Raw genomic sequence first — 72,089 nt, 5'->3', positions numbered from 1 at the left:
CTGCCCTGGGATCGCTCCCAGCCGAAGCCTCCTTTGGTCCGCTCCCCGCGGCTCCTTCTGGGCTTCTACTTCCGGGCTTCTCCTTCCCCCCCAGGGGTGGCACCAGTATATATACGGATACAGTGTCCAATCATGTTAAAGTAAGCAAGGCAAGCTGATTGGCTAACATCATCAGTTGCCAGGCAGACTATATTGTTGAGCGGGTTGCTTACGCGGTAAGCAGGAAACTAACGTGCTCGATGGGAGGGGTAATCTACCTCAGGCTTTACTCTTTACTACAGGCCTCACGTCCGCCAAGTGAGGCGACCGGGCTCGGGGCTGCGGCTCCCAACATCTCCCCCTTTTTTATTTTTTATGAATGTGCGCATCGTAGCCCTTTCTGGACTGGGTGCAGAGGCTTATGCCCTATGCGTAGGCCCACCGTAGGTCCTTGGCTTAGACCCTGGTCGGCCGTCCCATGGTCTGCCAAGGCCCTGAGGCCCTCGTCCTTTTTCTAGGGCCAGGCACAAACTGGACGGAACCTGGATGCACACAAGCTTGCACTCATTTCCTCTCCGTAAAGAAATCCCCTCGGAGAGAAATTTAGACCTGGGCAGCATCTAACAGTCCAGCGGCTTACGTGCAGGATGGGGTAGGGCCTGGCTTAGGTTGAGTCGCACCGGGGGAGTACGCTCTTACCCGTCATTGACTCTCCTACCCAGCTATGTCATAATTTTTTAGAGGAGGAGTGTGGGAAGCTCACCACCCCTAGACTCGGTCGTAGGCTAGGCGAGCGAGCCATGCATATGCCTGAGGATCTTCTTGTCCATTTCGGGCTACCGCTATTTCTATTCATCTTGTTGGTTGGTCTGTGATGGATCTCCGGTAGGGCAGGTCTGATCTTCAGTCGAGGGCTTTGTCGCCCGTGTCAGTCTCTCCGGTACCCACAGTGGTTCTCGTCCCGATTCCTGTGGGAAAACACAAACCGCGCCTCGGTTCCAGCTGACCACTGGATCCGGGCCCATCCATTGTCCTGTCAGGACATCTTTCCACTTCACCCACCCTTTATTGTTGGGGGAAGGGTTGCAGTGCTCCACGGCTGGGGAGCAATTATCATTATTTAAATTTAAAAAATTGTGTGTGAATAGTGCCATGGATAATCGTGCCTTTGGGGCCAGGCCTTGGCCTACTCCCCCTTTTTGTTTTTGTAAAATTTCTTTGAGGCTTCTATGAGCCCTCTCAATGATTCCTTGACCTTGGGGATTGTATGGGATACCATGTTTTAATTGAACCTCCATCATTTTGCAGAACTCATTGAAGGCTTTGCCTATATAGGCTGGTCCATTATCAGTTTTTAATATTTTTGGTTTGCCCCATGCGGCCCAAGCCGCCAGGCAATGATTGATCACATTAGACACTTTTTCACCTGTTTCTGCTGTTGCGAATATGACGTGAGAACAGGTGTCTGTGGAAACATGAACATATTTAAGAGTCCCAAACTCCTGTATATGTGTGATGTCCATCTGCCAAACATCACCAGGGATCAAACCTCGAGGGTTTACTCCCATCGGTATGGCAGGTTTGTATGTGGCACAGGAGTCACATAGTCGCACGATATCTCGTGCATCTGCTCTGGAAACATGGAAATGGTTTGCTAGTGTCCTGGCATTGACATGAAACTTATCATGGAAGGCACGGGCTCGCTCGATTGGTGTTAGTAAGGTAAAAATCCATAACGGGCGAGTGGCAGTATCAGCAGCCGCATTCCCCTGTGCCATAGGCCCTGGCAGGGATGTATGTGCTCTTATGTGGGTGGTGAAGACCTTATGGTGTCTGTTCTGAAGCAATGTCTGGATAGACAGGAACAGCCCAGCCACTGTGGAAGTGGATCTAATTAAACCGGCAGTCTCAAGCACTTGCATAGCATTGACCACATACCTAGAATCGGAGACAATATTAATGGCTTCTGAGAACCATTCAAGAATCATTTTAACGATCTGCAGTTCCACCACCTGAGGCTGATCAGGTTCAAATTGTATGGTAACCGGGGGCTTGTCTAGGATCACATAGGCGCCTATCCCCGTCTTGGAGCCATCTGTGTATATTGTAGTTGCTGGGACTAATGGCTCAGAGGCAGTAACCTTTGGAAAAATTATAGGGTGCTGAGTGACAAATGACAAGATAGGGTCTTTAGGGTATTGATTGTTTATATCCCCATGGAAAACACATCTCAGAATGGCCCATGTATCTATGCAGGCAGCCAGGGTCTTGATCTGGCTGGCGGTATAGGGTACTCGGATGGCTTGTGGTCCTGAGCCAAAATGTTGGACAGCTCTATCATGCGCTTCAAGGGCCAATGAAGCGACTGCCTCCGGGTAATGCTCTATGACTTTTGCAGGTGAGACCTTAGGGTGTATCCACAGTAATGGTCCTTTCTGCCAAATCACCGCTGTGGGCTGTAGACTAGTCTGTAGCAAACAGACATCAAAGGGTCGCCCTGGTTCAATTCTGTGTAAGGTAGCCCCACCTAAGGCTTTTTCCACTCTCTGTAAGGCAGCTCTTGCCTCAGGAGTGAGCCTCCTGTGGGAGGCTATATCTGGGTCTCCCTTTAGAAGGTCGAACAGGGGTTTGAGATCTGAATTTGGTATATGTAAATATGGCCTAATCCAATTAATGTCTCCCAATAGCTTTTGCATGTCATTTAGGGTCCTAACGCCATCCGTCCTAATGGTGACCTTCTGTGGAGAGACTAGCATAGGGGAGATTTTCGCGCCTAAGTAGGTCACCATTTCTCCTCCCTGAATCTTGTCGGGGGCAACATGCAGATTAGCTTGTCTCAGGGCCTCGACCAACTGGCCGAGCATATTATTTAGCATGTCTGGGTCCCTGCCGCTGAGCAAAAGGTCGTCCATGTAATGCACACATCTTATCTTGGGAAAGGATTTCCGTAGGGGGGCCAGTAGGGAATCAAGGTAAATCTGACACATAGTGGGACTGTTGGCCATACCTTGGGGCAGCATTATCCACTCGTATCTGAGATCAGGGCTTTCTTGGTTAATGGTGGGTAAAGTAAAGGCGAACCTATGAGTGTCCTCTGGATGCAGGGGGATTGAGAAGAAACAGTCTCTAAGATCTATAACATAAACTGGCCAGGACTGAGGGATGGCTGAGAGAGCTGGCAGCCCCCTCTGGACCGCCCCCAGGGACTGCATCTGCGCGTTGACCGCCCTTAGATCATGGAGCAGCCTCCACTTGCCAGACTTTTTCTTAATTATAAAAATGGGGGTGTTCCATGGGGAGGTTGACGGCTTAATGTGTCCTAATCTAAGTTGTGTACTGACTATTTCTGACAAGGCTAATAGCTTCTCCTTAGGCAGGGGCCACTGAGGTACCCAAACCGGATCATTTGACCTCCAGGTGATTTTGATCGAAGTGGGTAGGAGAGCTTCTTCAGCGGCCCCTAAGAAAAACCCAGCCCTTGCCTACCTTTTTTGTTCTCTACTGGTATTGGGGATGTCCGACCCTGTAGGGCATTGCCCAAGCCTTTGCCGGGGGTATATCCCTGGTTCCTGAGTATATCCTTAGCCTGGGGGGAGCAGTTTGACGTAAGCGTGACATCCATCTGAGTGAGGATGTCCCTTCCCCATAGAGACACTGGCAACTGCAACACAAATGGTTGGAAATGGCCCTGATGACCCTCCTCATCGCACCAGAACAGGGTTGAAGCACTAACCTGAGGAGCTGACACCATCCCCAGGCCCTGCAGCGTGTTATCTGCAGTGTTGGTGGGCCAGTTGGAGGGCCAATCCTTTCTAGAGATAATGGAACGGTCAGCTCCTGTGTCTAGGAGCCCTGTTATACTCTTGCCATTGACCTTAAGTGAGAGCATGGGCCTTTTATCAAGTATTATATGGAGTCCCTCGAAGACTTCCCCTGAGGAACCGAAACCTTGACTTTCTCTAATTTTCTGCTTTGAGGGAAATCTCCTGTGGAGACTGGGGAGCAGCAAGAGCTGCGCTATCTTGTCTCCTTTATTGATTACCATAGTACCCACAAGAGATTGAACCATAATTTTAATGTGTCCTGTGTAGTCTGAGTCTATGACCCCCGGGACTACTATGAGACCCCGAAGGGCCGTGGAGGATCTCCCGATCACCAGACCCACGGAATTTTCGGGTAACGGTCCCTTAAAGGTGGTTTCAACCACTTGAACACCCATATCAGGCACTAATATAAGTCTGGAGGCGACACTGAGGTCCACACCTGCTGACCCAGGGGTGGCCCTTGTTGAAGGCTGCCATCCTGAGCTGTCTTGTCTCTGGGGCAGGGGCCCGCCTGTGAAGGGGGCCCCCTCTGGCCGTTTTTTGGCCCTCTAGCATCTCGTCCACAAATACGGTTGCCCTGAGCATCAAAGACCGACCTACACTCCTCAGCTTTGTGTGATCCCCTCTTGCATCGCCCACAAACATATGGTTCTTCATTCCTAGGGCGAGGCCTAGCATCTGCATTGTTTGGGCAATGACGTTTAATGTGTCCTGGCTACCCGCAGGCAAACACCCTTTAGCCTGCATTCCCCTTCTAACCCGCGAGGTCCCCTCTGCTGTACAGCCGCGGCCAGGAGAGCAGCCACTCCCGAGTTGGAGAGCGGTCCCCCTATCTCTCTGCATATCCTAATCCAGGCATTGAGGTCCTTGTTCTTATGAGGAGCTATCGCTGCCTTGCACTCCTTTGTACATTGCTCAAAAATCAGCTGCCTTACCAGCGGTCGGGCCGCTCCCGGATCAGAAAATATCTTATCGGCAGCATCTTGCATTCGGGCCACAAAGTCAACAAATGGCTCTGTGGTACCCTGAATTATTTTTGAAAGACACAAGGAGGCTGTTCCGGCACCACTTACCTGCTTCCAGGCGCGGAGCCCTATGGCATTGATTTGTTCATAGACAGCACCGGGGAACTGAGTCTGATCATCAGCGTGCCGACCTTCTCCCATAAGCATTTCCTTGTTCCACCCCCGGTTTCCCCGATTGGCGTTTCTCTCAGCCTGCTCTGCAGAGAACTCTGCGTACCAGGCTCGCCAATCCAGGTAACTACCCGAGGGCAGACACGCCTTTGCCAGCTGAATCCAGTCCGCGGGGGTGAGGGGCCCAGAAGACAGGTTCTCCAGCATGGCAATGGTGTAAGGCGCAGTCGGCCCAAAGGTTGTAACTGCATTTTTAAGTTCTCTAATCTGCTTTATCTCAAAAGGCTCCCATGCATTACGTCCCTGGCCCATAGCTACTTGTACAGGAAATATCCCGTAGGGGCCACTATCTATCCCAGGTGGTGGATGTACCTCATGAGACAAACGTCCCCCCTGCCAAAGCCGCCTGTAAAAATACCGACCCGCCGGCGGCGGAGCATAAGACGGCGGCCATGATTAGGCGGAAAATGGGGGCCCGTGCATCACTTCCTGTTCTAGCGAAGGGGAAGGGAGCTCCCGGGCGGCCGCCTCGTGGCGAGGCATCGCTTCCGGGAACAGCCCCCAAGGTGGGGCGGAAGGCTTCGCCTCCCTCTCGCGCCGGGGAGCGCTCAGGAGCTCCCTACTCCTCCGCAGACCAAGTTGAGCGGAGCGCAATTTACGGCGCAACGCTGGGAAAGAACCCTGCGACTCCTTATCGAGCGACTTAGGCTCCTGACAGCTGGTCTCTTTGGCCTCCTTGCCATTCAACTTTCCCTCGTCCTCGGAGTCAGACGACTCCGAGGCTAGAGCCCCGTCCTTCTCCTTAGCATCTTTGTTCCCCTTGACGGGCCCCTCTCGGGAGCTCCCCGACTGGGCCTGCTCAAATACCCTGCGTACTTTTGTAAGCTCTTGAGAGCTTTCTCCACAACCACCCTCGCTCTTAATGTTACTACCTAGCATGTTTCCCATTTTTTAATATGTTACTCACCGCGTGAGGCCCAAGGAATCCGCCACTTACGCGTGAGCCTGAGGGGAGTCTAAAAGCCCTGTAGGTGCGCACCACCCAGAGCCCAGGCTTATCCCCAACTCACCTGTCTCGCAGCTCTGTACTGGAGCGTTGTCCACTGTCACGTCTCGGGGGTGATCAGTCCCCGTGCGGGCCACCAAATGTCGATGTCGCTCCTGGCCGGCAGGAAGGACACACGACAAAGTCTGGCAGTGGACAACCTTTTCTTTTATTTTCCTTCTCCGTACAGCCTGCCCTGGGATCGCTCCCAGCCGAAACCTCCTTTGGTCCGCTCCCCGCGGCTCCTTCTGGGCTTCTACTTCCGGGCTTCTCCTTCCCCCCCAGGGGTGGCACCAGTATATATACGGATACAGTGTCCAATCATGTTAAAGTAAGCAAGGCAAGCTGATTGGCTAACATCATCAGTTGCCAGGCAGACTATATTGTTGAGCGGGTTGCTTACGCGGTAAGCAGGAAACTAACGTGCTCGATGGGAGGGGTAATCTACCTCAGGCTTTACTCTTTACTACAGGCCTCACGTCCGCCAAGTGAGGCGACCGGGCTCGGGGCTGCGGCTCCCAACAGAACTTTACAATATATATATATATATATATATATATATATATATATATATGCCATATTTTTATTATTCTAAAATAAATGCAAAAAATGAAATCATTGGGCTTATGTTTAGATCAATGTTTACTTACCTATTTTTTCTGAAGTTACTAAACACTTTTTCTAAATCTCTTTCATTTTACATTTCATAACAACAAACAAGAAATCCAGCTTTCCTTTGTCTTCATCAACATTTAGTCTTTTTATATTTTTCCATTATCTTAAATGAAAAGATGTATAGTGAAATCATATGGCTTTGGTTTGTATTTACCTAATGGTCATCGCTGAATATTTCTTCCTATGTCTGTTTAACATATTTCAGTAAAATAGTTTACCATGTATTTAACTCATTTTGCAATCTGATTTTTTATTGCTTTTCAAATATTCTACATGAAAGTCTTCTTTCCAATATGTGATTTTAACATTTTTAAACATTCTATAACTTATCTTCTTATGCTCTCAATAGGCTCAGTTGCAGAAAAATGTAAACATATTTCATGAGTAGCAATTTATAGATTCCATGTCATGTTATCATTTTAACAACTCTGATCAAATCTGCAGCTTTTTAAAAAAAATTTCTTCTAAACATTATTTATTTATTTTTATTTTTTTATCGGTACCGGGGATTGAACTCATAAGCACCTGCTTGCAAGGCAGGTTATGCTGCTGAGCTAAAACCCCAGCCAAAAATTTTATAACTTCAAATAATATTTTGTATTTTCTATACCTGTGTTGACTTTTACATAATCAATTTTTATCACATTTTCATTACTAATGTTAATTCTGGTAGTTCAGTGTACTCCTTAAGTTCTTTCTTTAAATTTATAGTATTTTAATTAACACATTATGGAAAGTAACTGTTTAATGTTATTACTTCATTACACATGATCACATATAGTTTCGTTATTTTCCTATATGGTGAAGAAAACCATACTGAATTTGAAGTAGTTCATCAGCTGTCACCTTTGGTGAAAACAAGAACTTTGTATTTGGTTGGATTTGACATGTAAATATACGATTAGGAATTTGTGAATTTTTTTTGAGGGATATTTTCTCTAAATCTCCTAGAATAAACTTAGTAGAGCTTCCTATTACAAGTTCTAACATGGATGTTGGGTTTAATCAGCCTTATAAAAACAAATCTTACGAAATTATTCCTTATCTACTTTTTAAAGACGTTTGTGTAGAATTACATTTCTTCTATGATGATTTATGTATTTGCCATTAAAGTTTCCAGACTTGAAAGTGTTATTACAAATATTTTTCTTGTTTCTACCAAATTTGAACTACATAAGATATATATTATTCAGAATCTGTCTTTCTTCTTCTGTTAGTTTTATACACCTTTACAATATTTCTCTATTTTATCTAATTTCTCAAACTTCTTGACAGATTTTAACATTTCCTTATTATTTTTTTCAAATATAGGTACGAAATCATGAATGATATTTTATGCTACATGAAGGTTATACCTATTTACTGCTCTTTCTATTTTTCTTCCTTGTAGATTTTAATCTTTGTTCACTTTCTGCATTTTCTGCCTTTTATTTTATTAATGAATTCATTAATATTTTAAAATTTCTTTTGTTTTTAAATTTGATTTTATTTTATCTTTTTGATCATATTCCAAAAGATTTCCCTTATCACTGATTTTAAATATTTTCCTCTGTGATATGAGACTTTTATTTAGTAACTGTCTGATGAGAGCTGCCGTAACTTGGTAAATTGATATATTTTATACTAATTGGTTTCTAAGCTGACCAATTACATTTTAGCTCAAAGAATTATGTTTCCTACATGTAATACAGATTTTCTACCTTAAAAAATATGGCATTTTCTATTTTCTGATTCCTTTTTTTTTTACTTATATCTACTTCAGTTGAAGATCCTATTTCAATGAACATATTTCAACTATTTGAAATTTATTAAACCTTATTTAATAACGTGCCATGTAATCTAGCTTTGTAAATGTTAAATATGCTTGTGAATAAAAACATCTCTTTTTGCCACTGTTGCAAGATATCAATATATGTCAGTTATGCCAACTTGATTAATAGTTTGACTTCAATATTTTATCTTCATAGTGATTTTAATCATTGTTAAAATATAATTTATATATACAAACATAAACAATTTTAGCATAAAGTCATTATTTTGAGAAATATGTACTACCAAGTGATTATGACATAGAATGTGCATAAGGTTTAAACTTCTCTCCTCATGTCCTATGGCAAATAATCCACTCAGTTGATGGCTTTAGGAAATCATTCATCTGTTTATATTCCTTTGGCTTAGTTTATCTTTTCCAATAATTACAAATTAATATAGGACATTTCTTCTTCAGCTTTCATTTTTAATATAAACTTATGTTGTATATTATATGCATTAGTAGTTTACTTTATTACTGAATATTCTACTAAAAGGATATCATGATATATTTTTCCATTTTTTTTGAGTTCCTTCTTCGTAGGGTTATTTTTGAATTAAAGTGGAACAAACAGTTATAAATTAAGCTTTGTGTAAAAATAAAAACAATTTTTGCTTTTGCTTGAACAGTGTGGCATGGAATTGCTAGGTAACTGAGACGAGTATCTTTACATTTTTAAGTGAAGAAATTACAGTTTGTTTTTGAAGTAGTATAAGGTAATTTTATTAAAAGAAAAATTTATGCATTGTTGTTCAATAAGTAGCCTAGCTTTTTTAAATTTATTATAAATTATACACTACACATGTGTATTAATGACTTTTAAAAACTCATTTCTTTTAAAATAAAAATAACTGTGAAAATTAAATACATTAATAAATTTATATTATGAAATTACTAATATTTGTGTTCAATAACCACAAGATTCAAGTGTGACTATATTGAGCAGGAAAAATTATTGATGGGAATTGTATTGAATATTGAAGGCATAAGCAACTAGATCTCAGAGAGATATTTCTTTTTTCCTTCCTGAGATGAAGTCTGAACAAAATTGATTAAACCCTTAATTCTATGAATATACACATTAAAATTAGTTCAGCCAACAAACAGAAAGTTTTGAATAATTAAAATACTAAGCCTTCACCAGATAAAGGCTGATAATCATATTTAATCTACATCATGAATTTAGTAGTGGATTTTAGAAAGGTTTTCAAAATACAAAAATTGGTCTATAGTGTGTTAAACACATCACACACTTCCAGTTACACCTTCATCATGGTGACACTGACCAAAAGGAGAAAGGGAGTCCCATCAGTTTCTTGGGCTCCTGTTTAGCTCCACATTTACGAAGCATCCTTCAAGGTTTTATCTATTTTTTTCATTCTTTATCTACTCAGAAAGAGCAAATGAATGTGAAAGGATGAAAATGGGATCCTCACATTTTTTTTTGCAGATATTTTCAAAATCATCTCATGGTCATTCTAAGAATCTGACATGTAATTTGAATAATAGATTTATGTATCATATTTATTTTACACAGAATTTGGATTCAACTATATGGATTCATATCTGAAGTACATCCCAGCTATAAGACCAGAGCAAGTAATTTAAATTCCCCTTAATTCCTTTATGAGTAATAGACATTGAAATTGAAATATTTCCCATGTATGGAAAGGTTATGACAAGTAAGAGATTTATTCATGTTCAATAAATAGAAATGTATACACTGAAGAGTAATAATATCATTTAAATTGTTAAGAAGCACTTTGTTAATGTTTTTATTTCAGATGTTCCATTATAAAGATATTAATAATATAGATTCCATACTCAAGTATTACGTAATATATTGTTTTGTATAGTACACCATATAAAAGAATGATTATGAGCATAGCACTACATTTTTGATATCAAATATTTAACTATTTCATGCTATGTAAAATGCTCTATAAAATTGTTGATAATGCCTTAATGTGTTGAGCACAGTCCATCAATAGTTGAATACTGACTTCATCTTATAACTCCAAAAACAGGATCGTTCTATAACTCAGTGACAAAGAATCACTGCTATGTTTTAAGAAGATCAATATGTATTACTCTGTAAGTATTGTGGAGATTAGAATTGAGAATAAAGAAAATTAGTTTAGATTATACATCTCAAGTTATTTTAGTTCTTTAGATTTTCTTAAACTAAATAAAGTCCCCATTCATATACATTTATTTTTCAAGTCTAATACATCACATGGTATTGGTATAATATAAACAAATTTGTTCCCAAACACAGAAGAATCATTTTTAGTCTAAATTCTGGAAGCTACATGTTCATAACCAAAGCTATCACGGAGGAAATTTTATCTAAGTACAATAAAAACTACCCTGCTTATTATCAAGTTAACCTTAGTGAATTCATTAGCATTTACAGTAACTTCATTATTTTTCCATGTACAAAATATCTTGGCCATGTTTATTCTTTAAATGAGATATTTTGCCTACATAATAATACTTTGCTTCCTTGAATTTATTCTTATGAACTGGAAATGGAATTCTCTCCAAACAGAACTTAATGGGCTGAATTCCTAATAGACAGTCACAAGAAGTTCATGGGTAAACTTGTCAGGGTCTACAAGAAGTTTACTTTTAGGTACGCATTTCAATGTTTGGGTTAATGCTGATGATACACATAATGAATAATAAGCACCCCCTGGGGAGGAAAATCGAATTGCCATCGTTTAACAATGGAAATGATAAAAAAAAAAAAAAAAAAAAAAAAAAAAGGTTTCCAGAAATTATCCCTCAGTGCTTCAAAATAACTATTTTAAATTACAAAAATTTAAAGTCAATTTTGCATTTTACTCATTACAGCTGAGCTTGGACATCTGAGGAATAAATGCTTACAGCATTTCATGGTAATATCAAAGTAAACCTGAGTAAGCATCTACACCCTGGTGACGGATATAACTTAGGTGATGATTTCTTTTCCCCGGTGTCTTGGGCTGTGTCTATGGAGCTCTCCATGTTCTCCAAAGTAACTGTACAAAGCTGTTATTCCTTTCTGAGATGTGCTATTCTCAACTGTAAGTTAACCAAGAATTAGCTTTTCGAGTGAATTTCATGCTTGGAAATTTGCCTGCCAGTAAAATGATCATTAACACAAAATGGAATTCATTTTTAAGACATCTCTAGAAAGGAGATTGTCAATAATATCTCTTGAATTCACCCCTCCAAAATTTTCAGATTTAATTATAATATTTGTTTAGTGCTTAATTAGATATTATGGATATAGCTCCCCATCAAACAAAAATGCTCTTTCGTCCAGCTGTTGATGTATATTTGCATATACCTAAGGAACTTTTTCAGGGTTTTTCCTGAAAAGGAGGAAAATGTTTCACTCCAAATGATGCGCAGTTCCTGGCATGAGCCTCATCCAGTAACTGTTTCACTTCAACTGCTGGCCAGCTCCTGTTCTCAGCAGAAAGATGCCGTTCCCTTGAGAACCAGTAAAGCTTCTTGAGAATTGTTAATTTTAACCAGTTTATCTCTTTTACAAATATTGTTTCTCTCATCACTGACAAACATTGTTTCCAAAGCTAATCCATAATAATTTGCTACATATCATGTCAGAAGACTCACATTTTTTCCCTTCCCTAATTTGAGTAACTATGGATGTTACTCAGAGGAATTCCAGGAAACAGATTTTAAACTGTATTACCTACATTTTAAGTGGGGGATCTGTCACCTGTCATTGGAGGATAACTGATAGTTCAGAGTACATGACTTTAGAACATTTACTAAAATTTTCTGTGATGGAAAGTTAGGTCAAATACCCAAAATCATGCATGAAGGGGTGCCATATCTCGGCATGTTTCAAGAGAAGTTTTAAAGTAGTTAGACTGGCGTGTCCAAATCTTTTAAATTAAAAGCTCTTTCAAAGGACTGATATAAAGAGTGAAGGAGAAAAATGAAAGGCTAAAATGAATAGCATAAAACATGTGCGGAACACAAGAAGACTTCTTAAAACACAAATAACTAGAGAACAAAAAGACGCTAAGAATCTGAGGTAGCTCTTAGATACGAGTAGAGTTCACTAAGAAATATAGGTTGATAACATTGGCAGTTATGTACCTGCACTACAATGAAGGACCTTTTCTTTCTTTCTTTTTAAATTTTAAAACAAAAAAGAATAAAAACAATGATACAGAATTGCAAAACACAGTAATAGGAGATTAACAGTGATGAATATATTGTGTATTCACACTAGTTGCCCAGCTTACAAGATATAGGAAAGAAAAAATGATTGAAATGGAAGCACATACAGTAATTATTATTGATAAACTAATAAAGATTAGTAATATAACTTTCTATCACATATATTTTTTTCCTTCTTTCTTTTCTCCTTTCTTCCATTCCAGTTCTTTCCTTTAGAGCTGAAGAATCTTTTCTTTACAAAGGTGAATGACATGGATTACAAACAGGCACTTGAATTGATGGACTTGAAAACATTTTAATACATTTGTCCTATACATTTTCACTGGAGTAGTTTTCTTCTTTTTTCCATATTAATTAAAATGTGCCTCCCTTTCTTCAAGATGAGTCAAAGGCTTAATTGTCACAAACCCACATTTCATTCAGGATCTATCTCTATCATCTCACTGGTCCAGCAGGTTTCTAACAAAGGCTCTGTCACATTATAACTCAACAGAAAAAGGTAGTTCTGATATGCAGTATTAGGTTAGTTATGCTGACAACAGCAAGTATATGGAAAGAGATCAATGGAAAAGACAAGTTTTTAGAAGTAACAAAGTATTCAGTTCACTGGATGTGTATAAAACATTCCCACAATTTCCTGTTAAATTTTTCTTTCAATAAATGTTTAGTGTATTCTGTTGAGTTTTATGACTCTATATTAGAAATTTATATAAACATAACTGAGTGATAATAGGCATCATCGTATAAAGCCTTTTAGTTCAAGACCTGTTAATAGAATCAGTACAAACTTTTATTTTATTGATGACATATAAATAGCTACTGCTGCTAGATGACTTGGTCAGAGGGCTTATTGAGTCAGTTATATTTTGTTCAGGACTTTCCAAAAAACACTTGTTTCATTGTTTTATTTCTTTTTGCTTTTTTTTTTAAGTTTAACTTCTATTATTTCTGTAACGTGATCCCCTGAACCTATACTTGATTGAATTCCTCTGTGTTTGACAAGGGGCTTGCAGAGGATACATTCACAGTTCACTTCTGTTTGAAGAGAAGGCAAAAATAACAGTCAAATAGCAGATGAAGTCTTGATACTGAATACGTGACTTACTGTCTCACTCTCTGAATTATTGCTCTAAAGGTAAGACAGCAATACTACACAAAATAATAAAGACTCCAATTCCTGGTGGATTAGGTAAACTATTATTTTTCTTAATGTTTTCTTTTCTTTAGATGGAGAGTCCACAGCAAATACTTTTTGGTTATTTGAATGCTATCATTCTCAGAGAAAAACACTGAGACCTGTTTCAAGTTGATAATATTTTGAGTTTTCAAGCTGTCTGCACCACCTCAGTGACTTTAAACAAATATATCAATTCATTATTCACCAACTATTTTTTGTATATAACCCTTAGCACATGTGAGATGCACACTTAATCTTGCTTTATGCTTTAAATTTAAGATGGAATGTTAAGGGACAACTGGACAATTTATTATTTCTAAACATATAATCTCCCAAGAGTAAAGACTGGGAGGAATTGGGAAGAAAAATAAAGATCACAGAGGAAGCAGGATAAAAATAAAACACAGTTTTGAAAGTCTCAGAGAGTTTGGCTGTTGGAGAAATTGAACACTAGAATTGTTATAGGAAAGACATATCTGAAAATTAATTTTTTAAGTGGGGATATCAGTAGTGCTCCAATTATAATACCTATATATTATAGCTAAAATATTTGATCTTTCATATTGACGCAAATGATCATATCATTATTTACAGTGTTTGAAACATGGAAGCAACTCACTTATCAATTCAATGATGAATAAAGAAGATACAGTAACCATATAAAATGGAATATTATTGAAACTCTTATACAGAGAAAAAAATTCTTACATGTTAAAATGTGGAGGAACCTTAATGTAAAATAAGCAAATACCACCTGATTCTACTGAGGCAGGTATTAATATCATTCAGTTTATAGAGTGATGATTGGTAGTTAAGTGAGAAAACCCATTGAGGGAGCATTTGGGGTTTATTAGTATGTTTTATTGACAGTTAAAATTTTATGTATTTATCATACAAAATGTGATACTTCCAAATGTCTGTACATTGTGCAGTAGTTAAGTCTAGCTAATGTGTACATGTACATATACTGGTCATATAGTAATTATTTTTGTTTAAAGAACTCTTATATCCACTCTCTTTTCATTTTAAAGACATAATAGGCCTTTATTAATGCAGCTATCAGGCTGTAAAATAGAAATCTGGAAATTATTCTCACTATATAATTATCCATTTTACTCTGTACTGGAGATTGAATCCTGCATTGCTATACCTAATATATGTGTGTATATACACATTATGGTGTAATATGTGATATATATATATATATGGAAGATATGTGACATGTAACTGCTGAAAAAGAAGTTTTCCTTCAGGAACACTGTAATTAGTTATTGTATTTGTCTAATAATATATAAATATTAAGTTACAGTGATGTATACAAAGCAAAAGATCTAATTTTGTTTCACCTAATATGAAGTACAGTGGAAATTCAAGTGTGTGAATTCATGCACATAGTCAAACTTAGTATTTTTCTCATGTTTTCTCATTAGATGTGGATTTTATTTCCAGTGTGCCCAAAGATCAGTAAAAAGGCTCTGGAAATCTGTCTGTATGTCTCTCTATCTGTCTATCTATCTATCTATCTATCTATCTATCTATCTATCTATGTATATTTTGTATTTATCTATATTACAGATAGATAGAAAGACAGACACATGGAGGCACAGAGGGAGAGATCACTAGATGGCCTAAGCTGGACATGAATTTGTGACCCTCCTGTCTCATCTACCAAAGTTTTGAGACTGCAGGTATAAGTCTGTATGCCTAGCAACATAATTATGTGTTCTTTGACCAATTTTGGAGCTTCCATTCTATTCTCTACTTCTATGAATTCAACATTTTCTAATTCCATATATAGATGCTCTTGAAATGGCAGGGTTTTGTTTTCTGTGATGATTGAATAGGCTTGCATTGCAGACATATGCCAAACACATTTTGTTATCCATTCCTCTGTTCATGCATATTTGTGCTGCCTTCTTATCTTGGCTATTGCAATGAATATATCTCTTTAACATACTAAATACATTTGTTTTGGATAAAGAAGTAGTGTGTAATTTCAGACAGTTTCAGATTGAGAGGTAAAAAATTCTAAAAATGGATAATGATGACAGTTTCACCACAATATGTATATCATTAATGTCACTAAACTGTACACTTACAGTGGTCATAATGGTAAATGTGGCCATAACTGTTTTATCAAAATTTTATGACTAATACAGAAGGGAAGTCTGTGTAGCACAGACTAACATATATATTTTGCTACAGTTAGATTGTTAGCATTTTATGTTCTTGGTTGTGGAACTCAGGGGTAACTGTGACAGGCACAGGAAAAGAGTAATATTAGTGGGGAATCAATGATTTTTCTCTCAAAAGCACTGAAATTAGGACACTACTAATGTCCTTGTTAAGGAGGACCAGGGTATAATATATCTGGATGCTGTAATTTGTTTATGAGTATCAGAAGCATAAATAACATTCTGGAATTGGCACTATGCTTGAAAAAGGGCACCAGCACTGCCTCCTAATGGAAGATATATGACATATAACTAGAAAAGAGGCCTCTCTTCACAAACACTACACTTTGCTACTGTGTTTGCTCAATAATACGTACATATTAAATTACAGGGATATATACAAAGCAAAAGGTCTGTTTTTGTTTCACCTAATATGAAGCACAGGGGAAATTCAAGTGTGCCAATTCCAACACAGAATCAAACTCAGTATTTTCCTTTTTGAGATGTGAATTTTATTTCCATTGTGCCCAAAGGTCAGTAAAACGACACTGGAATAAAATCCCAGGCAATCACACTGTTGGCAAGAAGAAGGAGAATAAAAGTTCGAAAATTCTTTTCAGATGAGTCATTCCTTTCAAGAGTATACTAGGGGAAGAGTGAATCAATCAGCTCTGCTTTTATTGCAATCTCTAGATACAAAGAGTAGAAATAGTATTTTGTTAGGTACAGGGCTACCACAGGTAATATTCAATTTATGTTAGCAAAGAATCCAAAGACAATGGACATTGAAAAGACTATAAGTATTTTATATAACATGTGGGACATTGATGCTTACATTTAGAAATCAATCTGGTTTTTCTTCTGAGAAGAATAAAAGGAAAAGTAAATCTCTGAGATAGAAAACTAGGATTCTTTAAATTCTATCATTTTATAATTGGCAAAGTTCAAGAAAACATGGCAAATCGGTAATAATACATGAAGATAACCACACAATCATTGCTATCGTTTTATAAGTGGATTTAAAACTTGAAATTTTATTCTTACAAAACAAAGAATACCATGCTTATAGTATAATGATGGTAGTATATTTATAGCATTTAATCAAATGAACATGGCCTAGGTCTATATGCATATTAACCTATAGCTAACTATTGAATTTCAATTAGTAGAAAATGGTATATAAAAACCATATTGATGTACGAAAATAATTTTTATTTTCTAGAAAGCATTACATAGTAAATATTTTAGAATTAATGGTCAGATAACCTATCATAACTGCTCATCTCTTTGGATGTCAATAACATATGTGCATAACTGATCACCAATAAGTTTTAAGTTATAAAAATAGATACTGGACTGTATATAACTGCAGACCAAAGTTTACTGACCCATGTTACAGAAAAAGTATTTTAAATTTGTAACAACAAATAATCAGTGGATGAAATCAATTCAACTTTAATATTTGATGATCAACTAAAATGCATAATATACTGCTCTAGTTACTTTTTTATTGCTGAGGCAAACTACCTGATATCAACAATTTAAAGAAGGAAAAGTTGTTATGGTTCACAGTTTGTAGAAGCTTCTGTCACAGCTGACTGGTTTCAAGGCAGGGTGGCCTGACAGAGGAGAAGACCTCACAGCTCAGCAAGCTAGAAGCAGTATAGCGTCAGGAAGAAGAATGCATATCTCTATGCTTTTAGGCCATACCACAGTGAACCTCTCAAATTAACACCCACCTGTGAGCCTATTTGCACCCAGAGACTCTTCTCATCTACTGTCAAGCTTCAGGTCATCTTTACTTCTTTCACTGTTGTTAATTTTTCCATATAGTGTCTTTAGCAAATGATGGTTTAATTAGCTTTTAGGGTTATTATAAAAAAACACCAGGCTCTCTGGGAAGTCTAGCAGAAATTTACTTTCTGGAAGATTCAAGTCCAAAGTGAACATCCCAGCTGGGCTGGTTTTCTCTGAAGTTATTGCCTAGCTTGCAGATACACATCCTTGTCAACCTATCTTGTCTCTGGGATTTGCACACAGACCTCCCATCCCAGGAGTCTCTCTCTGTTCTTAACACAGTGCCAGTCCTTTCAGATAAGGGCATCACCTTATGAGCTCATGTAACATTGATTACCTTTTTAGTACCGAGTCTTTAGATACAGACATGCTGAGGAATGGACTTCAATATAAAGACTTTACAGGAATATGACTTAGTTCCTAATAACTGCTGAAATACATATTTATGGAATAAAATAGATCATTGATGGAATTTGTCCACTGCATAATTTCATATCATGTACAGAAGGATTTTGATGGTCATACCTGATTCTGATATTGATGACCAAGTAATTTCTCTCTGGCTCCTAGCTGTTACTTACAGGTTTTTGTTGCCCAAAGATGAGTGTCTTAGCACAAAAGGAAGGTAAGACCATTAGCAACTCCAATAAAAAATAAAACTGAATTAAGTTGTTGCTCATGTATTTTGATACTGTTATAAAATGTATAATGATGTCATAATTTATTATTATAAAATGTGTACTTTAAAATTACACATTAATTTTAACACATGACATTAAGCCATAGTATAAACACAATTTGAATATCTCTTAAGGTGACCTAATGTAAATAAAATGTTAATAGCACATATAGGAAAACTATTTCAAAATTAACTTTTACTTAACCCCTTATAATTAGTATAATAAATAATTTCTGTAATTAAAATAAAACTTAAAATTTTAAAACCTCCAAATCTTCTATGTACAAAAACTTTATCATTTTCCGTTAAATGAAATACTGCTATGATAATATTATCGTCTTGAAATTGTTATGTTCGCATGGAAGCAAAGACTTAAGCTGGTCCATGAAAAATTACATAAAAATATCCTAATTATTTTTAAAATGTCTTCTGTACTATGCTGGAGAATGATTGCTTGCCTACCTTTCAGAAAGTGTTTGCAGAACTGCAAAGTTAAAAAAAAAATCAACAAAAAAAGAAACAAATATTAAAAAACATTAGGTCAGTCAAAAGCCAGAACAAATGGGCAGAAGCTACCAATGGAGAACTAGATCCTTGACTTAAAATGGGAAAAGCATTATTCACTGTATAGGAATGGATTGGACCTTACCTAAATCTAGTCAATTTTGTAAAATCAAAGAATATTTTCTCAGCTACAGTATCCTGGACTAGAAACATCAAAGATTGGTTCTGGTTATGATGAAAAATAGTTTTGATTAAATGTGCTATTTCTGAAGAAATCTAGTACATCCCAAAGAGTACAAGAGTAATATCAGTGACAAAATTTTAATGTCAAAGATTCTTCTTTTTTTTTTTTTTGTCTTTTTCATTTTTATCGGTACCAAGGATCGAACTCACGACCGCCTGCTTGCAAGGCAGGTGCTTATGCCGCTGAGCTAAATCCCCAGCCCCCAAAGATTCTTCTTGAAGAAAATACAACAAATCCAAACATCTTTGGATTTCTCCTCAGACCAGACATTAGTAATCAGAATTAACCAGAAATGTGCTATACATCGAATTTACTACTGATGCAGGATTTTATTACAACTAAATTCTTAACATATTATAATTGATTTCAGACATGTTCCTTATAATTGAGTTCAGTTTGGATTTATCAGAAGGCTAATATTAAATGGAGTCTTTTGAACTACTAAGACAGTAATCTTGTTCTCCAATATATATTTTTATGCTTGCCTTCTATGATTTTCTCAGTCAGATACGGTTGGTTTGAAACTCACTGTGAATCAAATACAGAAAATAACAGTCAATCCAACAGCCATTCAGGAAACATTAGTATTCTTCCTCATTGGCAGACAACTAAAGAGCTATAAATATCACCGCTTGTAGAGATACGACTTATTATAACATGAACTACAGTGAAGACTCCATAAAGATGCTTTATTTTCTAAGTTAACAGCAGAGAATCTTATGTAGGCATATACTATTTTCTTACGTCTTCCTCCAAAACATTCATTATGGCAGCATGTTTATAGAATTTCCACTGCTTTTTCAAAATCAAAAATATTGTCAAAATCTTTAACCTAGAATTCATCTATCTGAAAGTCATGTTGACATTTATATGTAGTCAATTATAGACACTCAAACTTTTAAGGTTATGCCTGTGTTTTATTCTCTAATGTTTCATAATTTTCAGTGTTTTAGATTCAGGGAGAAATCTCATTTGCAGATAAAAACAATTATTAAATAATGATAAATAAGAAGGGGACTGCCAAAACTATGCATTTTGGGATAAGAAATATTAGAAATTTCCACTTATATGGCATTTACTTTTATGTAGTACAGTTATTGTTACATGTAAAATTGAATATATGTAAATGATTTAAAAAACAGAAAAGATATGTATGGCAGAAAAAGTAATAATATTTTTGATGTATTAGGTAAAATACTATTTCTCCAGACAACAAAGTGGGATTATGATGGTTTTTAAGAAAGTAAAGGTTTACTTAGAATTCCTCGTTACTCTTTGTTTGGATGTTTTAATCAGCATATTTCAAGTTTCTGTTACTTTTTAGATTTCATTTTATTTATAGTACCTTATTTAAAATATATTCAAAGTAGTTAATTAAACTTTGTTAAATATTCAAAAATCTACATGATTTGCATCAAATTTTCGTAGCAATTTCCTTACATATAGAAAACATACTATTTAAGCTTCCACCCGTGGAATAGGATAAAAGATTGTGGTGTTGGACAATAAAGACAAAATGAAAATTGTATGTTTCTCAATTTACAGGAATAAATTGTGTGCTGGAAATAAATAAGCAATAGTTTGGGGATGAATGGCAGTTTGGAAATAATAAAAAAAATTAAACTAAATTATTTTATGAAAGGAGTATCAGTTTCTATATAATGTTAACTTTAAGAAGACATGTAACTTTAAGTTTCAAAATAAACAAGTGAACTTACGAATGACATTGTAAATTTTTTATTAACTGATAAAAGATACAGTGATAGCCTTTCAAATAAACTTGCCAAATGAATTACATTCAGTGTGTATTTAAAATGTCAAAGAAATGTTTGCAGATTACTCTTTACATAAAGACAATTTATGGCATTATCATCCCTATGCACTTTTCAATTTAATTGGTGAATATTTGCAATAAATAATAATTACACTCCACTCATTGCTTTTGATAGTTTTCTTCCTTTTCCTTTCCTTTTTCTCTCCCAGTCCCTTGCTAATTTCCGTATCTAAGAAAGTCATCTGCAGGTTTCTCAAGTACCCCTCTTTTTCATTCTTCATTTAAATAAAGGGCCTCTTTCATTTTCTTTTGTGTTCTGGAGTTCCATCCATTTTCATGCAAATGACATGATTTCATTCTTTATGGTAGAGTAATACTACATTTTGTATATGATACATGCTATAGTTTACATACTGATTTCAGCAATGGTTACAACCTTTTACAGTGTAGTGACCAACAATGTAGGAAGGATAATTCTCCCCACATCCTCATCACCAATTTGGGAGTGTGTGTGTGTTGTGTGTGTGTGTGTTTTGCGTATTCTTTGTGATAGCTATTTATATAGAAATAAGATGCAGTCTTAGGGTTTTATTTTCATTTCTTTAATTACAAACAGTGTTGATGACTATTTCATTTTTCATTGACCAATTTTGTTATCTGAGAATTGTCTATTCATTCCTTTTGCCCAGTATTTGAATGAGTTTTTTTTTTGAAATCTAATTTTTTAGTTCTTTATATATTCCTGGTGCTATTCTTCTTTCAGAAGAACAGCCAGAAAAATTTGTTTCATTCTGAAGTTTCTCTTAACTCCATGGATTATATCATTGTTTATGCAAAATTATTTTAATTTACCTTAATCCTATTTGTTGGCTCTTCAAATTATATCTTATGCAATTGAGATTTTGTTCGGGAAGGCTTTGCCTATACTGAGGTTTCCAAGTATTTTTCTTACATTAATTTCCAGAAGTTTAGGGACTCTGTTTTCTTATCTAGGTCTCCAATCCATTTTTATTTGGTCTTAGTACAATGTGAGAGAAATGATGATAGCTTCATTTTTCTTTAGGAAAAGACAGTATTCCTAACACCAGTTGTGAAATAAGCTATGTTTTCTCTATGGATGTTTTCACTCCTTTGTCAAAGATCACAGATTACAAAAGTAAAAGGATGTTAAATAAACTATTGACTAAACAATGAGTTTACAGAAACAAAACAAATTTAAAACTTTCTAGAGTAAAATGAAAATAGCCATACAGTATATCAGAACTCGTGGAAAAGAAAGTAAGCAAATGTAAGAGGGAATTTTGTAATTCTGAGTTCTAACATTAGATAAAAAGAACATAATCAAATCAATAATCTATTGATTTTCTCAAGATCCTAGAAAAACAAGAACAATCTAAATCCCAAATACGTGAAGGAAAAGAAATTATTAAGGTCAGGGAAGAAACCAATGAAAATGAATCTTAAAAAAATACAAAGTATTAATGAATAAGTATCAATGAATCAGAGAATTGTTGCCTTTTTTGAAAGAATAAATAAGACTGATAAATACTTAGTCAAATTTACAAGAAAAATACGGCAGAACTGTAAAAGGTGAAATTATAACAATTATAATTGATATTCAGAGGTATATAATAAATTAATTTGAAAACTAATTTTCCAGGAAATTGAAGAATTTCAAAGAAATGCATATACTAGCAGATACATATGAATTAACAATATATGAACACAAAGCTATAAATTATATGACCAGACAGGTGACAAGCAAGAAAACAGATGCACAGGTAAAACTCTTCTAACTCTTCTAAGAAAATTCAAGAGCTTGATTGATTCTCTAACCAATTTTACCAGATCTGTAGAGAACAATTAATGACTATACTACACGAACTCTTCCATGATATTGAAATCATACTATGCAGCCAGCATAATCCAAATACCAAAACCAGACAAGGATTCAACTAAAACAAAACAAAACAAAACAAACAAACAAACAAACAAAAAACTATGTACCAATATCTTTGATTAACATAAATGCACAAATCCCAAAAATGGTACTTGCAAATAGAATGCAACCAATGAAAATCAATAACTTTTAGGCAGTGAGAAATTGTCATAGTACATGACAGTTTTATACACATAAATCAAAGGAAAATTATAAGCTGAGTATGGTGGTGTACCCTTGTAATCTCAGTGCTCAGGAGGCTAAAGCAGGAGGATCACTGAGTTCAAGTCCAGGCAAGACTACAAGAGTGAGTTTAGGACCATTATGAACTACATAGTGAGACTCTTTCTCAAAAAAATATGATTTGAAAATTAGAATTTTTGAATCTTAATGGTGACATTTTGTAAATTACATGATGAATAGGATAGAATATATATGTTATATTTTTCTTATTAGCTCACTTAAATTTGTTTCTTTGTTTTAACGCTGGGAATCAATTTGTAAATTCTAACATGTTGCATATGAGACACAAACTATCACTGAAGTATACCTTCAGGCTTTTAAATTTTAGACTGAAATTTTGCTTCATGAGTTTATCATCAACTGATGTACTCAAATTACATGTAGGTAGATTTGATTTAAATATGTTAACATTAACTATGCTTATGCCAATGCTTATACTCATTAATTCCATTGCATGAATCATTGATATCTGTAAAACAGTATTGATCTCTTGAGTTTTTCAAGGAATTGCATTTTTTAAAATACTAGATACACATATTCCATACTTATGTTTTAATATCTGATTCATTATTGTTAACTTACACACATATCAAGCTAAAAAGATAATGTAATATAAGATAAGAATGTTTCAGTAGAAGAGAGATTTCTATCCATGTGTGCAAGCTTTCTATTTCAATAATCAGTTTATACCTTTATAATGTAATTAGGCTAGAGCAAACATGAGTGTATGCACTCTTCATCCAAGATTTTGTATTTTTATACAAAAAGAACAAATTTGCATTATGATGTCCCTAGGTTTTAGGAAGCCAGAAATTTACTTAAGGTCTTATATTTATGCTTGTCTAATTTACTTACAGTGCCCAGTTTTCTTAGGGAATATTTGATCATGATATAAGCAAAATTTCCCATCATTTATAGCTTGGAGGCATGAGACCTCACTTCATTATTTACTCATAGATGTAAAGCAATACATCATTCAAATCTAGATCAAATGTGGATTTTCAATCAACTAGTAAACAAATTGCAGGTGCATAGTTGAATCATTACTAATTGTTGTAAATGCAACAAACAAGTAAGCTCTAGTGACAGATGTGGAGTGGAAAGTACTTCTTAGAATCTTTCAACACATGCTAAAAGAAACCAAAATCTCACTGTTACGGTTGAGTCTCGCTTTCTCCCAAAGCCTCAAGGAGTCATGGAGGTGGACTTGTAGAGTTTGTGAATGACTCGTAGTATAATGATAGGATTGTGAGTTTAAGTGCTATACCAAAGTGGATGTGGCCTATATACAATATAATGGATGGAAAAAGTCTTCTATACATATTCTTCCCTTTTTGTTTTTGCCATTTGTGCTATTTTCTGCTGCTATTAATTGTTGTTCTCTACCATGCAGCTCCGCTTTGGAGTCAGCTGATTAAAGACTGAAACCTGCACAGACTGTGTGCTAAGTAAACCATTCCTTCCTTCATTTTGGGCATTGGGTCTTTCGTCTCACCAATGGAAAACAAGTAATGAGACAGAATTCAGTAGCAGTTCAGTGAGATTATTGCTGTGACTATACCTGACCATGTGGCTCAAGAGCCTTCATGAATGGCTTGTGGGAAGAGTTTGGGAGGGTTTGGAAATGTCACATGAAAGAGTCGCTCCGGAATGGCTTAGGCTGTTCTGTAGGGGATGGCTTAGGCTGTTCTGGTCAGAGCTCAGAAGACTAGAAAACCAGTAAAGACCAGGCTCATGGATTTCTGCCGAGAAGGACTGAATTTTTTGTTGGTCTCTAGATAACATGTTTTATGGTTTGGAAGAAATTTTGTCTGCATTTGGTTCTATCCAGAGAATTTTCTTGAGATTAGGGGCTTCAGACTAAATAATCTAGCAGAATAAATTTCAAGGCAGTCAAATGTTGAGGTAGTGGCATGGCTACTGTTGGTGCTTTTCAGTCAGATTTATATAGAAAATCAATAGCAAAAAACCCAGGAGGAGGATTTAAAATATTGCATGTTCAGTCACAATAAATTTCCAGTAAAGCTGTGGACTTCAAATGTAGAACTGAGATCTCTATTGTTGAGAAGGAAGAGGTGAATGTAAAAGATGGCCTTAGGGCATCACAAGCAGCAGTGAGACATCACATTTTGCAGCCTCAAAACTGCAAAAGTGAAAACCTCAGAGAACCATGTTCCAGAATGGCAGGAGGGATCAAACAAGGTTCCAAAAATGGCAACAGGTGCACCAGGGTCCAAAATGTTGGTAGCATAGAGAATTTGTTGGTCAGACTTGGGTTCAGAGTGCCTAGCCATCCAGTTACTGAACTCCTGCAACCTAAAGAGAGGAAATCTTGGCTAGTGCTCCAACTGACAGCAGTCGTCAGCATCATCAATTTGACACTAGTTTTAGGTGTATTCAGAATGCGGAAGTTCTGAGATTAAAACGCCTTCCACTCTGATTTTAGAAGGCCTGCAAGGCCAAGCAGTGTTACCTTGAGAGGTCAGTGTGTTAAGCTATTAGTGAGAAGCTAAAGGTGCAATGGAGAACGCAGAAGTTTTGAAAAGTCAGGAATGTGGATCATTTAAGGAACTTGCAATGAAGGAAGAAATTCTACCCAAGAGAGAACTCATGGGAAATACATCCACCAGAAATGTTGTGGGGGTGGAGTCATTCAAGACTTTGGAGCTCACACCAGATTGTTTCAGATTCTGCATGTGGAACTCCAGGATTTAAGAATTACTCTGCTGGACTTTGGACTTGCTTTGGTCCCAATCCTTTGTATTCTCCTGCTTGTACCTTTTAGAATGGAGATTTTTATCTTGTGGAATGTTGGAAGAGTTTAATTTTTATTTATTTTTTTATCTGTCCACGGCTCACAGTTAAAAGTTTGCCTTAAATTTCTGATTTTGGATTTGAACCTTTCAACAATGTTGAAACTATTAGGACTTTGGCAACTCCTAGAGATGGTCTAAAAATCTTTTGTATAAAGGATGTGCATGAGTCTTTGGGGAACCAGGGATGGAAAGTTATGCTTTAGTCTGGATGTTCCCTCAAAGCCTCAGGAAATCATGCAGGTGTGCTTGTAGAATTTGTGAATGACTCTTGGAATCTTGGGATTATGATTGTGATTGCTATACCCAAGTGGGTGTGGCCTACATTCAACAGAATGAACAAAGTCTCTCTGTGCTTCTTTTTTGCTCTAGTTGTGTGTGCTGTTTTCCACCACCATGAATTATTGCCCTCTGTTATGTGCCACTCTCATTTGGAGCCAGATGATTATGGACTGCAACCTCCAAGAATGGTAAGCCAAATAATTCTTTCATTCTCTAATTTTGGATGTTTAATATTTTGTCTCAGCAATGATGGGAAAGTAACCAAACCTTGACATGGACTATGCATAGAGAATAATTATTGTTTCAGAGAATTATTTCAGTTTCTCCCTAACTGTGGGACTTTAATACAGATAAAGTACCCTTTTGGACACTAATTTTTTTCTATTTTGAAGAGATGGACAAAGAGGCTATTCTCTCAGGAACACAGCCCATAACACGAATGCTACTAAGTTATGACAGACAATTTTTTGTGTTAAAATTGTCCTAAACAAGTGGAACAGAAAAATCCTGTGAAGTTTAAGGATGGGGATCAGAAAATCTTCATGGAATGATGTAGATGGGATGCTTTCCAATGATTATCTAAGGAACAGAGTTGATAAACAAAGCTAACAACCAAAAACTGAGAATATTAGGGGACAATTTGGGTTTCATGGTAAGCAAAGATAATGCAGTAGACTGTCCAAAAAGTGAGAGTAGTGAATACTATAATACATAAAGATACTTAGTGATTACAAAACTGAATATTTTCAGGAAATAAGGAGTTTTATCAGGAAATAAAGAGCTTTATTAATTGAGATACAAAATTCCACAGAGTAATCAATATCATATTTACAGAGCCATAGGTACCTTGGCAAAGTTAACATTTTGAGAAATTTCATTGGAATGCTTCCAAATAATGGTATAGAATCATGATGCACTCTTCCAGATAGATGTTTCTAAAAATATTAAATATATCTCTGAAAGATTTTTAAAAAAAAATAATATTATTCTATCATCACAGTAAGAATATCTAGGAGAAAAGATAGTTTTGGGGGCCCTCTTCCATAAGTGAGTGTGACATCTATTTTAACAATGATTTTATTTAAATAAAATCTACAATTAAGAAAAATCAGTGTAATGACAATATTTAACAATAAGCATGTCTTTCTAAAAATTGATGGCCTTCCCTCTTCGATTATTTTCCTCATTGCAACTAACTACAGGAGGATTTTTCTGATTTTAACACCAGCCCAGGCTACATGGTGAGTTGAAGACCAGTCTGAATTACACAGGGAGATCCTGTTTTTAAAAAAGAAAACATACCTAAAATAAAGATATATAAATGCTTGCATTCACATACATATAACATACAACTGCTACAATGAATTTAAACTTTGTTTTATATCTGTATTTTATGTATACTGTGCATGTTTGTGTCATATACAAAATCATTTTTATTTCATATATATATATATATATATATATACATATATATATTCTTGCTTTGAAATTCTTGGCAACATGGGAGTTCATATGAACTATAAGTACTATTTATATGGTTTTCTAAGCTACACATTGGTTGATTTTATATTTATGTACCTTAATTCATACTGTATGGAAATATTTTCCAATTATCATTTGGCAAAATACATTAAAATAATTATCCTTTAATTATGAAATAACTCATTTTGATCTTTCTTATCATTGGATATTATTATTGATTGAGCATGCTTACTGTGATTTCAACATGTTCTTGAAATCCTATTTAATGAAATATGTAATGATTTTACCTTTCTGCTTTAGCTACCTGACTTCTTATATTGCTCTTGGTAATGGCGGTTTGGGTGCTTAGCATATATTTATTTTGCAAGCGGCTTGTTGCTTTGTTGTGCATTTTGCTCCAAATGTAATGATCTTTTAGGTGCCCACGTTATTTAGTTTCTGTTTTGTCACTGAAATTCCTTTTTATTTGCTCGTGACCTCATCTAATGTTTCTACAGATTAAAACATGCACCTTTACGTCCTGTAGGCTTATGCATGTCCTCCAAGCCACATACGAGAAGGAATGATAAATGATTTTTAAAAATTGCACTGGTTAGTAACAGTAATATGTGAAATTCCGGTTAATTCAACACTTAAATAAAACTTATAAGACCTATGTGAAAATAAATTTCATGGAATATTTTCCCGTTTATTATTCGTCCTTCTGTCTCCAATGAGGAGGCAATGGATTACAAATTGTGGTCTCTGTGAAGGTTTCAAAAATTGCCATTCATTTGACTCCCACCACTGTAAAATACATCAGTTAGGCACTTTGCTGCATCGACATTTTGTGAAGTTGTAGTATTTCTGCAAAATGTTTGCATAGAAGCAAAAACTTCTTTAATGGCTCCAGACCATTTGTTTGGCTTTTCTCCAATAAATGACAGTTTCTTTTGTCCTTAGAACAAATCACCATCCACTTTTTTTTCAACAGGTACATTAGAGGTGGAAGATTGTCAGGTGAATAATGAGAATCCAGCAGCTTGCGAAAGCATGTCATACTTCTGAAAATGATGGGCAGTTGTTTTCCACCCCTTCCCCTAGGCAGGCATCTTATTTTCATGCCACTCTTCTGGTCTCACATTAGTCACACGTTGCTTGAGCCGGTAAGATTTATCAAACAAATGATTTTCATCAATTACATGACAGTTTGTATTGTCCAAACTTGTCATGAGTCCCACTGAATTTTTAGCATGTTTCAACAATGCACCTGATGTCCTAATCCACCACTGCTACTCAAAGAGAGATGGTGAGATTAATCCCACGGAAAAGCTTTCTCCCACTTTGTTCCATCGGATAAACTCCTGCTCTTTTTATAGACTTTCATATATGGGCCAGCGAATAGGGAAGCTGGCCTTTGTCCTTTTATGCACAACCATCTATAGTTGAAACTGAGGATGGCTGTTCTCTATTTCTATCAGAAAAGTAGTCTGTATATTCATCTATCATTGCTCCTCACACGGTTTGATAACAGGTCCATCTCCCCAAACTAAATTGCAAGCAGAATAAGAAGCTGTAGCCCTATATTTAACGATGGAAAATCATTGAAGGTGTAAAGAAACAGCACATTTAAAGCTACAATTTATTACAGTGAAAGAGGCTTAGAATCTTATCTGTGGGTTGGATGAGTATTGCTTATCAATACTTGCTTGTATTGGTAAGCCAGTAATTTGTTTAATATCCAGCCTGTGGAAGATATTCATTTTCTAACTACTATTTACTAATTGTATATCTTTAACTTCTTCTGGGGAAAATTTAAGACTACCATTGAGTGTTTTATTTCTACCTTATCAATTCATTTTTATCTTTTGATCACTCCATTTTGTTCTAACATTACTTTGTCATTTTACCATATGCTATAGTATTTGCATACGTAAAATAGGATGCAGAAATTTAACTGATGGGTATAGTGTTCTATGAGGAATAGCATTAATTAAATTCATAGGAAACAATCTATTAAAAATAATGATCAACAAGGCCAAAAAATTCTTTAGAAATATTTGAAAGCTTAGGTATAGGCTGCTAATGAGATCTTAAAGATTAGCATGTAAATATAAAAGGCAAATATGAAATAAGTGAAATGTCATGCACAATGAATCATGAACCCACTTTAAATCCCAAATTTAATGTGTGTACAGAATATTTAGTGACATAATTTAATGAAAACAGTGTATTTCAGTGAAAACTCAATATATGAATTTTTGGAAGTAATTGGAAGTAACTAGATACAGAGTGGTGATTAATTATCTAATTCATAAAAAACTAGTGAAAGAAGCAGAAAGATTATGCTGGAAATCTTATATCAATACATATTTATTTAAACATAATTATTGCAAATGAATGGAGAATATCAGGAAAGAATACTTACATATTTTTAAATATTGAAATTGGATGTGTTCATAAATAATGGAACAAAAATCGGAGGAAATGCGACTCCATTCTTGTACAAAGAGCTGTGGCTTTATGGAAATAATTTGATAATTTGTCATATATGATTACAACTGAATATTAATTAAAAGTAAGCACCTACAGTGTCAAAATTAAAGCTTTAGAATATGGCTCAAAATATTAATTTTGTAGTGTAAAGTACTTGGCAAGAATACTTGCCAAATTCCTGAAATCTAGGGTATGTAAAACCTGTTATATTCAGTGTAAATGGGAACCTGGAAGATAAATAAGAAATGAAACCTACTTCCACAACTTTCCCATTTTGTAGAATTTTGCACATAAGGGAGTGTTCATGTTGCATGTACTTTTCAATAGTGGAAAGAAAGAGAATATAAATATGTAATCAGTTAAACTACTAATGAACAACTCAATATTTTAATAAATGACAGGAATTAAAAAACACCCTCCATGATTGTCAAAGCAAAAAATTGTTTTCTTGTTTCTTCCTCTGCTCAATGCAATGGGAACAAGTCTTTCTGTTGTCTTTTTCTAATTTTTGTCCAAAAAAGATATGCCATTTTTCAAGGGTTTAAAAAAATATTTCTGTGATCCCTATGCCTCTTTAGCTGAGGCAGATACAGCAATTGAACCAAATTCTACGCTCCAAAGGGATCTGTGACATTTGCACAGAGTTGAATGCACACTATGTCATTTCATATTCCCTGTCAACCTGTCCACAGCTAAATTAAACTTGCAGTTCTTGCAATCTAGGAAATGTTTTGGATCACAGATTCTACTAATAAATAGTACATATAATAAGACAGAGAATGAGGAAAAGTGCAAAAGAATAAGTAGATGAAGGGGTGAGAGAAAAAGGAAAGAAAAAGAAAAGACAGAAAATACATAAGTGTAGGCTGTATTTTGGATATACACTAAGTCAAGAATAAAAGTGTAGGGTCTTGGGTTTAGTTCAGTGGCACAATTGCCTGGCGAGCATGAGGTCATTAATTTGATCCCTGGTACACACACACACACACACACACACACACACACACACACACGCATGCACATGTACACACACAGACACACAAACATGCGCGTGTGCACACACACACATACACACACAGTGTATTACTACTCGCCCATGTTTCCCAACGTGAAGTTAGTGTTTCATTTGGAAGTTATTTGTTCTTAAATTAAATATGCATTATGATTTTTGGTTGTTGGCCTCTCCTCACCTCCTTTCCATGGTTCATTTTTCCTCATTCCATGAGTCCACATTCTCTTCCATATGACGTGTCTTCCCCTAAGGGATTTTATTTTTGTGTACTCCCACCCCACTTTTACTATATAATACAGGCTTTGGGACATTAGAAGAAAAGAGACCAAAACAATTTTCAGCTTATGCAGAGACAAACTGCTGAATGTAAATTCCAAGAGAGCTGTGTCCCAGAGAGCCAGTGCCTAATGGTCTATTTAAATGACATGGACCTCCCCTGCACTTTAGACTAAGTGAAAACAATCTTTCTTTGGATGACAGTGCATCCCAATACACATATTGATGAGTATTCCCATGTCTGATGTGCAACCCCCATTCTAATTAACCTGATTAAACCTTTGTGCAAGATTCATTTTTTTTCTTCCTTTGATCAAGTTGTCACTATGAGTTTGGATATTCATCTTTTTTCCTGTTATTTCCTTACCAGAAAGTGTCCCAAACAAAAGCAGCATACAGTAGACATCTACTGTCATGTTGCTAGGCATATTCTTCCCTAGCGCCATTCCTGGATTCCCATGTCTCAAGCAACGTCTTTCACAAGCTTGAGATCTAAGGATATAATTGTGAATTATCGGTGTCTACCATTATTTACACAGCGTGCTTGGAGGAGACCCATGGTGTTTAAACAGCCAGGATTAGAAGGAGCATACACTGGCTGACAAAACATTCTTTACTCTTCAGGGAGATCTCAGCTATACCACAGTGAAAGGGATAACAGTGAACTTCATGAAAGGGATAACCTACATGGACTCGAGACCTTGCAGCTATACTGCTGTAAAGATTAGGTGCTGGAAGAGCAGCCATCTTTCTACAGATGTTCAAAATGCAGGTCATTTAGTCAGTTGTCTTAAATACTTCAGCAATAAAGAGCAGGGACTGCATCAGGTGTTAGGATCTAACTTTGGCTCTTACGAGTCTCTGATGCTGGTGTCCACCACATGCTTATTTTATTGCTTATTTATTACATATCTATTCATTTATTTTTGCTTTTTGGCTGAAAGTTTTGCTTTTTGGCTGGAAATGTGCAGAACTTTTTAAAGGAATATCCTTACAGAATAATGCACTATCATATTTTCCTGTTTTGCATATAATTTTCAATATGCTTGTACTTTTCATGTATTATGTGCATTATATATTTATATTGAATTGTTTATATAAATATTTGAAGTACTTATGACTATTGGTGAATTTATGGTACCACAAATGAAAGTATTAAAAATATGGTTCATTCAGATGTGCTTTCTGATTTGTTTGTATTCATTGAATTATAAAGACAGTTTGTTTTCTTACACTTGCCTTTCAATATATTTTACCATACATACATATTTCATATTTTTCTTTTTAAAATTTTTGTAGTCTAAAGTCATTTTCCATTTACTCTATACTATGACAGTAAGTTATTATTTCTTTAGACTAACAATATTATTTACTGCTACACAATATCCTGTACAGAGTTTATCATAATTTGTTTTTTTTTTCAGTCAATAGAAATTTGTATAGTTTCATAATCATCATTATTGTCAACCATATCCTGCTTTACAAATGCCATAGATATTTTGGTTTTATAATTAAGAACACAATATCAGAGTTGAAATATTCAGGTATTCAATGTTTTAAATTTCAAGGAATTTTCAAAAATTACCTGCATTTGTGGCAGGGTTTAAAGAGATTCTTATTCAGAGAAAGCTGCATTGTCTCATTAAATTCATAAATTAAATAGGAATAAAATGATTATTAATAAAGTTGAACATTTAATAAGCTGTTCATTGGTGAAATATACTTTTCCTCTCTGAATGATGTGGTATTATTTTCTAAATTTTGTATTGAATTTTTTGTATTATTGATATTTATCTACAGATGTATACATTGATTTCTGTGCCTACCTACTTTTGTATCATTTATTTATGCTACAGACTTGTCCTCTAATAAGTTGTGCACCTTTTATATTTTTAAGGTATCTTTAATTAATATTAGCTTTATAGTTTATTTTCTTTAACTACACCAACTGCTTTTTATGGCTGATGTATTTTGTGGTTTTTATATTTTACAGAGGAAAAAAAGAAACAAAATTTTACGATATGATAATCAGAAGGTAACAATGGTTAACACATTGAATATTTTTAATAAACCAATCTAAAATAATACACTGATATGCTCATTAAAAATGAGCTTTGTTCCATATTCAGTATAGCCTTTCATTGGGATCCTAAGCACAATTAAATGGCAAAATGACAACTTTTACAATTAATATTGTTAAAACAATGTCATATTTTATAAAGCAAAAACAAAAGAAATTAAAATTTTGTTCATCATCTTACGTTATAAGGCATAATTATTTGAAATATGTCATAAAACTAAACATACAATATAAATGAATATAGTTTCTAGAAATAATTAGGAGTTTATGACCACAATTCGGGGATAAGCAATATTTACTAAGAGAAAAATATAGAAAGCCCTTACAATGTACTAATAATATTTTAAAGCCAAAGGTAAAATTTTGATTAAATAATAATGAAATTTTGGATAAAGTTAACACAATTCATTTCATCAGCCAGTGTAGCTGCCCATGTGGCAAACCACAGCAACTGGGAACTGGGCAATTGCCAGAAATTCAGTAAGTATATTAAATGGCTCATCAATAGAGAATTAGCCAGAGCCATGGTAAGAACTTTAATTTCAGTGCACTGAACAGAGCCACAATATCCATTTACATTCTGTATATCCAGGAGCTGAGTTTGAACAGGTGCAACACAGTGCACTCCATTGCTTTTCTGTTTGTATGAACAATCAGTAAAACACGTTCAGGCATTTGAGAATGTTCTGTGAACCTAAAAACAAACACCTGTTAATGCAACAGATTCAATTCATGCAATGGCAAGAAGACAAAGTTACCCCCAAAGGATACTGATATATTTTTGTAAAACCAACATTCTGGTAGGGGCAGACCAGCATTGTTCATAAAGATGTCATTTCCATTTAAAAAGCACATTATTGTCAGATTTCCCTCTGTGAAGGTCATTAAATCTGAGTTAAGTAAGCCCGAGAGGGACATCAGCCCAGAGACAAAAGGTCGCTTGGGTCAGGCATTCATTTCAACAAGAAAAAAATGTGGCCATTTGATGACCGTCTTCCAAAAGAGATGTATCTTGTAAACATATCAGTGAGCTGATTACTCAAGTCCCAGGGAAAGATCTCAGAATGAGGCTGACTTCTTTTGCCATTGACAAAATCACCAGGAACAAAAATAAGCTGATTAATTTGATGATTGGTATCATGTGGGTCAAACATAAGCATCAAGCTGCAGTTGGTTGAATTGTTTCCAATGTATCCTATTATGAAATGCTTCATTTTTATGTTAAATATATTAGAAAACAAGAATAATCCCCTAGAGGAGACACATGATTAGAGTTATACATAAGTAATTAATGGCTTAGATGAAGTTATAAAAGCTGAAATTCTTGATATTTATTAGTACTTAATGAATTTTTTTTTTTCCAGTTTATATGATCCTTAGACACTAACCGTTACGGTTTATGTCGGGGTGGCTCCCAAGCGTCATGCAGTCATGGAGGCTGTTGAATCCATGGTCCGTGATTGACTCATTGTCTAGCACTGGGTTTGGTAGCCTGAGTACTGTACCTGCCCGGTGGCAGAGCTGGCATCCAATGCCAGGGAGACCAGGAGGCATGCTTTTTTCTCTTTTGCTCTTTCACTCTTGCTGTTTGCAGCCACCATGAAAGGCTGCCCCTCCGCCATGCCACCCTGCCTTGAAACCAGCTGAGCATGGACTGAAACATCCAAAACTTTAAGATAAATATATCTTCCCTTCCTCCATTTTGGGCATCAGGTATTTTGCATAAACAAGAAGAAAAAAGTTACTGAGACACTAATCATTTATATTACCTTGTAGAAAGAATATTCAGTCAAATCATTAATCCATGTATCTTTTAAAACATTCTTCATATTAAAGTTATTGTTTATCTATACATGACCATATAAAATTAACTATTTTTCTAAGTTGTCTAAAAGTTGCACTAACTGCAGAAGACAATGTTAATTTTGCATGAATGGTTTTTATGCAGTTGGAAGAACTTTAGTAGAAAGCTAGGTTACTAACTTATATGTAAGTCATTCTCTGATAAGTATTTAGTTCTATATATCACTTCAATAAATTATTTCAAAAATTGTATGAACGTAATATTCTCATTCTAAATTTTTAGATATGGTCTGATTTCAAAAAGCTAAAGAAATTGACAATCAAGATTTCATCACAATTCTTTTATTATAGAGCTGTTCTCTTCTTATGAAGCTTTCCTGAGCTTATTCTTTGCAAACCTCTACTTCGACTATCATTCTTCTTTATGCATATGGCTACTTTGAAAATATCATTGTCTATATACACTGCCACCTACTTACGTTTGTCCAATACTTTGGGTTGCCCATAATGCTCAAGTTTGTCTGACTTTGATTAAATTATCATCACTTTGTAGGAAAAAGTCTATTATTTCTTTTTAGAAAAGTTTACGTTTGGGGATACAGTTCATTTGTCTAGCAAATGCAAGACCCTAAGTTCGATTCCTAGGACAAAAAGTAGTATACACTGAATATTTTATTTGATTACCTGTCAATACTCATAAGCAGTCTAATATATAGTGAAAAGCTTTTTAGTATTAAAGGTCATGTTGAATAACTTACAGATTTTATCTAAAATTTGTAATACCAATTTGTATGAGATATACTTTATAATCCCCACTCTATAACTTCTTTGCTTATGCTTTCCAAAGATTTTTTTAAAGAGAAAAAAAAAAACTCAAAAAACCAAAAAGCAATAAATAAAAGCCAAATAAGAACTACAAAAATCTTCTTGACTTTATAAAAGTAATTGAATGGTTAGGGCACTGTAAGTCATCTAATAACTAGTAAAAAAATTTTTACTGAGGCCACAGAAACATTGTTAAATATGAAAAAAATTGCTTCGTTTTTAAGTCGCAGCTACTGAAATATTCTTTGATTTAATAAACTGGAATGCTACTTATTTTGGAATTTGTTTACAAATAAATAATTCACAGATATAACACAAAATGCTTGGACAATTACAGTGAGGGGTGTGTGTGCGTGAGTCTGAAGAATATCATTATTATTTTCTGAAAGTTTTACAATCCATTAGCTTTTGTGAAGGGAAATAAATATTAAAGAATAAATAAAGGCACTTGACATAACTGTCATAAAAATATTGTATCCTTAAGGACCCCATCCATAGTTTCACATACCATATATATGAGACACATATCATATAGATATCACACACACACACACACACACGCATATATATATATATATATATATATATATATATATATATCTGACATTGTAGCTATGATTTGAAATTTAAGTGTAGCACCAACTTCTTACTCTAGAGTCACATCTTGACAGATGTCTTAAGAAAATGAGGAGTGGGTATTTTGAAATTGGTAGTAATTTCATGCTAACTGATAAAACTATTCTGTTTTACAGCACTAGTAAAGATAGAAATGAACAGAAGAAGTGCTTTTTAATGCATTTAATTATTTACTTTTTGTATGGCTGCTAGAACAAAAAAGCAGATATTTTAAAATCTCTAATAAAGTCTTTTAGACATTGTAAGCAATTCAACATGAATGGTTCTTGCAAGTCAACTTCAGGACACATCTTCAGTTACTCTGAAAATAGTGCTGGTTTATTAACAATCATTTGAAAATAACTCAGAGAGATTAATAAAAAGTAAGCCTAATTCTATCATTATCACTGAAAGTCACAGAAATATATTGTACAGTATTTACTATTAGTGTTTCCAATGTTTATTTTTTAAAATTAAACAGGTAATCATTTAATGTACAATCTTTAGTTGCCTATATCTGCTGTAAATTAAATACATATGTAAGTTGTAAATTAAATACATATTAAATTTCAATGATGTAATAACTTTTAGTATTTTTACATAACAGTGGTTTCATATACAGTTTTCATGAAAATTCTGAAATGATAAATAATTCATATTCCTAAAATTATTGCTTACTAGTGGATGATTTTTCTTGAAGTTTAGTATTTAAGATTATTAGTATGTCAATTCTAAACCATAACATAACACTGTATAGTTGACAAATAAAAAAGCATTGATTTTTTTCAGATCCAGATGGGAGATAATTTAACATTCATGTTTTCCCAAGGAATCCCAGGGAAATTGGATAATTGTAGTTTAACTGTGCACATAATTTTTCCTCATGTGGGCTGCCAACAAGATCCAAGCTGGCTTATTGTAATTTTCACTTCACCTAACAGCTGTCCAAATCAGCACATGAAAGCATTCCTGTGGAAAGAACTCCACTGTCAGAATCAGCAGGGCTCATCCCCAGTTTAGACATGGTCTGGAATATGAGGTCCATGATGTGAACAAGATATTAATTTGTCCAAAAAGTGCTTGAAAATAGGTGGACTTAGCGGGTAGTTTATCTCTTACAACACAAAGATGAACAACAAAACTAATCTTATTTTGAAATCTCCTAGAAAACCAATAAAGGGAGTTTAATGGAATGGGCTAGTAGGAGGAAGGCACCTTAGTGATTCATGTGGATGGGTGGCAATGATGATAGCTGTTTTTCTATCTTTCCAAGAAGATTAGTGAAAGAAGCTCACAGTAGAATCACCTCCCAATTTGTTCTAGAACAGTAAATTACTGAGTCTCTTGAAAAGTAGCCACTGTACTACAGTCACTTGGAAACAAAGAACTCACAGTAATGCCTTGGTTCTCAAATGCTTCTCTTTGGAAGAAATTTGGTTAACAAACAAAAATATTCAGCAACGTTTTACTTCCATTCACAAACTCAGGTGACAAATTTGACTGTGACCATCTTCCCCAAACAAATGCAAATACATCCTTTGCCCCCCAAAGTATAAAACAAAAATAAGTTTATAAGCAAAGACACCACTGTATTTTTTTAAATGATTGGACAGCTCTATATCCTAGTTTTAAAATTTGGAGTCAAATTCTCTCTTGAGAATTTAGGAGGAAAAGCTACCACTTGATTATTAAGAAGCAAACTTTTGTATGTTTTCAGACTTTTGAAGGGGGACTCTAGAGGAATGTGATACAATCTTTGCTAAGAGGTAAAGATTAGTGTAACTGTGGCAATATTTAGAATGGCTTGGAATTTAGAGGCAACACAAATAAGTTTCAATAAATAAAATACAATGCTCAGTGGCTTTGTCCACTCCAAATAATGACAACTGAGTGACTGAATGGCTAGATTCATGGAAGGCACTGTATTTTTTTTTTTTTATTTAAAATGTACTTATTATGACACCTCACTATGTGAACTGAAAGTAATCATAGGTCTTCTCAGGTTTTTTGTTTGTTTCTGTTTTTTGTTTTGTATCAGAAATCAAACATAGGACATCATGTTTGCCAAGCAGATGCTACAGCACTGAGCTGTATGCCCAGCCCCATGAGTAATGCTAAAGGCATTTTAAAAATATCCAAAAAATGAGTTATTGAAACAAGAAATACATTTTAATGGAATTGTGAACAAAGTTATATGTACCATGGTGGGCAATTTGAAGTCTTCTACAGATTGTATATTATTTTTATCAAAATTGTTTTAATTATCATGAAAATTAGGTAAAAAATAAGAATTTATAACCTACATATTGTGAAGTCAAATGTTACTTTCTATGCAGTTTTTGCCAAATATAATTTAGGTGGAAGCATTTGGTTATCAGATTTTGTTTGCATTTATTTATTTATTTGTTTATTTATTTTGAGAAGACATTTTTTGTGTAGTTCAGACTGGCCTTGAGTTTGCTCTATAGCCCAGTTTTTGGTTTTGAACTCTTGGAGATACTCCTGCCTCTGTCTCTCATGCGACGAAATTACAAACATGCACCACCACACCCAGAAGTTTGCTTCTACTTTGCAAAGCAGATTTTCCTAAATGTGTATTTGACCTATTGGCTCCATCTGACATAATTGGTAACTCTTTATGCCATGGTATACTTTCCTTTTTTGACATGCAAATAGAGGCAGGTGCTCTAATTTGACTTTTATGTGACCCATCATGATCGTTTCATTGCTTGTTTCCCCACTTCTAATAGTTTAAGCCATACTAACCCCTAGTGTAGAGTTTGGAATCATGTCTATCTTTACTCAATTTCATATTAATAGTTACATTAATTATATTATCAGTTACGTATACTGTCCATTATTACATGCTGAATTATATATTTTATGGTTTAAAGTTGTTAAGTATCTCCGCTCAGTCAATGCCCAGTGACAGATACCTATATTAAAATGTGTTCTTGGTTTCTGTGTGTCTAACACATGCAGCACACATAACCCACCTAGCTCCTGATTCTTCCCTCTGAGTCCTGCTCTGTCCTCACCCTTCTTGGTTCAGTTAATGAAAACTCACCCGTATGTTTACTCCATCTAAATCATGGGATCAGGTCTATCCTCCCTCTCTCTCTCATCCCCTGTCTAATATCCTTAGAGACTCCTCTTGACCCTTTATTTTATTGCTAGCTTGATTAACTCGTTCACCGCCTACCACCTTGAGCACCTTCCCACCCCAGGCACACAGCATCCAGAGTAATTTTTGAAAGAGGTGAGTGAAGTCTTGGCATTCTGACCCTGAAAACACTGTAGTGGCTCTCTGCTTTGGACTAAAAACAAAAACACTCACAAAGTTCAGGAAGCCCTTCACATTCAGTATGAGATTGTCTTTTATTTCCATTTTATTCAACTTTTTTTTTTTTCATTTTAAAAGTTGAGCATCACCAACAATGCAAACTTTGATGTTCCATAAACATGTAATCTCCCTATTTAGGCATTTTGTGTTGTATATTCCCATTATCTTTAATAATTTATGTTGCTCAGGTTTAACAACTCATACATCTTGCAAGGCTGTTATCGACTGCTAATTTCTGAATGTGAGTTTGCTGAATTTCTGTTCTCCTCTATACACTCTCAACACCCCCATATGCACACCCTCGGAATTTTAAAATTCATGCTATATTCCTCTGAGGTTCTTTTGCTATGAATATACTATATAATTACGTTGTTTATTATGTATTGCAAGACTTTGTCTAAGATGTGAGTCTTACCATCAAACTTTTTTTATTTGTTAACGTATATTTCACCCTAGAACACTGCCAAATGTAGTACTGAAAATATATATTTGATTTACAAATAAATGAAATGTATGATGGCTTCATGAGTTAACCTAGCAAAATCAAAGTGCTGACAAGATTTTTTTCCCCATAATATCAAAAGGCATTTGTTAATGCAAAAAGAAATTCTTATTTGTTTCTGCATGGAGGAAAAGGAGCAAGGGTATTTGTTGAGTGATAGTGATAAAAGATGGTGGTATAGTTTTATAATGGAATGAAAATATGAATATTCACTACTTCCATAAAAAACATTTTAACATTTTTAAAGCTGTGTTCTTGAGCTTTCTATGTGGCAGACTTTACCACTGCCTATAAAAACTGTATCTTTGATATTTATGTTAGCAGTTTGGAAATAGATTATGTTAATGTAAAGATGATTTATTCAAACTTTGAAAATGTCACTCAGTTTCCCTTGTATGGAGCATCTTTATATCATAGAGAGTTACTTGACTATGAATGTGTGAGTTTATGTAGATATGAATGTATATACATTCCCATTTGCATTTCAACGCACCTTAAAGGTACTCTGAACAGGTAGAGGACACAGAAACTTGGATCTCGATTTCATCTGGAACATTACTCTGTCAGCCTCTCTGCTTCATGGGATCCTGCTTCTGCAGTCACTCAATTCATTGGTATGCTCACACTCCTACCTAATGGCTTTGGGTCTCTGCTTTCACTTGATACATCTGTAATAAGCCCCAGTGTACCAACTGATGAGTGACTTAATAGAAAAGTGTAGGCAAGTACCAATTTAAGAAAATCAAGGAGCTACCCATGGAGAAAAGAAACACTTTTCTTTTTAAGTCTAATTTAGATTCTGTGTAAAACGAATTAGAGTGAGGATCTTTCCTCCCTGCTTTCAACTCAAGAAAGAAATAACTCCAAGCAGCAACAATTCTCCTTAATTTTTCCTTTCTTTACATTGAATGGATGAAAATTACCCAATTTGGCCATCAATTACAGTCGCTTTAGTGATTCCCAGGAAAGCGAGCTGTATTTCTCTTTCCCCTACAATGCTGAGGGATACATCAAAGCTGGGTACTCTTATCAAGAGAAAAACTTAATAAAAGGGCCTGCATTTCAGAACTATACAGGTATTTTTAAAGCTTGTTAGAATGCACATACAGACTGAGTGTGGTGGTGGTCATGTAAAATCTCAGGACTTTGGAAGGTTGAGGCAGGATAACAAATTTAAGGTCAGTCTGGAGAAATTCTGGGCAAAAATAATATAAGCAAGTGATTGCAAAGGACTGTAGAATAGTTCACTGGAAAGCACTGGACTGTAGAATAGTTCACCGGAAAGCACTAGACTTAGTTCGCAGTATGACAAAAGGTGAACACGATATATATATCACCATATATATATATATAATTTAACTTGAGTTAATGGCCAAATTTAGTGCATTATCCCATGCCATTGAGAAAAACAACACCAACTTTTTTATTCAACTCATTTTATAAAAAGCAGCACTCTCTACAGTTATTACAATAGTTACAAAAATCTGAGTATCAGAGTCACATTAGGTATATGCAATACCCCTAATCTATGATATCATAGATTACAGAATAGCAAAATCATGGACAGGAGCTTGGATATCAGGCTGAGAAAGAGTTATAATACTGATTTCCTCATTTTTCATCAGAGATACTATATAAATCACTGAAGGTCTCTGAGTGTAATCAATGAAATCAAGATATCAATTTTTATTTTATGGCATGTATAACAAAACTAGGATAACAAACAATATTTCAAAAGCATTCAACATGTTGAATGCACCAACATTTCTGTGCATATATTGTTAGTATTGCCCTCATTTTTAGAAGTGAGAAAATTAGTAAATTAGACAAGAAATTACTTTTATAATTTTAAAAATTTTATGACCGGTAATTGAGTTAAGGTCCACAATGATATGATAGTTCCAATGATTTTGTGATTACCTCATACTAAAAAGCTAGGGAGCTGAAAACCTAACCTAATCATGACATTAACTCATATGAGCAATTAATACAATTTTGAACTTAGAAAACATAAGAAATTTTAATGACTTCATAATCACCAAAATTCTGATGGCCTTAAATATTGTTCATTTTTCTATTAACATCATTATATTCTGGATATTTTTCCATCTATACATTAATCCACTTATGACTATGGTCCTGGAAATCAATTTGTGTTTGAAGATAATTTTTCCCATTCATTCCAGAGATTCTGCCGTAGCAAGTTCCTACTTGTTATTACGTTGATTTAAAATATACTGCTCATTTAATTATTCCTGAAAATTTGTAAGTCTTGTTCTAAAAATCATGTAACTTAGGATGCATTCTTGATGTTTGATTTTACACCAACATACACCACTACACATGTTTTGTTTACTATTTCAAATTATATCTATTACTGTATAGTTGGAACATTAGTAATGGTATACAGTGATATGGCTGACATTGATTTGTTCCCAGTCTCTTGTTTATATGACTGGTAACATTTTCCTAATGAACATGCCAGTGTGTTAAAAGCTCTGTACTGTCCCATGTTTGTAAGACTTTTCTTTCCTGCAAATCATGTCTAATTTATTATGGCAGTAGATATCATGATACAGAAGAAAATATACATAAATTCTATTATCATGACATTACAAATTAGTGTGGATAATACAATGAAACAAATTACATAGAATTATATTACTTCCATTCTTATTCTCCCTATTAAATAGAGACATTTTTATGCTTTACACTTGAAACTTCTTATCTTGAACCATTAGAAATATGTGAACATGATTAGAACAAAAAAAAGACTAATAAAAGGGCATTTGGCTTTCAAGTGACATGTCTAAATTGTAAATAGTGCTTCATTTCACATTTTATTGGACAGTATTGATCATCTATTATTCAATTATGCATCATTTTCCTGACATAGTACATTTGGAATAAAAGACTACATTTGGCTTATGAATCCCAGAAGCAATCCACTTGTGGAAAGCACATGTTAACTAGTAACCTATGTCTTTATGCGTTTATAAAGAAACAAGAAGAAAAGAAGAGCAAAGCTTATACAATTCTCTTTAAGAAATGAGATAATGTAATAAGAAATGACAATAAAGCCTTGTAGGATCCAGAGTTATTAAAGCAAACTAATTACTCTAATGTTTCAGCAAAAGAAAAAAAAAACATTTACATTTTTAGAATATATACTCAAAATGGATTAAAAATGTTTCAACTAAAAGTTATTCTCACTTTTAAACTACAATATAAATCTCATGTTACTCATGTACTGATTAGAAGTTAGATCCCAAAATACGGATCTATTTTGAATTGAAGATACAAAACAATATACATTTGGTCCAGTCTCATAAAAATAAACAACAAAAACATGGATGACATATAGAATTGAGGTTTATTCAACATTGAGGTACTGACTCACGAAGTAAAGTAGATAACTCAATTCTGTTAAGTATGAGTTACCTTTAATGAATTACCCCTATGAAAATAGTGGTAAATTTATCACTTAATTTATATGAATTTCAAAAACTAGCATGTGATGTCACATCAGGGAAAGAGTTGCCTCTTGTTGCTTGGTAAGGAGACAGAAACAGGCAGGTTATAGAATGTTCAAAGGATTTTTTTTCTTGACATATGTAACAATTCTAACTGAAAATTAAGAGTATTGTATTGTTATAATACACAAAAATTTCTATGGCTTAAGCAAAATAATTATGAAAAATCATATCTGTAAACTAATAAAATTGTTATTACAGGCACACAAGACTCAAGAAAATGATCCACAAACACTTTCTTTGAGACAGTAACTAGAAGGCCTCCTATGATGGGAAGACATTTAATGCAGAAGAGAAAATTAAACAAGGGCCTGGAAGAGAACTGGAAGAAATCAAATAGCTAATCACATTGAATAATACACTAGAAGGTATATATTCAGTTTGTACTGAACAGTGCTTCACAAGTAAGGATTGGATGGCTGCATTATGACCAAATCACATAGTTTCAGTCATTTTAATGTTTGGATTGGAAAATGCAGGACATTACTGAGCCAAACAAAACAATTGTATGATTTATGAACTCATGGAAAATTAAAAATATATTAAAATGTTTTTGTAATATACATCTGTGTTAGTTTAATCAGGAGAAAGAGAAATTATGCAGGTCAGCTACTGATGTGAAAAAGTCATTCCACTTGCATGTTGCTATGATTTCCTACACTTGTATTAACATTCACATGTATAACTCAGTTAAAGAATGATGGCATACCTACCCTAAAGTATTCTGGAATGGTAATTTGCTATATAATTTGTTTTTGAGCATTTCTTTTGCATATTTATAATCTAATTTTATACTAGAACTTTACTATCCAAAAGACAACTTCAGACTGTACAACTAACCAGTTATAAATTGCTAGTCCTTAAAAGTATTTTTTGTTTAAAAAATACTAGACCTTTAAGGATTTCCTGGCATTTTCTAGGTCTATGATTGGTCTATGCATTACCCGAGGGCATATGCATCTGACAATTCTCAGTGATTTCACTGCAGCCTGGGTTTTGTTTATATTGCCTCTGAAACACCTTCTTAAACTAGGAGGACAGACCAAGGCTGACTGATTAAAATCCGTAGTCTTTCCTAGGTCTCAAGAACATATTTTCAAAAGCTGTTTGATTTTTATATGTTTTCTATAATCGGGTCTTAAATTCTTGTCTGTTTCCCTCAAGATACGTGTAATAAAATTCACCAGCTATTTAATAGCCTCTGAGATGATTTTTATAGCTATCCTTATTCATTTAATCCAAGCTTAATATTAGAATTCTAAAGGTCCTACGAAACAAATTATTTTTGTGGCCTTGTATGCCTTGCTTTGTGCCATAATGAAGTTTGTAACTAATTCAAGGCAGGAAGCATAAAGTCTTGAGAAACCCCTTAGCTGTCATATCCTTAGTTAGACATCTTATATTGTCATCAGTATGAGTGATATATTTTCCTGTGTTCATAATACTAAGACATTAAGTTTTTCTTAATAAAAACAACTTGAAATGTATTGATAGTAATAAAAGTTTGGATTAACCAAATTACTTAACATAATAAATGTACTTCTTATCCTTTATTTCATGAGTAAAAATATTATTCTGCTTTTGGTTCATATGAAAGTAAGTAATTAAAAGGCCGGGTATGTTGCTTTGTAGCAGTGCATTTACCTAGCATATATGAGCTCTAGATATGAACCACAGCATTGAAAACAAAAATTAAAAATAAAAATCATGTTTTGTATAGCCCAGATGATTGAGTAAAATGATTGTTCTACATGTCAGGAGTTTAATTTTGGAACATATTAATAAAAAAGTAATGATGAAGAATAATACTGATTATTGGGTAGCATCAATTCAGTAAAAAGCATTAATCTGGTCCAGTTGAAATCGGGATCATTATATTCAACAACAATTACAGAAACACTAATTTAAGACAAATTAGAAATTATATTTTTATAGTTAAAAAGCATAACGAAACAGAGATACATTTTATGGAGGATATTAAAGTTGATTAATTAGAACTTCTATCTTAACCATAATTATAGGTATGTGCAGCTATTATAAGACCAGAACATTTTTACTCCTGAAATTTGCTTTTTATTAATTTTAACTAAAATAATGGAATAAAGACAAATAACAGATGCTACTAAGTTATTATAAATGTGCCATTATATTTAAGTATCAGCCTAGATTCATTTTTAAAATCATAAGTCTTAAAAGACATATATATGCACTCATTTTTGTGGACATGAGTAATAAGATTGAAAGAATATAAGTAAAAATGAAGAATGAAAAGACTAAAACAATTAGGAACAGGTTACAAAGTTTAATACATTATGATTTAATATTTACTTTAGAATTTAGAAGGCAATCTAGAAATAAAAAATAGCGCTTACATTTTAGTAAAATATTTGAAAACTAAGAACTTGGAACATGTAAAATCGTATTAAATTTTAAGAAACAAAAACCAAGTATGTTGTTATACATCTGTGACTCCAGTACTTTGGAACCTGAGATAAGATGAGTTTAAGACTAGCCCCAGTCTACATACTGTGCTCAAGGTCATCCTTACCTATGTCACAAGACCCTGTTTCAAAAAGGAAGTAGAAAAGAAAGAATAACTGTACCAAAATTATATATATATATATAAACGTGCCACAATAAAAAGGAAGTTACTAAGAGCATAGAGTGACTGCATATTATTAATGTTTTAGTCTGTGATGAACTGCATATACAAGGGTGATCCGACAATGACCATGATAAACCTGAAAAATTCCTATTGTTTGATGTTTTCTTTGTACCTTTTTATGTTTATATATGCATAGCATTCTGGTCAAATTTCCTATAAGTTTTAGTTCAAAAACACCTACATGCTTGTAGGGTAAAAAGACTATGCTACGTTATGTTATGCTCTGCTCTGCTCCGCTCCGCTCCGCTATGCTGTATGCTATGCTATGTTACGGTATCGTATCAGATCCTATCATATTGTAGACTAGCCTAGCCTAGCCTAGCCTAGCCTAGCCTAGCCTAGCCTAGCCTATCCTATCCTATCCTATCCTATCCTATCCTATCCTATCCTATCCTATCCTATGATACATGTGCTATAGAGCATTGCTTCATAATAGGCTATAGCATCTAGTTGTATGTAAATACATTCTTATGAAATTTGACAATGCTGAAAACACTTAAGAACACTTTTCAAAATACATCCTTGTTAAACTGGACATGATAGTATACATTAGATATCCATCTAACCATCTATCATCTATCTGATCTCTATTAATACATAAGTATAAGCACATACATGCATATATACAAATGCATCATATTAGCTCATATATTTCACTTGATTTATTATGGTACCACATTTTTCCTGATCAGTAACAAACTTTCAAAGAGTAGATGATTTAATGTTTTACATAACTTTTGCAGTGTATAGCAACAAAGGTACATAACCGATGTTTGACTAGGTATATTTAAGAATGTGGGGTTAATGTTATAACCCAGTGCTACAACTCTTATCTGTAATGTATATGTAGTTTCTTGGGTTTGACGCCGACAACGAAAAAGAGAGAGAGAGAGAGAGAGAGAGAGAGAGAGAGAGAGAGAGAGAGAGAGAGAGAGAGAATCGTTTTTGGAGCTGTTGAAGCTGAATACACGTGCAGGGTTGTGGCCTGGCCTGGACATGGCTTAAATGAGAAAGAGGAGACACCTCAGGGGCAAGATAGGCCACAGCTGACATCATCTGGAGACTTTCTGGATTATTTTCCTTGATTAAAATCATTGGTTGCTCTGAGGGGTCCTTGAACCCCTCCCAAGATCCTGATCAGGTTTCTTACATTTTTTACTCAACTCCTTCCTTCTTTTGAATAAATAGGGGCTGCCCAGGATCAGTCAGTCTACCAGCTAGCAAAGTTATAAACTCGCAGAAGATTTTAGTCCTTTTGAAATCTTAAAGATCATGCCAGTTGTCTCATTCCTTTGGGCTTTCACGGGCACCCGTTTGGGGAACTGGAAACCTAGGCACAGACCCGAACAGTCTTGCACACACACATTGATATTTCTTAATTGTTCCCATTTGAATGACTGCATTAGCTGCCGGGTTGGTGGCCCACACTTCTAATCCCAACACTCAGGAGGCAAGGCAGGCGGATTGTCACAAGTGTAAGACCACCCTGGGCTACAAAGTGAGCTCAAGACCAGCATGAACTACACAGTGAGCCCCTGTCTCAAAAAGACAAACAAACAAACTGAATGACTGCATTCGACTCTTGGTTAGCATATAGAATTTGGTATAATATACCTAGCTCTTTGATTGATTTATTTCCTCATATATGAATATAAGCACTTCTTAAAATATTATGTAGGAAGTAATTATGCATGTTCTAATTTACATAAACACGTGCATGTATAAACTGAAGATAAATGAAAAGTACAGCAAATGTTTGAATTTAAACATATCAGTTAAAATAAAATAAAAATTAATTCCCCACAAAACTCTCCTGTCACTTTCAAATACTTACCCCAATGTTGTTACAACATTCAGAAGCAGTACTGAAAAATTCTATTTCATGAGTGTATTGAGTTGTGATGTTGTGGCTATCTCAATATCTTGAATCAATTAAAAATACTTATCTTCTATGCTCCTTTTGACTTTGACTAAGAGTCACACATTGCGTAGTGCCAAAACCAATCAATAATGAGAATGATGGCACAAAATTGTGTTACACCAGCCTGCCATTTCCGTGGATGATAATTGCCAGCAGCACTAATCAGGTTTTTGGTCCATAACTCTTAAATATATTTGTGAGAGAACTTCTGTAACTTCTTCAAAAGCTGAGACGAATGATGGAATAAACTTGTTCAAACCAAGGCACAGTATTTTGAAAGCAATTAAAGAAAACATGTCTTTTTACTATAATACATTTTAAAAATCTAAACATTCAAGGAACAATGTTAATTACACACTGTATATTTGAATATAAGATAAATTTGCAAATATGTGCACAATTTAAGCCATGTGACCTGAATTTTTGATATCTATTGAAGTAGAAACAAAGTTTCTCAAAAAAAAAACTCGGAACAAATATCACACAATGATGACCAGATGACTCTTGGGTATTAGGATATTAGCAAATAACCTAAGTTAACACTATTTCCTGTAACATACTATCTTTTGTACAATAGACGTCTGTAAAAGTCGTGACATGTAATGTGCCTTTTCCAAGCAAAACATTGAATTGGGTTTATATTCTCAAAACTAAGCTTAAACCATGTTGTTAAAGGAGAAATATCAGGTCTTTTAAATGCTACTGTTCCTATTTATAATATCAGAACATAACTGAATGGAATAACTGGTTTAAAGTGTAAAGTATGTACGTAAAGTGAACTCCTTATTTGTGCAGATGAACAGATATAACCACGCAGGATTTTCTGTTTATGATTTGCTGTCATTTCAGCAGCCTATTGAAAAAGTACATGTTGCCAGCCTTTAATAGTTAAATTATCAACTTTATATCCCTCCGTAATTTTGAAGATATTCAAGAATTGCTTGTCTGGCAGATTTTGGCTCAGAGTATCCCATGAAACTGCAGAAAAACAGTTAGCAAGGGCAGTTTTTTCCCAAAGATTTGTCAAAGAGCCTGGAAAATATACTCTGAGTTCACCCACATGGTAATTGGCAGGATGCTCCAGTCCCTCCTACATGGGCCTCTTTCTGAGCGAGCAATCCCACAGCAACAGAAAGGAAAGTGAGCACAGAATTAGGATGAAAGCTGTAATCTCTCAAACACAAGCCAATCTTTGAAGGGACAGCCTTGCTTCTGCATGATGTTACTGGCATAATGAAATGAGGAGAAAGGATGTGAGTAGAGAGCAGAGACCACTAGAAACCACCTTGCAGCTTGAGTAACACAGATATCATAGTCAGGAACACACTTACAAAGCAAGGAAGGTAGATATTAGAAAGGACATGGTGTGTATACAGTTGTCCTCTTTTATTCACAGTTTCATTTTCTGTGGTTTCAGTAGCTGTGGTTTAAAATATTTAATGGAAATTCCCAGAAATAAATAACTCATAAATTTTAAGCTGTGTGTCTTCATGAATAGCAAACTGAGAACAAAAGTTTCTATTTAAAGTTCTACCCAGGCAATGCATTTTCCCTTGGTCAGTACACTTGTAATATATGTGCTCTCTACTTCTTAATGACTTGTGATCCCAGTTATCCCATTCACTGTCACAGTTACCCTTACATAGCAGGAAATGTTATATCACACCATAGTCACTCACTGTGCTTCATTCTGTCACAGGGCATTGTGCCCTGTCACACTATCAGAACTGCAAGTAGAGTACGTTTAGATATTTCAACACATACAACATTCTCCAAAAGTCCTTTATGTTATGATGGATAATTAAATTTAAGATTGCAATTGCCATTAATTCTCTTCTAGAATATATCTCCTTACTGTGAACACACTTCTCATATTGTTCTTTCACTTTACTGTTATTGTTATTGAAACAGAGATTCACTATATAATTCAGGCTGGCTTTAAACTCGCTATAAAGCCCACGCCCACAGCACACTTGTGGCGATGCTCATGCCTCAACCTCTGGAATGCTGGAATTAGAGGTATGCATGACCATGCCCAGGTGGTTTTTGCTGCTTTCTGAAGTGGTTCTGAGTGTCTTCTTACCCAAGTGTGTTTTTGTGGAGGCCTTGATGTCATGAATTGAGTCAATAATTTACAGCAATCTCTGACAAATAAAAAAAAGTTATGCTATATACTTATTCATCCAATCTGACACCATGGGAGTTTGCACTTTTCCTCAAAGTTCAAATAACAATATTTTTATCAATTCATGCCATTAAGACATTCAGGATGCCATATCTGAAGTCATTCATGAAAAAAGTCTTCCAGAGCTGCTCCAGAAAGTGGCAAGAACAATGATTTAAATGTGTTTAGAAGTTATGAGAAGTGTTTTGAAGGGCATTAATGACAATGTTTCTTGTATTGCAGTACGTTTTTTTTTTTAATTAAATATTCACTATAGTTTTTGATCATATAGCACAGATATAGTTATAATTGTTCCATTTTGTTATTATTGTTGTTAATATTTTACAGTGCCAAATTTAAGAATGAAATTTCATCAATGGTATTATGTGGAGGGAAAAGCATAGGATATATATAGTTTGTACTACTTAAAGTTTTAGACACGTCAAGTAACTGAGAGCTACTATCCTTATGTAAAAAATAGACTGTGGTTGTATATGTGTGAAATATGGATATATGCACCATAATGTCTAAAATCATTTTGCTTTTTTTAGTAGCCATATATGAGTGATTTATCTTTTAGCAAATATTTTCTCATCTTGTTTGGGGTTTTAGCTACAAGTAATTGGCAATATGATGTTAGGAACAATCCTAGGAATTCTTCACATTTAAAAAGGTTCTCAGAACTCATAATTTCAAACAAACTAATTCAATAATAGACAATACAATGGGAGAAAAATGAAAATATAAAGCTCTTGAATAGATCAAAATTCTAATTATTTTCAGCACAGACAATTTTGGATTTCATGCTGCTAAACAGATTAAAGAAAGAACTTAAATAGAAAAAAATCTGAAATATTATATACAGTGCCTGGCAGGCAAAGTCCCCAAGCTGTGAATTCACCAAATTCAATGCATCATCACAAGAAATAAATAAAAGACTGCCTTCTGACACTAATGACTTTGCATGTTTTTTTTTAAATTTCTTTATTCAGTTATCAATTTCAATAAATAGTAAAATTCAGTAAAATAGAACAAGCATATTTAATTATAAAAATGCTTGTATTATGACACATCATTTTCCCTTCTAAGCAGGCAACAGTAAATTATTAAATATTGATATTTTCCTTTATTCTTAATCTCTAATCTCAAAATGTATCCTTATATGAGATAATAAATGTTATTGTGCTAAATAACTGGCCTTTGATACTTTCAGAAATTTTCAAATTCAAATCTTATAAGTAACAATCTTTTAAATTGTAAAACTCTGTCAACTATAATATTAAATGGTAGATATTGTGTCTCTGTAAGTCAATCTTGATGGAGAAATGTATTCATGATTTCAATATTTTACAAAATTGAATATGAAATACTAATGCATTAACATGTTTTTAAACATTTTACAAAGTAATTTCTCATTTCATTTGTTTCTTAATTTTTAAAATAAAATTAGTGACAAAAATGTCCAGACTAGTACTGTGAAGTGAATTACAGCAGAACGTACATAAAGGATAAACTTAAATTTCTCTGAGATAAGATACAGTTACTTACATTTACTTTAACAGTTTTGTTTTATTAACACAATAAAGTTAATGTTTAAAATAGTTATAGGGTGGTAACAAACTTTTGTCTTGTTTACAAAGTGAGAAAATAAAAACCTTTGAGTCAAGATCGGTTCAGCTTAACCTGAAAGCCCTCTATGATTCAGACGGAGTACATTCTATTTTCTGAAATTAACTTTCATATACTTTTGATAGCTTGCTGAAAAACAAAACTAAATCTAGTAATGCTCATCCTGTTACAGTTTTGGGAAATGAACTGTAAATAGTCCCCTATGCTGTTATAAAACTTTCAAACCTTAAGAGTGAATCAATGTGCATAGTCTGTAAAACTAAAGCGAGATTCACGTGAGGGACCAGTTTTCCTTCTGGGAATCTGGAGCACGATAGATAACAGGCATAGTGTGCATATGTGACAATAAAAACTCAGGACACTGAGTTTCTAAAGGGCTTTCCTAGTGGACATGGTTTCATAATTCAAAGCTCCAAGAATTAAGCATGTCCTACCTGAGTTCCAAAGTGAAGGATCTTTGAAAACTTACACTGATTTTGTTAGAATTCTCGACATGTGTTCTTTTACCGTGGTTTATTACATTTTGCAATTTTTTCAAAACTAATTGAATAGCTGGAAATTTAGCTCCATGGCATAAGTGCCTGTCTGGCAAGTGCGAGGTTGTGAGTTCGATCCCAGGTACAAAAATAAATAAATAAATAATACAAAGAATAGATCTACAAATACAAAAGAATAGGTCCTGTAAATCTTTCTAATCAATCTTCAAACACTGACGATCATGGGCACATTCAACTCAGTGTCAAATAATTGATAAACAAAAGGAAAACAATGTCTCAAGAATCAGTGGCCATGATTAGTTCTCTGTACCAAAAAAAAAAAAAAAAAAAAAAAACAGAAAGTTAAAAAATAAGGTCACATTATGATATTTTATGGGTTGTATCTCCTTTATTTATTCAGCCATACAAACCTATTTGCGGTTTCTGACTTTCTGTTAACTATTCCCATTCCTGACTGCTATCCATAGTGTGTAAACATCCCCCAATGCCTCATGCGCTCAGAGGTGACTTGATTTACGATATGTGAATATGGATTAAGTTTCTGGAGGACCTAAATTAGCCCACTGGTTTGCGTCATTCTGGCTGTAATAGGAAAGTCACCTTGGATGCGAGTTCCACCATCCAAAAACTGACAACTCTAATGGAGTAAAAGGGAACAGGAGGCTTATTACCTCCTGCCAGCCACGCTATGTACTGTTTCTCCTCTGCTCTTACCCTCTATTGTCAAGTTTTGCCGTGCAGCCAGTCCACAGTGAACTGCAACCTCTACAAACCGTGAGCTAAAATAAAATGTTGGGTACTGTGCCCCAATAACTAGAAAAATAATCAAGACACTGACACTGACCATGAAGATAGATCTCAGTACGTGGAAGAGTCTCAAAATTCCTTTGCGTCTTTGTAAAAAAATAAAGAAAAAAAATTTTTTTTCTTGCTCTGCTTTGTTTTCATTTTTTCAAAAAGATCTCACTGTGCAGTTCAGAATGGAGCTGAACTCACTATGTAGCCAAGCCTGGTCTAGTACTCACATCATTCCTCTTACCCCAAACACATCTGTCATAATGGTTTGTTTTGTAAAGGTGAAATATCATTCCAATAGATGAGTCTGTACATCTGTTGGGGTACAGAGGTTGTAACTATTCTTCAGAGAAAAATCAGAGAAATAGATCAGGAAATTTTGCAGGTACTCAAGTTTTACTTTTATTCCAAGGATAAAAAATGGGATAAGACAAAGAAAGCTGAATGGAGTAGACAGGTGAAATGTGGAGCAATCACTGGAGAATTTCAAGTTTCATCAATTTGTAAGAACAAGCAAACTACACATACAATGAGAGAACGCTATGTAAATGAATAGACTAAAACTAGAATGCAGTTTTAATGAACAACTTTTGCCAAGAAGTATCAGACAAAATAGGCCCAAAAATATGATGGTGAAATGTTTATAGAGAGGCATTATTATAAATTTGTATATTCAAATGTATAGCATAGATAGAAAGCATTTAAATTTTTAAACTTTAAATTTTTTTTGAAATTCAAAAGAGTATAGAATCCAAAGAACGAGACAATAGTTAATTCCTTGTTAAAAAAAAAATTGAAATGAACTCCCAAATGTGTCCTTTCATAGATACCAAGGGTAGCCTAATATAAGACCAAGCATATTGAGTGAACAAAAAGTGAACTTTTATTACAGACTTTTGTGTTGAATACAGGCAATTATTTTTCTAATGGCTTCAGTACTTTTTTAATGCTTCAAACAGTAGCAGATTAAATGCAAACTTTTTAAACTTGGAATCTTAAATATTTCACCTCTTATTTTCCTAAATAAACCTAAATCACAAAGACAGAATAACAAAGAAATGATCACATAGGGTTTTTTGGTATTACGATTAATTTTTAGTTCTCAGTTATTTTTCTCTCTCAAAACCATAATGAATGGCTATATTATTTTAATATGAAATGGATAATAAAATAGTAAATACTTTTCATTGTATTTCTTTTTCTCAATATATAATGTAAAAATGTATGCAAATTATTTTGCATGTTTTTCTTTAAGATACTCTAAAAAATAGGAGGTGGATATAATAGCATATTCTATTCCATTCCATTTTTTATCAATCTTATTGATGTAAACAATTATATGCATTTAAGCAAAAATCAATGTATCTTATAGGAAACTTGAAAAAATGCAAAATAGAAATTTAGCTAATTATTTGTGCTTGAATCTGAGATAAATGACTATTTCCTTTTAATGATAACTGTGGGTAGCAAAATTACTTTTTAAAATAATGTAATTTGTAATTGAACAGTACAGGTAAAGATAATAAATGAAACATATCTCAGGTAATTTTGATGATTTCTTGAATCATATTTCAGTAATTCAGTAAAACTGGCAATGGTTCAAGTTGTAGATTCATGATACAGATCTTGCGTGGCATGCACGAATCCCTAATTTTGATCCTTACCACAATGAAAATCATACAAAATAAATGAAAACATTCACAGTTTATCTTCTGTAAGAATAATTGAATATTAAAACTACCCTACTTATATCCTGATCTAGTATCTGAATAACTAATTTTACATACTTCATATCATTAAAAATAAAAATCTTTTTAGAGTGCTTTCCCTGACTCATTAAACAGAACAGTCAAGTGTATATAATTTATAATAGGCAATACAATAATTACACACATAATAAAACTTTGTTCTATAAAAGAAAATGCTTAAATACATACATATTTGGAAAATGTAATGAAAATGTCTTTTTCACAGATGGCCAAATTTTGTTGAAAATAATATAATTTTCAAATGGTATAATTTACAATAACAAACAATGAAATTATTAGATATTCTTCTCACAAATATATATATATATATGTATATATATATATGCTCTCTATGCAGAAACAGATTTACAAAACATGCATATATATATATATATATATATATATATTATCAACAAAGATGTCAATTGAAATATATTTGTTTATGAATTAGAAGATTACAGTTTGTCAAAATGCCAATGCTTCTCAAGTTTGTTGTCAAATTAAAATACCACAAAATATTTACTGATATATGTGAACTGATCCCTAATCTTTTATGAAAATGTAAAATATTCAACAGTTTGAACAGCAATGTTAGGTGATGCACTTGGCCAATTTCAAAAGTTACTCTGAAGTTACATAATTGATAGCGTCAACATCAGTGAAGGTATTGCTCTAAAGATCAGTGAAAGGATACAGAAATGCAGAAACAGATATGATCTACAGACAATTCTACAGACACATTCTTTCCAATTCATAGTACTGCAGCAATTTGATATCAGTAGGCAAAAATAAATAAATAAATAGTCACAGAATTTAGATCAGAGCCCCAGGAATATGTATAAATAAGGTGATTTTCTGTTTGTGTGTGCACACATAAAGATAGCATATCACGGTAAGTTTTTACCACAGGGGTGATAGGAAAAAGACTATAAGAACCAGAGCTGTGACATCTCCTGGAAGCATCGTTAGAGTAGCACCCATAAAGACATTACACGTTCCCGTGTGAAAACCCTAATGTTCCCATCTAATATGAAATACTGATATCAGAGAACACACTACAAAGGAACTCACAAAAAGAAGAAAGTTGGAGGAAAATAAATGGACTATGATCAGTCATGTTCCATATGTTCAAATATGGAATCCTTACACTCCATAGCCAATTTTACTTTTTTAGCATTTCTTGAGAATTGCTTAATTACATCCTGAAAGCAAAGGCAATGCTTTGCTTATGGGTATGGTTGATATTTTATCTGCAACATAACATTTAAAATGTTTTTATCTAACCAAAAAAGGATCAGTTCTAACTGAATCTGGAAGTTTTCTGTCTTAGAAACTTTTACTTAGTATCTGAAACATCTTGAAAGATGCAATTCTAAAAGCCAATTAAATATTCTCCTGTTGACTCACATACAGACCTCATGTGCACCTCAAAGACTTCTGGGTGAGCAATAATTTCATGAAGAAAGAAAGCCGTGAGTTTCTAAGCAGCTGGAAAATGACAAGCAGGCACTGTGCTGATGGATCCGGGAGGAAGTTAATGTTTGCAGTAATGAAGGAGATAAAGGGGATTTCCACTTCTTGCATTTTATTTTATTTTACCCTTCTTTCTTTTTTTATGAGATAAGGTCTCATTAGGAAGTTCAAATTGGCCTTAAACTCATTACGCAGCCTAGGCTGCCTTGAACTCCCAAGCCATGCTCCTGTCTCTGTTTCCCACATGCTGAAATTACAGGCCTGTGTCATAGTATCCATTCTAGCATGTTAATTGTTGGTTTTTATCATGAATTGATAGGAAAAATTCTGGGAAGACTATCAAGCAACCAGTACAGTGTTATTAAAGCTGAAAACTGACTTGGAATATAGTACGAACCACTTAAACTCATGTTAGAATTTCCAAAATATCATTCCTGTGGAAAACATTGTATAATCAGTCATTGTTTAGAGACCAAAGTTACTTGAATATTACAGTATTAAGAATTATAATTTCCTATGCAAGAAATTATAAAAATCAAATTTTCACACTTTAAAAATAATGTATAAGGTTTTTTTTTGTTTTTGTTTTTTCCCCAAAAATATTGTAACCTACACATTGAAAAGTATCTACAGCAACAGAATGAGAAATGCTAGCAGGAAATAGGTCCAGACTGGAATCTAGTACAGTAGAGGAGACAGATCAAATGAGACTATTTTGAAGCCAGTTGGGGTGGGAGTGCAGGTCTCTAGTAATCAGTACTTGGATAGGGGGACACAGAAGATCAGAATTAGAACTAGAGAACTGAAAAGAGTCTTTGTCTCATAATTTGAAAAATGATGTAACATTACATTTTTTTTAAAAGGCTAGAAATGTAGCTTTGTGACATACAGCACCTGGATTTGATAATATATGTGTATCTGGAGTACTGAGGAATCAGAGAAATTTTAACTGATTTGATTTTTCTTAAACTTCATTCTTCTCCTCTGTCACTTCTGTAGGTCCTACGTCAGTGACCTCCGGTGGTTGGCTCCTGAGTTATTCCACTGCATTGCCCTCTGAGTTGCCTTTGGTGAGCTGGCCTTCTGGGTTTGCATCTTGTTTGAGTGTTTTCTTATTTTATTTATTTTTTTTAATTTTAGTTTAATTTCTGGGTTTAAGGTTGTAAATTGCCCATGAAAAGTAGATTTAGAACCCTTAGGAAATGACTACTTCCCAGAAGTTTCTTCCTTGTGTAGATGGCTTTTGGATTTTTACTCCACTGCAAGATCTTGTCTTTTTAATGTGTTGAGGATGACAAGTTGCTGCCTGCTTGTCTCAGCCCCTAGTTTATTTGTTTGTTGTTGTCACTGGCTGAGATTATTTTTTATGACCTGTAGCAATCTAAATCTTGGTACACCTAGAAGAACAACTGGTTAGAACACTTTCATTATTTTAACTCAAGTGGTATAATAACATCTGTAACAGCCTAAAATAGACAGAATGAGATAAGTATTAATTTGTCATATTTAACTGTATTAACTAGACTTGTGATTATATTCCAAAAAAATTAACCAGAAAATTATACACTGCAAATAAGCTCTCAATGAGATAATTTTACCCTCAGTGGAGCAAATTTATAAGAGGCTAGGTGGGAAATAGAGAAATAGATGAACATCAGGAGATTAGAAGCAAGGCTGTGGACAGCAGATCATACAAACTTTGGGTGAAGGTTTAATGAAGAAGACAGAAAGATTAAGAGAGAAGAAAGAACTAAAAACAAGATCAGAGTGACAACTACAAAACTGATAACCATGTTCACAGTCATAAAAAACAAGAACAAATAATGAAGATAAAAGCAAAACAAAAAAGAAAAGAGAGAAAGAAAAATGATACAACAAAATAATAAAAATATATATCAACTTCAAGGGGTATCTCTAGTGCCTAATGGTAGACAATATGGTAGACAGAGTCCAGATTAGTGATGATTGATCTTAGCAAGACATCAGTAGCTTTGTCACAGAGTAGTGAATAATCCCCCAACAAGCCTCTGTCTTTATTTCCAGTGAAGTTCAAGATGGTTTCTGACCATGAGGCTGGAACTAGACCCATTCAGCCTTCAGCAGTCCCTATGCCTCATAATGACTTGGACTCAGCTGAGAGCTGCTAGATGGAACGAGCATTTTCTCTGTGTTTGGAGCTCAGTTGTTCCCACTCCAGGATGGCCTCCTGTGGTACATCTAAATCCCAATAACTCACCAGACACTGTTGCATGTGTGTGCTGCATACATTTCTTCTTTTCATTGTGTGTCTGCAAGTTCTAGAAACCCCTCCTGTTCATTGAGTTCAGGCTTGGGCAAAAAGTGATGCCTGGTATGTCCTTCTTCTCCATTGAATTTCCATCTTTGCTCTCTCCTTAAGCTTCAGTTTTCACTTAGATTTCTGAGCCAGGAGACTAACTTCTCTCCTCGTACTGTTTCTCACTTTGCTAGATTTAACGGTCTTCACACCAAACCTCAGGAAAGATCTTTTCCTGCTTCTCATGTTGTAGTTAGGGGTTGTACACAGAGCACAACTAGGTTCAGGACATGGAGTTTATAATATTTGTATAATAGTCACTGGAAGTTAACACAGGAAAATGCAGGAACTCTATCCGCAACACCAAAGACATAGATTATTTAGTCAAGAGCCTAAACCCCACGGCAATGTCCCACATGAGTCCAGATAAAAACTCAGAGCTCAGGACAATGCCTCCCATGAGTCCAACAAAAGGTTCAGAGCCCACAAAAAGGATTCACGCCAGTCTCTTTTACAAATCCGTGCCGGGAAGACCCAAGGGTCAGCGGTGGAAGTCAGAAAGTCTATGGCAGCAGGAGGAAGGAGCTGTGCGAGTGGGATGAGGGTTCTACGCTGGAGCTGAGAAGTCACACTCACAACAAACACCAGGGATATCCTGAAAGGCATCCCAGCTGTCCTCAGGGACACAGAGGCCCCCAGCTCCTCCAACCACAAGCACAGTTGAGTATGTGCCAGGAAGCAGTGTGATGAGTTTATCCTGAAGACCAAGCAACACATGTCTTTCCCTCCAGAGCCAGGAAGCAATGCTCGATGTGAGGACCAAAGCTTCTTCAGGAGAACCAACAGCTCAGATAGCAACTCGTAGGAGAAGCCAAAATGCCTCCTTAATGCCTTAACCCTCAACACCTCCCTTCTTTTCCACCTAGTTATCCTGGCAACTTTCCTCAGGTGGAGCATTTTCGCTCAGTACCATGCTGATATAATCCAGCTGGCATTAAGTTGACCACCAGTTCTTAATCCATAACAACTTACCACTCCACCATCTTGCTGGAAGTCAACATCTTGTCTTATACTTATTTGCATCTGTCTGTTTTCTCTGATCCATTTTTGATTGAGATTTGGATACTTATTTTTAAGTTTTGTGAGTACTTTATATTTTTGGATCATATTTTTGTCGAACGGTACTTTGTTAATATTTTCTCTGTGGTTATTCTGTTGACATTGTGTTATACAGAGCAGTCTTTTTGAAAATTAGTTTATTATGGATTTTTCAATATAGTATTTCAACTTATTATTTCATGAGCGTGCCTTTTAGTGACAAAAAATTTACAATTTAAATTTACCTAGAATTTTTTTGTGTGTTCCAGATGTTGCTTAATTTTTTACTTTTAATTTGTTTGCTATTTTGAACCTCCTTTTATGAACATATGAATACCATATTATATTTTGGTCATCATTTTTTCTTTTATTTTCTCAATTTTCTTTTACATTTGGCTTATAAATGATCAATTATTCCAGAACTATTTATCAGAAGATTTTGCTCCACTATGTTGCCCATGCTCGTTTTGATAAGTATCACTGGACTCTGTGATTCTCTCTCTTTTCCCATTCTTGTCCATTCTTCATCCAATCCCACACTTTTTTTTTTTATTCCTTTAGCTTTATAATAATCTTTGCAGTTAGGAAACATCAATCATTCAATTAGATTCTCCTTCATCTTTGTGTCAACTGTTCTGGATTTTCTCACTTTGTATGTATACTCAGAAGCAGCTAGTGCATATACAAAAAGGAAATAACTAGGATTTTGATTGGGACAGCAATTAATTGACAGAGGAGTTTGGGAATAAGTGCTATTTCAGAATATTGTGTTGTCTTATCAATTAACGTTTAGATTATTTTTTTCATCAAAATTTTAAAGTTTCCTTGTTTAAAATTTCTACATATTCTGATAAGCTTCTACTTACACATTTCATTTCAGGTACTGTCTGATGTACATGATATTTTATATTTACATCTATAATGCACAGGTTTATTACTGGCATTTGGAAAAACAATTGATTTTGGCATATCACTTATATTATTTGAAGCTTGCTGTGGTCAAACACTGTTTTCACAAATTTTTGTTTATTTTGATATTCTACATAGAAAACATGAACAAAGATAATTTTAAAATGTATTGTGAGTCAGTGTACCTTTTATTTTCCATTCTTACTGGAGTACTTCAGACTTAAGATGTAGTGCTGAAAGGACACATAATAGAAAATGTCTTCCATATGTTTCTGATCTTAGTGAGAAAGATTTAGTTTCACACCATTAGTTTGGGTAGTAGCTGTATTACTGTATTACAAGTTGAGGAAGTTTCTCTATTCCTTGTTAACTGCTTTCAATGGAAAGTTGAAAATTTTGGTAAATGCGTCTTAGTTAGATATTGACATCATCACATGATAATTTTTGTTTTGTTGATGTGATGGGTACAATAGTTGTTTTTTTGAATGCTGACTTGAAAACATTGCTCATTTGGCATAAAGAATCCCTCCTTTGGGATATATAATTATAGAATTCAAAAATTTGAAATATTCATATCATATTATAAATATATTGATGGATATAACTTGATAAATATTTGAGGATTTTTGGATTGCTATATAGCATGTATCAGTTTATAGTTTTATTTTTTATAATGTTTTTGCTTCTGTAGTGCTAAAAAGCTGGCAAAATAAATTCAAATAGAAAGTTTCATTTTGCCTCAACTGTCTAGATGACATGGCAGCAAATTGAATTAATTCTTCCATAAATATTAGCCAGAACTCACTAATTTTATCAATCACTCATCTCTAATAGATTAAATATAATATATGCATATTTAAATGCATATATATATAAATTGAAATATATATGTAGATATTGATAATATTAACTTGAGATCATTAAAAATACAATTAAAATATGCATATATGTTGTCAATTTTCATTTAAATAAAGATTTCATAAACAGCATTTATGGTCATTTAAAATTTTAAATTTAAGAAAATTTCACCTCTAGAAGAAGATATGAAACAAGCTCTAATTCCTATCATGGAGTTTCAGGTTATTTGAAAATCTATAACAAATATGTATTGATATTACTGAATAAAAGGTGAATAAAATGATTTACAACACTGGCTTTTTGGACATAGATATAATTTCTAAACTCATATGTAGTAAAAATAAAAATACTCCAACAAAAAACAAATAAAGGAAGAAAATGCTTGTTCCTTGTTATTGTTTGTGTCTCAGTGGCCATCCAAACCTCATGCAGTCATGGAAGCAACTGAATCTATGGTTTGTAATTGGCTAATTTTTAGCACTGGGATTGGTAGGCTGAGTGCACCTGCCCAGAGGTGGGTAACCAGCACACAGTATATGGGAGGTATGGAGGTGTGCTTTTTCCCCTTTTTCCCTTTTTTTCTTCTTGCTTATGGCTACCGTAGTATCTGACCTTCAGCCACACTTCCCTGCTTTGCAGCCAGCTGAGTATGGGTTGGAACCTCCAAAAACTATAAGCTAAATAAACCATTCCTTGCTTCATTTTGGTCATCAGGTATTTTGCCTCAACAATGTGAGAAAGTAACCAAGATATTCCTCTTATTAACAATCAGTACCATAAAATCTGCTGCAATTAGAAGACTTGACATGAGAAAACAAATGAGGATAGGTTAGCAAATAATTTCAAATTGCAGTCTTGTATAATTTATCAAGTCACAGAGATTAGATAAATTAAGCAAAATACAATAAAGCCCATAAGGTCAGAAACTAGTAGCTCAGGTATTTCGATTCAGCCCTGACCTTGACTTTTAGAAACCTATTGTCACTGATGGCGAAACTGTCAAGCTCATTTTCATGTTGTGATGCATAGGTTATTTTCTAACTGTTGGCTGTAGATTGTAAATTTTTTTGGGAGAGGAAATAAAATTTTCAGAGTCAAATATTTAAGACATAATCGTTGGAACAGTAATGGATACACACTGTGAGGAGACTTTTTTACAAGAAAATATTTTATGTTATGAATCTTCAGATAATTTTCAACTAACCATTTAAGATCAGATGCTGAAATTTGCTCCACTATTTATCTAGCTAGAAAATTATCTATACTAATATAGCTAGAAAAACCATGTGACACAGTAACAACATCCACTGACCAGCTTAGACTATTCACAGCTAATAAGAGTTATTTAGGACTCTATCTGACATCTGCCAATTGGAAAGAATACTCTACTTCAGGCACAGTGTTAAATTAATAGAAGAAGAGAGTGAAGCACAACTAATCATGACAAGCTGATGGAATCCACCACTGTGGACTGGACAATGGTCCATTCAGAGAGATCTTCCTAGTCTCAAAGCAACAAGAAACTATATTTTCAAAGATAAGTGTTGCTTGCCAAATGTATATAATTTTAAAATTAATATTCTTCAGTTTTAACTGTGATAAGATAATTTGAATATGATACCGTTCCCAGGGAATATTTATTTTGCATTTTATTTTGACCAATTTGTAATACTAACTTCCAAACTTTTATGTACGTAAAATCTTTAGCAAGTCTGCTACAATTGGATGAATTTGAGACTTTCATCAGCGTGTGATATACTCAAAAATTCTGTTAACTTGAATATATTTTTCTCTTTCATTTAAAAATGTAATTATTAAGTGTGTATGCAGTTATATGACTCCTCTTTTTCTATTTCTTTGCTGAATGTGCCAGGTGGTCAATTGGAGTTGGAGAAGCTGTGCTTGAAGGACTCTTCCTTTTTCTCTTCCTTCTTCACCTCTGTTCCCAGGCTTTCCCAATGAGTTTCTTCCTGTGGAAGCCTTCCAAAATACTTTCCAGTGGGAGTGGACTTGCTTAGTTAGTATAGTATTTTCAAGACCAAGAATTTTAGGTCCCTGTGTTTAGGAACTTAACCCTATGCAGCCCATTAAACAGTAACAGTAGTCAGTTGCCAGTGTAGCTGAAAACTGTCAGTAAGGGTCAGTGGTTTGAGTTTCTTTTTAAAGATAGCTTATTACTATGGCAATGTTTCATAAATCTTGTGGTTATACTTTTCTGTTCGATGTTCAGGACCAAATTAAAGTAAGACCTATATTAAAATTAATCTCTTGCTATAAAGTGAGAACAATTAATTCTCCTGAGGGTTTATCTTGAAACCATACACTGTGCCTCTCAGTTCTTCTGTAAGGGTACACTTTCTAGGCAAGTCAGGGCCATCTTGACTGACCAAGTTGATGTCTATGAAAGCCTGGGAGACTTTTCTCTCCTGGTGATTCTCATTAGGCACACTATACATCATTAACTTCCTGTGGTCTAACAATCTTCTTTCTCAAGAGGTTAAGCATTCCCTGAGTTATAGGATATTGCTATAGAGGCTTTTTTTGGTTTTGTTTTTTAAGTCTTGTGTCCTCATTACCTCAGGGGCCAGGGTCAAAATATTGCCTATTCTCTTTAGCCCACTTGTCTTCTTAGTTTTTGGTCTCCAGACCTCAGGTGTTGAACATCCAGAAGAAAAGATTAATGACATTAAATTGTAGTGGGAGCAGTGAGCTTAATTATTATAATTTAATCTGAATATCAAGCAACTTGAAATATAAAGAATAGTCAATTATTAATTATCAACCATGGATGTTCTAGTAGTTGAATCCTTAATATTAAAAGTTCTATAGTTTTACAGAGAAAAATTGAAATCAAAATCATGCATAACATTTTAGTTTGAAAATGATGATCACAGTTTTGTAATACTTAAATTTCAATTTTGGCATGCAATAACCTTTTTAGTCAATTTCATCTAAATTGTCCTTTAAAGGGATGCCATTAAAGTGTGTGACTGGATTGCTTAATGTGTAAACATATCTAAGCATAGTGGCACACACTAGCATACATATCACCTAAAGAATATTATTTCTAAAGAATATTATTATTGACTGGTGAATCTACATATTCTTGACAGTAATGTTTTATCACAAATAGCTGGAACACAAGAGAAAGGCAAATGTCTTAATCTGAAAGAAAATATTTATCACCATAAAAAAATCTCATTTTGAAAGACCTTTATATCTGGAAGACAAGGAATCCATTTAATTCTCCATGAATTAGAAATAATCAATTGTCATAAACATATAAAAATGTTTATTCTTAGTTTTGTAACGCAGCATCTTTAAATCAGAAAAACATTTTTTTTTTTTTTTACCAGATTTAACTCATGACCAGGCAGGTGCTTATGCCACTGAGCTAAATCCTCAGCCCCAAAGCTTATTATCTTATTTCTAGATAGTTAACTTTTTGACAATGACAAAAGTAAATACATCACAATAATATATTTCGATCAACATTTATTGCAGTGTCTCCCATATGTCTATGGAGATCAATGGGGCCCTCTATTAATGAATAACTATTTCCAGGAAGCTGCTTGCTTATTCATTGATTGGAGTTCTCTCTAATAATTTCTCACGCTATGGGATTTCTGTTTAATTATCTTAACAAATTTTTGACGATGTGTGAAACCCTTATCATAACACTTAAGATACTATTTCTGAACAATGAGAATCTCTCAAAGTTTAATACATAAACAGCAATATGCATTACCTTTATAAAACAGTTTTAACATAATTTTATCAACTGGTCACTTCGATGAAAGCAGATCAGAAATGTTTCCTGGATCCAAAAGTGGAAAATGAAGAAAAATATGTTAAGCTCAAATAATACAGCTGGACAGACATACAAATAATGGGATAGACAGACAAACAAATACACAGACAATTTGCTTATAAAGGCAGAGTGAACTCAAAATACACTTTGGCCAAATTGAATTATAATAACTCTTTTACAATTTTAGAAGTTTGTAATTGTACATAAACCAGTCATAATATTTAGTAGGTCAGTTAGCAGAGCTCTCTTGTAAGTAGAATTTGGAAGGAATAAAAGCCTCTTATCCATAATTAATATTTTTGTACTTTGTTTTATATTAAGCATCTTGGGAACATTTGTATTCCTTTCTTTTATGTAGCTTTTATCTTGTTATCTCCATTCACTTTGCCATGTACTCAGAACTTTTAGCTTTTTATTCTAACAGTGTTCTCTCTATAAGACTTAATATAATTTGGGGTACTATTTTCACTTATGTAGACTCTATTCGGTGGTGCCTTTATTTGTATTTTGTTAGTGCAGCGTCCCAACCCTTTACCCCTTGATCTCAATGACTGGTCTGAAACAGTTCCTTGAAGGTTGCAAATGCTGCAGCCATTTATGGTGTCAGAGCCGCAATCCTGTGCTTGCAGAAAAAAAAAAAAAAAAAAAAAGTGCACTCTACGCTAATTAAGGCTCAGATAAGGCAAGCTGTGGCTGCCCATCAGTTTGGGGAAAATGTGCATTAGCCAGGATACTCAGCCAGTAATGACAGTCTGTGTTCCCCACTGTACATGACATGACAAAGCAGCATTTGATTTCCTCTAACCTCCCTTATCCCGCCAGGTTCCAGAGTCTGTGGAGCTCTTTGTTTCCAGCCTCTCACCCTGGCTTTCATCCATCACCCCTGTTTCCTCCCCTACCCAGGGTGTGGGAGAAGTAGTGACAGGAGAGGAAAGCAGCAGATTTTCCAAGTTAAATAACTCTTTAAAAGTCTATACAAGTCTATATAGTTTTGTGCTGGTTTGATTTTTCCCAGCTTTACACTTACCTGCTTCCCCACCATATTCTGATTATCTAAATTTACACTACTTTCTTCTGGAAGCCAACCAGGAATCTCTTGAACAAACTCAAGAAATTAAGAAAGCTGTGCAGTCTTGGTAGGTAGCCCACTACACTTAAGCAAAGCTTTATGTATACAAAGAATTACCTTTTGATCCTCAATTCCCCATTGTTTTATATCCAGTGATTAATCAGTGTACTCCTTACCTTCGTGCTGTTGTATACAATTGTTGAGTGTCTCCTTATGTCAATGTACTGAATTGCTCTGAGGTTAGACTTCACATTGATCTCCACCTTCCAAGAAACACACAGGCAATATATCATGAGAAGGAGTGATAGGAGATTTAGAAAAAAGCTGGGACTGGCCTTTCTGATGGAGAGGCAATGACAACCAAGCATGGTCAGTGTCTTTATTCATACACAGTGAAAACGGAGGAAATATTCAATGGGGTCAAAAGTATAAGTTCTCAGTGTTTTGCTGAGAACACTGAAAGTGAAACATTCTTAAAGCTATATTTGCTATACTTAACATGGAGGAACACAAAGGTCTGACATCTGCTAGACTGGCTTTGCTCTAGTCCAAGCAACTTGTTTACATGGCTCACCCCTGCCACTTTCTGTCCTTGGATTGGCTTTTCCTCTACCCTCCAATTAACAATAAAATAAAACAAGTAAAAATAAACACTCAGTCGACAAAAAGAACTTTGCAAAGAATTAAAACTAAGTCAAATTTACATTTTTGGTATCACTATTCCCCTTTATGTTTTATCCTTTTTAGTAATATGTAGAAGTTTCTCATATAGTTAAAAACTGGCTTCTTTAGTTTGAGTTTGAGAGTTCTCCAAATTAAATACCAATATTCTTTCATTGCCCCAATCTCCAATCCATAAAAGAAATTCACTTGGAAGAGTTAATCACTTTATTGTAGAGTAAGAAATAATAGTTTTCTAAAAGCCTAAGTATAAAATATTTTTTCAGTTATAGTCCACTGTACACAGTCAACAATAATCTTTGGTGTGGAATCAATCATTTTAAATAGATTTAATTTGGGAGGTATGCATCAAGAACGGTTATGTGCCAAGGAGAATTCTCTTAAAGAAGTGGTTGTTGGCAAAACAGGAAATTAAGTACATATCCAGAAATCTATTTTTATTTATAAAACAAACTAGAATGAGATAAATGATCAAGCAGTAAGAAATTATTTTTTAGAAATTATGTTACCAATGCGTAACATAAAAACAATTACAAAAAAATTCAGAAACACTATGAAGAAACATAGAAGTTTTGCAATTTTAATGTTATAATATCGCAGTTGGACAGTAGGGTTATGAAGATAAACTCATTTTTTTAAATTAATCAAATTAAAAATAACCACATTTGTTTTTCAGGCCTCTGAACTCCTTTAATTACAAGTTTATTTTGAAAGACATGTAATTGTAATTTTTTTTTCTCTAAAAATTGGAAAGGTAAATCTTTTTCAAAGCATTTTTCCAGTTTTTAACAGAGATTGTCTTTCCAAAGGATATGAAAAGCAATCTTCAAACAAGATACTGGCACTACCAACTTATCTCTCTTAGAGGAAAGATTAATCTAAACCCTAATCCAACTTGCAAAACTACTTCCCTTCTGAAAGATATGAGAGGGAACTGTTACCTTGCCTTTGAATAAAGGAATCCACCAAAAATGTCCTTACAGTCCTTCTCCCAAACACTAAAGCTCTCCTAAGGTTTGTTTCAGTATACTTGAATTCAGACTCAGCTCTCTTTCACTCTGAAGATAATAACTTGGAAAGAGATCTTCCTTGTAAAGAACTCTTGTAAACTTCTGTCATTTTAATTTACCATCCTTCTAGGATCTTATACTTACTTATTCACAAATTGAAGTACTATAAAAATTAGCTTTTAAAATTTAATTAAAATGAATTTTAAAAATACATAATTAAATTGTGTACTAGTAAGTAAATAAGTGTGGGGGATAAAAAATCAATTGTAGAAAAATGATCATACTTTTAAATTTAATTTTGAATATTAAAATGTCTAATTTTGGGACTATTTGTTAACAATGTCTTTAATCATAACAGAATAGACTTAATGTTTACAATTGTGTATAATTGAGAAACAAAGATTTAGTCAACAAATTTAGTAAAATATTGAATGTAAAATTGAATAGGCTTTAATTCCTTGATTTTTGTATTATTGAAGCGTATTTCAAAAAATAAATTATAACTGAAAACAAAATTCAGCGTCTATGACAACGTTTAGAATAAAACATTTACACAGTCAGTGTGAAATACAGTTGAACTGACAATGTCATTCAGGTACCAAAATCGTATCTGTGTTTACAAACCACTGCATCAATAGCAAATTTAAAATAGTATATGAACTTAGTGCAATTTTCTGTAAACTACATCTCTACAAAATAGATAACCACAGAGGCAATATCCATATGTTTAACCTATTTATAGTAAAATTTATGGGCTAGATTTTGCACAATTCTTTAGGGCTGAGAAGTATATAATTCATAAATTCACAATCCTAATACTGAAAGTGGTATCAAAATACAGCAGATGGAAATTATGCACATATTCAACTATTGAATTACTCTAAAGTTTCAATATAATGATACTAAAATTCAGTTTATTGTTCAGGATTGTGCTTTTAGTCAATTTATCCAAGAGGAGAAGATAACTGTTTTCTACCTCTTGACTTCTTGTCCACTCAATGTCAAATGTAAAATAAAAACATATAGTCACAAGTAATGATTTGTAACCAACACAAAATATGAATTGCAGAAGACTCATATATTAGAGAAAATAACTTGACCTATGATTAACAGGATAAATATAAAAGAAAAAACACATAAAAATCTGCCACTGTAGAATTTATTTTTCAAAATATTAAAATGCAATACCTAGAATTGAAAAAGTGCAGTGCCTGAATTTGATACCATTCAAATGCAGGTTATATCACCAGATTAAATTCAAGAAGATCCCCAACTACAAGATAGAAACTTGGCTCAATCTTTGGCTAGGTTGTAGTTTTAATGACTTCCATAACTGAAAAAGAGTTTTCATCCATGAGACGTATAAAGAGATTTATTAGGCAAACATTTAAAAACACACATTCATATAAATTAGTTTTTGGACCCTATGACGGATTCATTGTGGTATGGAGATGTGCATACTTATCTGGTTTTGGGGATAACTTCAAGATAGGAGATTTATCATATGTACTCCTGCTATGTCATCATACCTGTCTGGTAGGCTCTTATCCATTTCTGAACTGTAATCTATCATCAGTTTAATAGTGCGCTTTCCTGAGGTTGGAGAATTCTTTGGGCATGTTTTCTGAAAGGGAAACAGTACTGAGTAAGTCTTGTGGACTGAGTTGCATTTTTTTCTTGAAAGTTCTGTTTTAAATCATGAATTGCCTTGTTTTCTTTCTACCTATCTTTCCTCTTTTCAACATTGCCTCAGTTGGCACCGTTTAATAGGAAATATGTAAAATAAAATGGAGATAAGACGGGAAAGGAGAAGGGAGAGAGAGGGAGAGAAGATAGAAATGAAAGTAGAAGATACATTGTGAGAGATACATGTTTCATGCTTATAGAAGAACAATGCCATACAACTAGTAAATTAAAATATATTTTAAACTCTAACTTTTTGTTCAGTCTCACTTGTCCTTTTGTAGTCCAAATATTTATTTTCATTCTGTTTTTTTCTGCATGCAATTTTTGGTCCTGAAAACATCCCTCCACTATTAATGATTAAGGACTAGGAAGCACTCCATATTCTCCCATTTCACTTCATCCTCTTGGTGAATCTCTCTCTTCTCAGCTTTCAGCTATACATTGTGTGAATGATGGGTTATCTCTTCTAGCTTGATCTTATAAAGTGCTTTTGATATCTCTTTAGATTTTCCCTGCAGTCTTTTTTTTTTCTCATTTAAGTAAAAAGAAGAGGCAAGTATATGTAAATGGCAAGTATAGATCTATGCACACTCACCGTGTTTCTAGCCCAACAGCTCACACTGTTCAGAATGCACAATCCTGTAATACACTTTTGGAATCCCATACCGATTATTCCCAGGTTCCCTAGTTCCCTAAACAGCGAACTAGACTGAAAAAGATAGTGACAGTTTACATTTACCAAAGAGAAAAAACAAGTTCTTCAGAGGGAGAGTCACCACTGAGAAAGCCCACAGTGGCCACCAGGTTAATGGAAGGTTTCTTTTATATCTCCTGTTCCAATTAAAAGCCTGTTTGGTTTCATGCTGGGTATAAATGAAAAACTGAAGATAGCACTGTCTGATTGATTCTAGGGACAAGGTTTGGAAATTGTTTTCTGCACCTGGGTACTCAGTCTACATGAACGACAGGTCACACTCACACGCTTAACCAATTTGCCTCACCGTAATCTCCTAACCCAGTCTTGTATCCTAGGGGCACTCATGTTTTAGCCCCATTTTATGGTTTATAACTATGATCAGAGGTTACAATTTTACAAATGTAACTTATATTCTTCAATAAATACAGCATCATGCACATCTTACACTGAATTGTTGCTGTCTTTCTGTAATTATTAGGGAACTAAAATAATTTCGTTTTTAACACTAAGATACTGGATATACTAAGGAGTATCATTATATGTACAGTGATATAATGAGAACAAAATAATATATATGTTAAAATGTTGATGTTTTAATCTTGCAATATTGCCTTGATTGATTCATTCATTCAGATGAAATTATAAATGTATAAATTATTACCACAAAAACACATTTTCATGTGATTTAAATTTATGTCTTTCAGTCCAAGAAATTTTCCATCACTTTTTGAGTCTTTTGAGGAAAACATATTACATATTTAAGAATATAAGAGTACTATATTTTATGACTAAAAAAGTAAGGAACTAAAATGCTATTTGTATATATATATATTTTTTTTTTTTTTTTAATCGGTACTGGCGA

The sequence above is a fragment of the Cavia porcellus genome, unplaced genomic scaffold, assembly GCF_034190915.1.
Source record: "Cavia porcellus strain 051 isolate PalLab524CR breed Dunkin Hartley unplaced genomic scaffold, mCavPor4.1 scaffold_17, whole genome shotgun sequence".
In the NCBI taxonomy this organism is placed as follows: domain Eukaryota; kingdom Metazoa; phylum Chordata; class Mammalia; order Rodentia; family Caviidae; genus Cavia; species Cavia porcellus.
The sequence above is the reverse complement of the archived record's forward strand: the minus strand, read 5'-3'. Positions refer to the sequence as shown.